This window comes from Ctenopharyngodon idella, chromosome 8 (genome assembly GCF_019924925.1).
Source record: "Ctenopharyngodon idella isolate HZGC_01 chromosome 8, HZGC01, whole genome shotgun sequence".
Taxonomy (NCBI): Eukaryota; Metazoa; Chordata; class Actinopteri; order Cypriniformes; family Xenocyprididae; genus Ctenopharyngodon; species Ctenopharyngodon idella.
Window position 1 is genome coordinate 2,470,305 of NC_067227.1, and position 72,089 is coordinate 2,542,393.

Genomic DNA, 72,089 nt, shown 5'->3' on the forward strand with positions numbered 1-72,089 from the left:
TGTGCACACAGCCTATCCAATTCAGAGCTAAATCGTGACAACATAGACCATGTCATGAAATGCCACCTACATCTTGTAGAAATCATTGACATTGCGAACATGATGGGATATCAACCATCTCATGCACTTCCTGTCCAAAAACTACAATAAATCAGGATTTACTATAGGTGGGCTACAAATAGCCGGTCTGACTACGAGCTAAATCGTGGCTACGCACAGCCTACGCAATAGAACATGTCAAAGATATGAAACCAAACACCTTGTAATCACTGTTGACTTTGCTTACATGATGCAATATCATACATCTCGCAAGTTATTTTGGCAAAAACGACATGTAACCAAATTAAAGATTCTTTTGGCTAAAAGTGGGTTACACATAGCCGGACTATATCGGGTCTATAGTTAACCGAGACGGTGAAATGACAGCTATTGCTTGCTGGGCAGTGTCTAGGTGGATTAGGATTGTTTGTGATTTGGTCTTAGTGACTCTTGACTACTCTTAACATTTCACAGATTTAGGAGCTAGTTTTAGTGCTTAAATGCTTTGTGAAATACTCTTAGAGCAAAAATTTAGGAGTCCTAAATTTAGGACTGACACGCCCATTATTTTTAAGAGTTTCTCCTAAATCGGCAAGTTAGGAGCTACTTTTAGTCTTAAGATGTTTTGTGAATACGGCTCCTGGGCCCATATGTATAAAACTTCTCAGAAATGCTCTTAAGAATAGTCTTAAGTGTCAAAAAATTCTTAGTAAAGAGTAGGACTTTCCTAAGAGTAGGAGACTTTTATAAAGAAGCTAAAAGCAACTTTTAGTAAAGTATAAGACTGATTCTTAAGTGCTGACTTAAGTGTTGTGAACTAAGGACTAATGATGTCAACTCAAAATTACCACCATCAACCTCTGAATCAGCCAATAGAGAGCCTGGCTACAAGGGTGAAGTCACAGCAGCACAACACCAATAATTTAATGTTATTATAAAATAAATCATTTAATAAGCAATGAAACGTTTTAATATTTTAATTTAATTTTTAAAATAATTTAGTTTTTAAAATTATCACAAATTAGTACTAATGGCGTGGAATCTTTTTCTATTGATATATGTCTCCTCATTTACAATTGGAGCAATGATGGGTCATGAGTTCATCAACGGCTCCAACAACTCCAGGGAAGCCCACAGTCAACATAAAAGTGGCTTGCTTTTGCCGCATGGTTTGATGGTCAGTTGGAAAGTCAATGAACTGCTATAGAGTAGTGGCCAAATGTGATGTCCAGCCTTATGAAAATTGACATCTTCAACCTTAATTCAAATATTTTTAAAAATGTGTTAAAAGACGTAAGCATATCGTGTAGCTGTGCTTGGAGTCAGTTGTTTCATGTGTGATAATAAACCCTTTTCACAGACTGTGATGACGCATTTTAACGGTCATCCTGCAAAGTTATTTATATTTTTATTTTAAAAAAAACTTATGTACATTTATAACACCATCCTTAGTATTGTATTACCTTTGCATCACATTACAAAAAACTAGTTAACACAGCTGTGAGGGTGTTTCTAATACAGCGGCTATGGGAGTGACAATAAAAATGACATCTTTCTCTCATCTGACTGCCGTTATCAGTCGCTCTCTATTTTTTTCCCTCTTTTTGAAAGTTGTGAAAACACTATTGTTGAGTTTTTCTTTTGCTATTTGAGCAAATGAAAACACAAAAAATATATTTAATGTAGTCTCTCATTCACCGCTATAGAATTTTACCCAACTATGACGACTTCCGCTTCTGAGAAACCCGGAAATGTGAAAAGGATCTATGAAATGAAATTTCAAATTATTTCAAATTATTTTTGGCCAGGCTGTCATGCAAAGAAATTATGAACACATGCAAAAACAAGAGAGAACCAATGAAATATTAAAAACTGATTATGTTGTAGTCAATGTGTGCTTTTTTTGTTTTTCTGAAACCTATAGCTGTAGTTTTCCCTTTTTTTTTTTGCAAAAAATTGTTGTCAGATAAATACCTTTGCTTAGTTTATTGTTTTATTCTTCCCTCATATTTTAAAACATTTAAATAATATAAACAAAAATAAAAATATTTTTTCTCATATTTTGATGGATTAAGCAAAATTGTAGGGTCATTTAAAAAAAAAAAAAAAAAAAACCTTTGCACATCAATTTTAGCCACTATGTTTGGTGTGGTAAGTTTAGCAATAGTACTATTTAAGACTCTGCTTACTGTGGACTGATGGGTCAGAGTCATCACCGGTGCACTGCTGTATTTTTACAGTTACCAAAAAAGGTAATTACTATTTAATTTCTACAGTCAGAGCATTGATTTGTAGAGTGGGAGAAGTTGTTACATTTAAAGTTATAAAAAGTTTATTCAAAGTTATTAAATGTATTAAAATGCATTAAACATATTCATTATTGTTTAAGTAATATTTATTAAATTTATTTAAAGTTATTACATTTCTTATTAGGTCAGTTAGAAAAAGAATTGACAATCAAGTTTATATCATTTTATCAACTCCAATACATCATATCTTCATTGGAAAGTGTGTGTCTCCTCTTCTTTGCTGCCATCTTGTTACTCTTAACTAGGTTAAGAGACCTCTGCAGCTCTCCTAAATAATTTAGGAGCTAAGACCTAGTCTTGATACTTAGGAACCTTTATGAATCACACTTATTCTTAAGTCTAGGAGAAGAGTAAAATTACGTCATTCTTAGAATTTTGACACACTTAAGACTAAAATTTTACTCTGAGTGGCTTTATACATACGGGCCCTGATCTTAGATAGCCTACAAAATCCGGCACTTTACCACAAGACAAACAACAATACACAGAACAATTATTCAGGTGAAGTAAAATCTTGCAAATGACAAAAGGAAAGTAATAAAAGTAAAGTCTTCTTTCTTCTTTCTTTTTAATTAGAGAAATTTAAGCAATAACAAGTAGTGTATGGACCCACTTGAGTTTGATAATCTATTATGAGTCACTCTGTTTTCCTAAACCTAAGACATCAAAAGTAAAAGCTCAGAATGACACATTCCAGAATATTATGTTTATAGATTATAATTACTGAATTTATGTGTTCAGTTTTAAAGTTGTTAATAACTGTGAAAATGAAATAAAATTGCAACTCTGATGGTGTATAATTTGCACATAGTCCTTAATCTCCAGGAGAAAGTGAGTGATTTTTTTAAATAATGTTTTTTTATTAATATTATTATGCTTGTGAACAGCAGGAGGTGACATTAATGACACCTTGTATACAATACACAATATGTAGCAAGAATATAGGCTATTCAATGTCATCAGAACATAAAGTAAAAGCAAAAAGTTAACAATGATTGATAAGAAAGATAACAAAGGAAAGATAAGAAAAGCTAGAAAAAACACATGAGGGTAAGATACTAATTTATTGTGGCAGCGACGTACTTCTCAGACAATAGGCTTGTTTGAGATGCGCCTCGCCTAGCCTGAAATGTAGGTGAGAGTAGGCGGCTGCAGTGAGGGGAGGAGTGAAAAAAGTGCAGGCAAGACGGACAGTGCTCTGTTCTCGTAGTGGATCAGACACCTACGAGATCAAAGGCGGATATCGCGGGATTCACACTCACGCGCTTTGTAATGGATGTAATTTACGTTCTGTTGCTTTTATATGAAAATAAACATAATGAACAATACACCCAAAGTACGTGAATGTTTGTATCAATCATTTTTATTTTAATTACAGACATGTTTTTATATATTTTTATAAATATGATAACAATCACATAACCCACAGAGAGATCGCACTGTCAGAGAGTTTGGGAATATTCACACATAATTTATACACATCATGATATTAGAGTTTTAAAATCAAACATTTTAAAAAGAGATCAATACATCATGGTTGTTTAAACCAATAAGCATTAAGCTGTGTCGTCAGCAAGTCGTTTCCCATCGTGCTTTTGTTCAGCGCAGTCGGTGGAGAGCAACTGCGCTCGTCTGCAGAATCCGATGAGTCCGCCTCGCGAGAGGTTTTTGACATTCGTCAGCATGACATCAGAGCAAGGCGGCCCACCCTCGGACACATTTCTAACCGGCATGCATCTCGCGGTGAACACCGGTGATCGGTTCTGCGCAGAATTTGCTCATCTCAAACGAGCCTATTAGTGTCACGCGTCTGTGGTGGCGACGTACCCCTAGGGGTGTTCGATTCCAGGTTCTTTGGAGTCAACTCCGACTCCCACTGTAGGAGTCGATGGAATGCATCGACTCCATTTACTGTACATCAAAACAGGGTCATAAATAAGGCAAGATGGCAGTCCCTACACACTTAATTAGTTTATCTTTCCCCAACGCTTAGTCTTAAAATCCCCTCATTAGAACAACATGTTTAGCAAGACTGTCCAAATTAGTCCAATTTAGCGGTGACTTGATGAGTGTCAATGTTGCTACCTAGCTAATTGCAGATACCTAATTTTACAGAGAGAAAAGTCACGAAACACATCTGTGGTCGAAAATTATGTCAGAATTAAACGAGAAAGAAGGGATTCTTTAATGAATTCATCTAATTAATGGTCGGGGTATTGCGCTAAACACACATGATCATTGTCTTAAAAGTGCTTGGACAGGAGAGTTAAAGATAAAATTAATACAATACATACAAAAATGCATAATGTACATTTATTGATGTGTTTATTGTTAATGTGAGGGTTTTTTTTTTATTATGTATGGTTAGTTTAATGATTATGAACACGGTTAACCATGGAAAATCAAATCTATATTTATTGCATTATAAGCTACCATCAATACTAAAGCTGGCACGGAGATATGTATAATTACAAACTAAAGTCACTATGACTGTTATTTATTTCTAAAGTAAGCTAACGTTACATGTAGGATAAATGTATGTGACAAAGTTTCTGCGACAGCTCTCTAACGCGATTCGTCAGTGTCCGAATTCCTCGCTTCATTTCGTTCACTCCTTACTTTATAAAAGCTATGGATTCGAGAATCGGTAAACGTGTGAGCGGTTTCGGACACAGCAACAGAGTCGACACCGAGAGTCGATTCCTGTGCTGGAGTCGACCCCGAATCTGGGGATATTCAGAGTCGAGGAATCGACTCTTTTGGAGTCGACTCCCCATCACTACGTACCCCTTCTCTCACGTACAAGTACACGACTGTCTCCTTCGGTAGGTTATCCGTGGCTGACTTGAAGCAGTGCATGCTGGTAAGAAATTTTGTCCGACTTGAGACAGCGCCGACGCCATGTGACTGTGACGTATGGCTTCAAAGTACCGCGATTCGAGATCTGCCGCCTGAGTCAGCCAGTGCAGTTTAGGCTTGTTTGAGAGGCGCCGGGATTCACACTCGTGCTGTGTTGTTAATAAACTGGATGTAATTTAAGTTCTGTTGCTTTTATATGAAAATAAACATAATGAACAATATACCCAAAGTACTTGTTATTTATTTCCATTCGAAAGGCGTGTGTATCAATCATTTTTATTTTAATTACAGACATGTTTTTATATATTTTTATAAAATATGATAACAATCACATAACCCACAGAGAGATCGCACTGTCAGAGAGTTTGGGAATATTCACACATAATTTATACACAAAAAAACATGATATTAGAGTTTTAAAATCAAACATTTTAAAATAGATCAATACATCACGATTGTTTAAACCAATAAGCATTAAGCTATGTCGTCAGCAAGTCGTTTCCCATCGTGCTTTTGGTCAGCGCAGTCGGTGGAGAGCAACTGCGCCCGACCAAAGAATACTAACAAGGAGCGACACTCAATAGAACGTTCCATTTCAACACCGGCGCCCAGCAGCAGCCCTGCATTTCCGCCATTTTGGGGTGAAAGCGACTCGGCAATCCACTAGTTTCTATGGCAATATCAGCTGCTTTGTTAAAAAAAAAAAAAACGTACATTAAAGCTGAAATCCAACCAGAATGATGACAACACAGAATAAAATACTATCATTAGTGATCATCAAATCCTTTTAACAGTTTATTTTACACACTTTGTGTTTAAGTCTTCCACTTTTTTCACAAAACCTTTGCTCTAGAAACCCAGTCAGTTTGGGTTAAAAGTTTGGGTTACAATTCTTTGAAGTTCAAGTATTAGCATTATAAACACTGAATTAATTCAACATATGAAATTAAATTAAGGACATGCATCAGAAAAATTGGGAATGTTGGACAATAAATATATGAATATAACAGCTTGATTTTGCAGTGTTGTCTTAAAGCAAAAGTGTCCAAAAGTGGGAATTATATGATAACGGACACAGCAATGCATCATGTATTATAAGATCATTATGTTTGTAGCGTGATCCATTAAAACGTACAATATTAAATTCAGACCTAGTGATACTATTATTACTATTACTCCGCTAGGTCTGAAATATATTGTTCGCTGCAAACATGATTATCTTAAATTTATTAATTATTAATTTACTATTAATAAATGTGTAAAGTTGCATAAAATGGAAATACTCAAAAGTAGGCTAACTATGTTACCTCAGATGGTTGAATGGTTAATCCACAACTGGTAAAATAAAACATATATAAGACAATATAACATTTACTGTAGGAGCCATACAATTTACTGGTGACTTAATTAAAAAAACGATTCTACTGCGCTTCTGATTTGGCAGTGAAATTCGCCGATTTTGGGTGTGTAAGATGTGAAGGATTATAATGTCCAGTTAGTATTTTCACCCCATAATGGAGGCCGCGCTACCGGAGCGCCATCTAGTGGCTGTTACCCAAAAATTATCAATGTGTCGCCTCTTGGGTTCTATACTCTTTGGCCCGACTGCAGAATCCAATGAGGCCGCCTCGCCCTCGCGAGAGGTTTTTGACACACGTCAGCATGACATCAGAGCAAGGCGGCCCACCCTCGGACACATTTCTAACCGGCATGCATCTCGCAGTGATCGGTTCTGCGCAGATTTTGCTCATCTCAAACGAGCCTATTCTCTAGAGGAGCTGCACAAGCTCTGATGACGACACAGCTGTTTCACGATTGGCCGGATTCACCGCATGACGATCACGTGTGTTTCGTGTTTATTCTCATGCCTTCAGTTCCACTAATACTCACAAATCTGTATTTTTATAACAGTGAAAGCTCTTTTCATGTAGTCGCGATGTTATATTGTGTCATGTTGTGTCATGTTTATCAAACGCGGCTACTCTCACCGATCGGTTGCATCCAGCCGCAGCCAATGTTGAACACACATTTTGGCTGCGTCTGAAAACTGGAAAATGCTGCCTTCTGAGGACACATTTCAAGGAAGGAAGGCATCAAGGCACGTCTGAATCCAATGTTAGCGTCACTTCCTGTTTCCTGAGATACCTTCATCTGGACCTTGGGAGGTGGTGCCCACCGCGCAGGAGGAAGTCCGAGGCGGCAATGGAGTTGCCGATGACCTGGGCGCCCGCGATGGAGCTGCAGCGACGACTCTCTGAGGCAGAGGTGAAGATCCAGAGACCAGAGGATGAGCTGGTGCGACCGAGGGCGGAGGTGGAGCCTGAGGGAGGGCCGGAGCTTGCCGAAGCCAGAGGTGGAGGGCCGGAGAGCAGCGGACGGCCTGCAAGTCCGCAGCGGAGGCTTAGTGACGTCCGACCCAGGGGGAGCCGATGGTCTGAGGGAGCCCGGCGAGTCTGAATGCTCGATGGTCGATGCCGGAGTCGAGGGGAGGAGGAGTGTAGGCGCAGGAGCCAGGTCGACGGGTCGGGGCTCGCATCCATCCCCTCGAACTTCACGAGGACTCCCACGGCAATGGACGGTGACGTCAGCTGACACCCCTGGTCAGACTCACTGTGGTGCTTCGGCTCTGGGGCGATGTAGAGTTCCACCCTTCCATCCTCGGGCGTAGGCTCTAACGTCGCGGCAGACGGAAGCTTCCAGTCTGCGGGGGGCTCAGGGCTCAGTGACGAGCTGGGCTCTGGGTCTGGCCGGGTTCTGGATCGGGACCGCATGCATTCCAGACACCTTAATACGGCTTCTCTCCAATCAAGTCTGGTGGTGTCTGGAAGGTGGGTGACGTTGTGGAAGTTGGCCCCGATCCAGAACAGGGTGTTAAGGGCGTCGTCCTCCAGAACGCTGTTGCTGGCCAAAAAACAGAAGTTAGTCACATATGAAAAAAAATCGTGGCTCTCCTGGGCCACGGTGATGAACATTGCCCGTTCATCAAGGTAGGGCGGTCCTTTCATCTGTCATGCTGGTTGCAGGAAGGGAAACACAGATGAAGAGAAGTAATCCAAAAGTACTGTTTAATGAATAATCCAACAGGCAGTCAGGTGCAACACAATATAATTGGATGGTGAACGGACAAAGACTGAGTGAACGGGAGGAACTTAAATAGCAAACATAACAAGGGTAATAAATGGGACACAGGTGATACACAATAACTAGTGATAATGGTAACAGAATGATGGCGGGAAACAGAACAAAGGAACATGTGACAAATGAAAACAAACTGAAAGTCCTTAAACTGAAACTAAACAGACTGTGACAAGCAATACTTTTATTACAATACTGTTATCTATTGAGGTTTAATTTGTATCATCTGCATTCATGGAACCTGTTTTTTAATCATTTGTTTTATTGTATTCATAGTAAGCAGAACCGCACTAATATAGAAAAGAGCTTTTCAGCCCCCTATTGTATAAAATTTCTGTGTGGTTCATTTCAGAGAAGAAGAATAATTGACTGAGCAATTAATAGGGTCCTCACACAACCGGTGTTTGGGGCCCTAATAATAATTAACTCACTTTTTAGTTTGTTTGATCTTTTCTAACTTTTGCTGTACTACTTTAATTCATTTTGACCCTTGGGCAAGAAATTTATGAGGCATGTGCTTTCAAAAGAGTCTGAATGATTTTGCATGTAGACCAAATGCTCAGATAATTTAAATAACACATACTATTTTCACCCATATAATCATAAACAGAATGAACAATGGTAGGTTTAAGGGACAATATATTAAACAGCCTTTAACAAAACCTTTGTATGCTTTCATCCAGATATAGGTCAATCATAACAGGTCATATAATAGAAAATATTATAGTACATATTACAGGAAAATATTAAACTATAATCTACTGTAGATAATCAAACAGATTAGATACAACAGATCAAAGTACATTATGAAATATATTAAACTGTTTTCAGAACACTTTTAAATCTTCACTTTCATATAAAGTCCAAAGGTAATGCTGGTCAAGAGCCAAATGAAAGTAAAAGTAACTAAAAGTGACACAAGGATCATAAACAGTATATGCCGCATGATTGTAACTGCGATAGTGCTGTAACTTTAAAATTGATGTAAAATATTAACCTGCAGCACACTATTTAATATCCATGACAAAACCCATGAAATACAAGGCGAGTGCAGTGGACCATTGTGAAGAGCTCTGAGACAGGTGATCTTTGGAGAGGTAATGCATGCCATCTGTTTCTACTGTCCAGGTTTATCACTTTGTTTTCTCTGAATTGTTACTTTTGTTATGCTTATGGCTTAAACATATTTATTTTTTCTTGGGTCTAAAAAGTAACAACTTTTATACTGCGTACACTGATGATGAATGAATTCATCAATGAGCTCACTCTGAAACACTCAAAATAAAACTAATCTGTGTCAAATAGTGTCAGTTATGGACCTTCAAAACAGTGTCCGACACTCCAGGAGGAGGATGAAACTGAGGATAAAAGTGGAATGTCTGGTCATTAAATTTATAGCTGACAGAAAATGATAGAAAAATAATGCTGCTGTACTTCTTAGTATGTTGCACTGATGAAATGTTTCAAATTGTTACATTTGAATATCTCTAAGTGAGAATGAAAACACAGAATGTTACAGTATATCTACAGTACAGAAGACAAATATTTATGCTTTAGAATAACTGAATTTAATTCTCTGAGAATATAAACTGATAAAATACTCTTTAAAGGGTTAGTTCACCCAAAAATGAAAATAATGTCATTAAATACTTACCCTCATGTTGTTCTACACCTGTAAGACCTTTGTTCATCTTCGGAACACAAATTAAAATATTTTTGATGAAGTCCGATGGCTCAGTGAGGCCTGCATTGACAGCAATGTCACTGAACCTCTCAAGATCCAGAAAGGTACTCAAATCATATTTAAAATAGTTCATGTGACTACAGTGGTTCTACCTTAATATTATAAAGCGACGAGAATACTTTTTGTGCACCAAAAAAAACCAAATAAGGACTTTTCAACAATATCTAGTAATGGCTGATTTCAAAACACTGCTTCATAAAGCTTTACAAATCACTGATTCAAAACAAAAGATTCGTAAAGCTTCATGAAGCAGTGTTTTGAAATCAGCCATCACTATACATTGTTGAAAAGTCATTATTTTTTTTGGTGCACAAAAAGAATTTTTGTCCTTTTATAATATTAAGGTAGAACCACTGTACTCACATGAATATGTTTTGAGAGGTTCAGTGACATTGCTGGCAATGGAGGCCTCACTGAGCCATTAGATTTCATCAAAAAATATCTTAATTTGCGTTCTGAAGATGAACGAAGGTCTTACAGGTGTAGAACGACATGAGGGTGAGTAATTAATGACTTCATTTTCATTTTTGGGTGAACTAACCCTTTAATAGTGAGTAATAGTGCATTTGTGTTCCCCATACTAAAGCATTACCAAGAATAGTTTAGCATTAAAGCAGCACAATCAATAATATTTAATAAATGCAATGGATGCTTTATTAAAAAGCATTCAACTTTTTTTCTAAAGATGCAGCACCATCACAAACACTCTGGGTTCAGAGATTACAACAGTGCCTCTCATTACAGTACTGAACAGTCGCCTTTCTACTGTAAGTCATTATCTTACATTATGACATTTTCATATTCATTCATTTTATGTTCATGTAATACAAATGTCCCTCAGAAATCAGTCTGATGCCACTGACATGATGATAATAATAAATAGCTATTTATAATGCCAGTTATTTATTACAATAATCCAAATTATTTTTTATCAAATGTAGATGACTGGAATCAAACAAAAGAGGAGAACAACAGGTAATCCTTTCTTGCTCAAAACTTTGACACTCTAAAATGATAAATATTACAATTACAGCACTGTCATTAAGTTACAGTATGACAAGTATAATTTATTTATAGGCTAAAATATCAGACAAGGTATAACATAATATGCTTTTTCTTTGTTAAAGCTAGGGATGCTCCGATCAGGATTTTTGCAGCCGATACAATTATTGATTTCTTGTCATCATTTTGGCCGATCATTCAAGCTTTATATAATTGACGTGTAAGCTCTCGGTTGACTATGTTCGTTAACCTTTTTTTTCTTCTTTTTTTTCTCAGATAAAGTAATACCACTGATGTTGCCTTGGTTAAATTATATAGAGTAATGTTGTATATTGTTGCTTTAATTGAGAATCAAATAAATAAATACTCGTTTTACAATTAACATTTTAATAGGTGTTTAAAAACAGAGCTGATGCAAAGCACTGTCCATATTAGGATACTTTGACTTATTAAAGAGCTTACAAGACTTATATGTCAAACTGAACATTATTACAACCCATAAGGTGACATACTGTCACTCAGTGCAGTTACATTGTTAAGCAAGTCATTATTAAACCGCCAATTCAAATAATACGCTTAAAAACGCTGATTCATTCTTGAATGAATCAGCTTGCTCAAATGAACTTAATTTAGCTTTTCAATGCATAAACGTCCCATAAAAATCCCATAAACATTAAAGGATACTATGACAGAAATATCAAATGATGGCAACTGATGTCCTGGACTGTATTATATTATAGCACCGAATCAGGTTAGTTTGTATTAAATTCTTTAGCCAATGTATCTCCACGTGATATTTCTTTAAACAAACATGGCAAATGATGATTTTTATTTGTTTTTGAGACTTTGTAACTCATAACTTCGCACTGGTGATGACATGACGGCGGTGCTAAAGTTCATCGTCATCAAATCAGGATCGGTTCGTGAGATTGGCCAAATTTAGTGACTCCCGATCGAGTCATAGAATGTGATTATCGATTACCGATCAGAGCATCCCCAGTTAAAGCCATACATTTCATAATCTGAAACAAGATTCAAATGTTGTGATATTGAACAAAGGTCTGGGTTTTTTTTTTTCAGGAAACGCCAAAAACTGAAAAGATGCATCGAAGAACTGAAGTCAAATTTTGACAGACAGCACCTAATTCTCAGGGGTAAATTAATGGAAATGATGAAGATAATTGAGAAACTTGAATCCATGCACAAGGCCACTACAGTGGGAAGTATAGCAGGATCATCAATGGGAGCAGCAGGAGGAATCACAGCCATCGTGGGTTTGGCTTTATCTCCTGTAACATTAGGTGCTTCTTTAATTGTCACTGCTGCAGGAGTTGGAGTCGCAGCTGCTGGAGGAGCAACACGTTCAGCATGCAACCTTGCCAACATGATGAAGCAGGAAAACCTATGTGAGGCTATTGACGTGATCATCAATGATTTCATGAGCATGATCGATCCAATAATTGAGCAATTTACAAGTGTTTATAAAACTATAGAAGAGATAAGAGAGATGGAGCAGGGGATGAGGGGTATGCAAGCAGATGAGAGAGCAGCCACAGATGCTGCAGCAAGTTCAGGAGTTGAAGGGAGTCGAAACATGAAGGTTTTTAAACACACTGTCAGTTCTTTCAATGCGTCTGAAAGGTCTGAAAACATTTTCAATGTGGCAGCACAAGCTGACAAAGTCACCCCTGCGGTGACCACTCTCACTGCCGTAGTCTCGGCTTTGTTTGTTGTTTTTGATGTTATTCGTATTGCACAAAGTACAAAAGAGATCGCCACAGTAAATAAAAATGCAGACAAGAGAAAAGCAAAAGAAATCAAATCAGACACTTTGAAACATATTCAGTTGAGGAGCGAAATAGTTGCTTGCTTTCAGGACATCCTGAATAGTATGAAATCTGACAGAGACAACTTAAATAAAGAGTTACAAAAGTTGTGAAACATCTTTTCCAGTTAGGTATTAGCCAGTGGCGGACTGGGGCAAAAAAGTGGTCCTGGACTTTCTGGCACAAAGTGACCCATCACACCCGGTCCGCAACACACCTCACCATAATACCCACCAGCTCATTATGCACAGAGCAATTTTTTTTACATCACTTGCTAACATAAAAATATAAATGCTATTTTTTTTATTATTGAAATGCTTATCATTAACATTAATTAATAACTGGCATACTTCTTTACGCTATAATTTGTCCTTCCTGGTGCACATGGCAAATAGTAAATCATTTTGAAAAAATTCAAATCTCTTTTCCATACAGAGAAGTTTAATATCACTAAAGTTCCATACCTACCATTAAGTCAGTCCAACAATTCTCTGGTATGGTCTATAAGATGTAGAATGTATTACAGAATGTGTAGTACAGTTCTATGGTGCTTTTCTAGTGGTTATTTGTCCTTTCAGGAGCTTGACAACTGTCATTTTATGGAATAAAGGAGTAGAAAAGAGTGTAAAAATTCTTATGATTATGAAAAATACAGCATATTAGAATGACTTCTGAAGGATCATGTGACACTGAGGACTGGAGTAATGATGCTGAAAATTCAGCTTTGATCACAGGAATAAATTACATTTTACAATAAATTCATATAGAAAACAGCTATTTGAAATTGTATTAATATATATTTTTTTTTTTACTGTATTTTTGATCAAATAAATTCATCCTTCCTCTTTCAAAAACATTAAAGAAGTCTCATTTCAAACTTGTGTGTAAAATAATGCATGTGAACTAATTAGCAAATTATATTTTTATTTTAGACACTAACACGGGCTACTTGAATATGAAAGTTGCTGGTTTTACCATGTTTAGTGTAAGTTTGAGAATGATATTTTGAGTTTTATGAATGATTGTGAAATTACTGAAGAAATCCTGAGAACAGATGGCTACACAAACATTCACGTGCTGAAAACAGTAGGCTAATTATATGCTATCTATAGCCTACTTTATATTGGCAGATTTGCACCTCAGTATTTTTGTACATTTACAGGATGCAATAATATCATAAAGTGTAAATAATTATATTTATTAAAATTATTAAATGGATGATGCCTTATTGGGAGAATAAAAACCCTCCCCACAACTTCCCCAAACCCTGCCAATTAAACACTTTTAATATTATTAAACACTCATTTGCAGTTTATTTCCACTTTTAGAACAATATTTTCATTTTTATCGAAAATAAATGCCAGTTTGGCCAAAGGCTGATTCGAACCCGCGTCGATCGCGTTAAAAGACAGATATGCGACTCTCGCGCGTTACTGCTATACCACTGAAGATGTCGAATTCTGCGCGTCTTTTTTTAAAACTTTACTGGCCCAACCAGACATTGGTGGGTGGAGCTAGTGTAAATAGCGTTTGCCAACAAGGGACACTATTTGCAGTGTAATAGACACTCCGATAAGTTTATATCTCAGGGCTCAACGGTAAGGATTTTTTTCTACTGTGGTTCAAATTTTCACTTGCCCCAAAAACAAAAAATGTATAAAGCAAAAGAAAAGAAAATGGTCCTATAAAATAAGCATAGTTATTGTTTTTGATACATGTAACCTTAATAAATAGGTTATGACACCAAAAGCTACTAGATTAACTCACTTAATTTTTAAAGTAATAAAATAGCAACAAATAATCAAATTATGAGTAATAGCAAAAATAAATACTTGAACGAACATAGGCCTATAAATAAAATAAACAATGCTTTTTAAGTTTTTCATGTAGGTTTAAACAAGAGATTTTCAGGTACAGAAATTGTAATCTAATGTATAACTAACTATAGATTAAACTTTATTAAAGTTAATCAGTCAAGAGAAGTTACAGATGCATAAATAATGTTTTGAAATGCTGAAAATATAAAACGTTAAATACTGTTATTTGAAATTATTTTTAAAATGAAAAGACACTTTAAACGTGAAATTAAACTCGCCAGTAGGTGGCAGCGAATGTCAGAGATTCAACCGATTCATTCAAACGGCTGATTCATTCAGGAAGTGTTGCTCAGAGACGCAAAACAATGCTTTGTGGACTTTGGAACTATTTTCATTGGCGAAATAGAGCGAAACAGATGATTTGGTGTCTAAAATGTAAGTCACTTAATATAAACTGATTGTTTATTAAACTGTACGTTGTATAAAATCAATGGTTCTGCTGACTAAACATCTTTCAGAAAGATGTAGACAAAAACACCATAAAAGAGTTTTGAAAGTTACGTGATCAAGACCTTAAAGGCCCCGATATACTTCAAACGAAGTTCTTTTTCGTTCTTCATTTAGGAGTAAAACGAAGTTCGAAATATGTGAGCAGCAATATACTGTAATCGAATATCTGACGCCGCCCACACTGCTGAGAGCAGCGTTTAGATGTAAATATGTGCTGTGCACTTTCTTCTCAGTAACAAAATAAACACAACAAAAATGAGAAAACAGCCAGCATTTTTTATAGAAAGCATAAGAAAAGCGTCTGATCATAACAACAGCACGAGCTCTGCACTCAGCACTTCAGTCACCTCACGTTTATTTATATAGCACTTTATTCAATAGATTGCTTAAAAGCAAGCAGCTTTACAGTATCAAACATGAAAAACAGTGTCAGGGCCTCATTTAATCAGAAGCACAACTAAATTTTGCACTATAAAGCGGCTATGTTCATGTTTTCACCCGCGGAGATCTTACCTCAACGAACTCTACAGACGAAATGAGCAGAGGTGGAAGTAACGAATTACAACTACTCACGTTAATTAAGTCGCTTTTTCGGGTTTTTGTACTTTTTTGAGTACATTTTTAAATCTGTAATTGTATTTAAGTACAAATTAAGCTAAGTAATCTACTTCGCTACTTGTAAAATCACATTCCGTTACTGAGTACGGCAACAATTTGATTATTCAAACCTTTGACCGGCATATCGGTAGCCAATAAAGAAATCCGATCATAAACGGACCAATGAAAACCCTGATATTTTACCAGCGGCGCGTTCTCGTTCTCTCATCTCCCAGACAGCGAGTTTGACACACACCCGTCTCCTCCTGTCACTCACACGTTTCAGTTACAGAGCCTGAATGTCAGCGCGAGATTGCAGGTATTGCGCATAATTTTAATCATACCCGCAGGTTTCTATGGCGTATTTGAATTACAAATGTCGAGAGCGCATTATTGTAACGCGCAGAAAACGACGCGAGCTCTCAAATATACAAGTGGACTGCCTCTCCTCTCACTCAGATATTGAGTGCGCGCCGTCAGACCGTGTAGTGTGCAATCGTGAATCTCTCCGTGCTCTTAAATTAAACCTTGTCAAAAGTTATCAGAATAGACCTTCATGCCTCACCAATGAAAATGCTACAGGAAATCTTATTGGCTATAAGTGAAATGCACCAGAAAGTCTCTCAACAATCAAAGGTGGATCTTTAATTTCTTTACAATGTAATATATGTTTCAGAATGGGGCATTTGTATGATTTGTACATAAAATTAACCTAGTCTGTCTAACTGCATCACTATATTGTACAGACATTACAGGTCAAACCCCTCTGATGTTCTTTTTATCTAAATAAACAACATATTATATGGCTCTTAAAGGGTTAGTTCACCCTAAAATGAAATTTCTGTCATTAATTACTCACCCTCATGTTGTTCCACACCCGTAAGACCTTCGTTCATCCAGACTGCAATGTAATTGCAACTTTCAAGGCCCAGAAAGATAGTAAAGACATCGTTAAAATAGCCCATGTGACTACCAGTGGTTCAACCTTAATGTTAAGTGATGAGAATACTTTTTCTGTGCAAAAAAAAAAAACAAAAAAACAACTTTATTCAACAATTTCCTCTCTCCGCGTCACTCTCTGATGCTGTTCATGTGAGCACCACGACACATGCGTGTGATGCTGACGCAGAGTCCGGCCAATAATGAGCCGACGTTCTGACGTAGAACCTGGAAGTGCTGCACTGTGTTTACTACGTCAACAGTGTCAGAGACTGACATGGAAGAGAAGAAATTGTTGAATAAAGTCGTTATTTATTTTATTTTTTTGCGCACAAAAAGTATTCTTGTCGCTTCATAAGTTTGAACCACTGTAGATACATGGACTATTTTAACAATGTCTTTACTACCTTTCTGGGCCTTGAATGTGGTAATAATGTTGCTGTCTATGGAGGGTCAGAAAGCTCTCGGATTTCATCAAAAATATAATTTGTGTTCTGAAGATAAACGAAGGGTGTGGAACAACATGAGGGTGAGAAATTAATGACAGAATTTTCATTTTTCGGTGAACTAACCCTTTAAGATACACTGCATATAAAAATTCAGTTTTGTCATATTTCGAATACCTCAACTGAATTTAGGTAATTTTTTTTGTTCTTATTTTATGTACAGACTTATGGTGGTTATCCCCATGGTATTTAAAATGATACTGAATATTGATCATTTTCAAGGTATTGTGTTGAAGTTAGAAAAAGTGCTTTGTTTAAAGTAGCTATTTTTCTACTTAGATCTATGATTTGATTAAATATTTTTTGATAATCTTTTAAATATCGCCGGCTAAAAAGTAATTAGTAATTTTAGTACTTTGAGTAGTTTTTGAGAAGAGTAATTTGTACTTTTACTTGAGTACTTTTTTGACACTAGTACTTTTACTTGTAATTGAGTATTATTTCAGCAATGTAACAGTACTTGTACTTAAGTACAAATTTTCAGTACTCTTTCCACCACTGGAAATGAGTCCGAGAAGAGTTCCACGTGAAAGAAGGTGAAGCCTCAGCGCACACCTCCGATTACGTTATCGTCACGGACCAATGGTAGTACGAAGGTGTTTTGCAGCTGGAGCGAACTTTTCCTGAGAGTTAGCTATGGCAAACCGTTTCAAACTTCCAAAAAGAACACAAAACGAACTTCGTTTTGGCCTGATTTTGTTCGAAATGACGTCACATCAGTGCGTTCTTCGATTTTGTTTGAAGTATATCGGGGCTACAGTGCTTGTTATTGTCTAGACCTTATGTGCCAGAGAAACAAGCGCGCCGCCATCTTTATAAAATTGTCTTTGAACTTCCGTTTTGCGGTAGCTATGTACATTTCTATGGCATCACTGTCAAAGAATAATTAGCTGGTGAAGTGGATTTACTTGTTGTAGAGTTAATAAAAGTTATCATGAGCATTGTAATGTTTAAAGCAGATGTCTTAACAAATGTCAGTAGACCGGGAAGATTTTAAAACGAGCAGTTCATTCATAAATATGTAAGATCGCTGTGGAAATACAAACCGGAAGTCAAAAGACAACGAGTGCAATGCTGAAAGGGGCGGGGCTACATAAGGTCTATTCCTCAGCTCATTTTCATCCACGTCAAATTCAATATGGCATGTAAGCCTTTTTTTTTTTTTTTTTTGGCTTTTTGATTATTTCAGAAAATAAGCTCTGTGACCAACAAGTTTATGATTCTTACACGTTTTGTTTCATCAGTATGTCGGAATTACAGTAATTATGAGATTTCGACTTATAAAAGGCGTTCACGTCCCTGACTTGTAAACTCAACATTTTCTGAGAGCTCTGACTTGTACCACGTGACCGCTACAGATTAATTTTGCCGTTGATAGTGCTGACATAGAACACATATTCCAAGTCTGAGGATGTGACATCACCTGGGGCACGTTCAAGCTCAAACCGGTGCGCAACGTTTTGCTACGGTTTCCGGGTTGAACGACTTGTTTCCTGGAAACGGTGTGCAACGGCGTGCAACGGGTTTGAGATACGTTTTCTCTTGTTTGGTGGGTGTGTCAAAAATGTTAGCCCAATCAGCAACAACATGTATATAAACCATGCGGTATTAAAGAGACAGCTTGCACAATGGGTCCATGTAAAATGATAACTGTAACATAAAAATACTATAAAAATGCAACATTGAGCGTATTTTGCAGTATTAAACACGTATTTATACCGATTTCATCAGGCTCCGAAAATTCTTCACAGAGAACACAAAGAATGGCCTTCTCAGCTGCCATAGTTGCAACTCTTGCGTCATCAGAACAGGGTGTTCAACGCACCACCGTTTCCGTTTAAAAAACGTTTTGCAACGTTTTGTCGGGGCTGAACACAGCCCTGTTGTCATCTTCTAATTACAGAAATTAAGACATGGTGTGAACTCAGCATTTAAACAAACTACATTATGGTCACATGACTTCAAGAAAGAAAGTTAGAAAGTTTGAGTCGGCCAGGTCAGCTTTGAAAGCGGACTATACGTACATGAGTTTATATGAGTTTAGGTGCATCAGTGTGATCCCAGACAACCTCTGTAGTCCCATTTAGACGCTTTAACCACCTCTTTCAAGACAAGTTAAAATCACGAGTGGGTATACTTATGTATTGTATGTTGTAGAATAAACGTGAAAATATCTTAACCTTATTTTAAACCCAAACCTTATTCCAAACATTTAACCAAAAATCCATTCAAAAATCCCATTAGTTGTGGTTTCGTATGGATTACTTTTATGATGGATGGATGCACTTCTAGGGTATCAATCTAGGGTACCATTCACTCCCATTATAAAGCTTTGAAGAGCCAGAACATTTTTTAATATAACTCCGATTGTGTTTTGGTGAAAGAAGAAAGTCATATACAACAGGGAGAGTAAATTATGGCATAATTTTCATTTTTGGGTGAACTATCTCTTTAAGTGCATCATCATCAAATGGCATAAAATAGTGCATAAATACTCAAATTAGAATGTTCCTATTGACATTATGTGATTGTGACAATGGAACAGGAAGTGCAAAAATGCTAATATAGTGTAACTGAATCTTTCAAACAGCAGGGGGAGCCATATGACAACATTTAAATCTTAATGGAGCACATTTTCCTGAGGGGACAGTAGTCTGCCATGGAAGTAGGTTTTCACACAGTACTTTCATTTATTTTATTTAAACAGAGTGATTACATCATGACCAATTGTTTTAAACACCCTTACCTTGCAGTTTTCTTTTTTTTTCTAATTAATATGGGTCACACAGCTAATTTTTTAAGTGATAATCAGACCTTCATTGTTGAGTGTATCAACACGTGTGTCATAGCAACATGAGATAATACTTGGCTTTGATGAGGCTCAGTCTTAGACTGATGTTTTTGCATGTGACATGACTGGTTGGGGCAGAAAAGCTGGCAGCTGAGACGCAGATAAAGCAGAGACAGACAGCAGGGTGAAAGCTTGAGTGACAGACCCTCCTCATTCCTGCTGGGGTGATCCCTGAACAAACAACCAGCGCTTAGCTTCGGGCAAGTGCCTGTGTTTGCCACATACAAACCACTGTAGCTGTGATTTTAAACAGACGTGATGTGATAATATTGTGATATTGTTGAGCGTAGTGATTTTTTTTAAAGCCTGACTGATGGATGGAAGAATTTAAGATATGTTTTTACTCCTTCACAAATCCCTACCAAAATGTTCTAACAAGAACTCAGTGCTAATAGGAATGCTATGTTGTCTATAGAAAAGGGAAGTGTTTAGTTAGTAATTTCAGACAGGTTTGCGCTAACTATTTTTGGTTGCATTGTGCTATGTAGATAACAGTATTAGATTGTATTTTTAATTCTGGAATTCATTCAGGAAATGAAAAGAGAAACCTGACCTACACAATCTCCTTGCACTTTGTAAGTATTTTACATTTTGGCGAATTGGTGGCTAATTTTAATCTCATTCCCAGTGACGGGTATGTTTAGGGGTGGAATTAGGGTGGATCTTCATACTTAGTTTTCAAATAATCATACACCAACTTGATGGACAATAGCAGTTTCTTCTTATGCAGTATTCACATGACCAAATTCATCCTTATTATTTACCAGCAGATTAGGTTGTAAACCATTCATTTTATGACTATAATTTGTTTCTGGCAATGTGCACAAAGTTAATTAGTAAAATCTATTGGATTAAAAAGTGTATTTCAAATGTTAAAAGTATACTTAAAAAGCCTGTACAGATACAATTTAATTTAGTAATGAAATAAAAGGCTACTTAATTGTACTTACACTTTCATGACTGTTTCTTAACATAATGCAGTACACTGTAATAATGTCAAATTAAAAGTTTTACTTTAAAGGCCATTTAAATCATTGTTTATTCATCTTTTGTCCTTCTTTAAAGAAGTACACTTATTTTTATGTGTTGACTAACATACTAAAGCACTTGTAATTAAGTGTTATTCAATATTACATTTAAAGTTAATATACAGTAGTTAACATTTGAAGTGGATGAAAACCTTTCATCAATGTTGTCCTAAAACCTTCTTAGGACAACTTAGTTTTTAGGACAACTTTTTTGATCCACTTCAAATGTTGACTACTGTATATTGAATGTACTAAATTGCAACTTCAACAATACAAATATGTAATTACAGATATATTTAAATACATGACATAAAAGTTTCAATAGAAAAGCCTTTAAAATATATTTTAGTTTGACAATATTTCAGTTATGAAATTACGTAGAAAACTTTAGAAAACGTAGTCCTACTTAAGTGGGTCAAAAAAAGTTGTATTTTGTATTTAAAGGGTATATACAGTCATGGCCAAAAGTGTTGGCACCCCTGAAATTTTTCCAGAAAATTCACAGAGAAGTATTGCAATTACACATGTTTTACTATACACGTTTATTTCCTTTGTGTGTATGGAACAAAAAAAAAAAAAAAAAAAAAAACAAGGAAAAAAAGCAATTTTGACATAATTTCACACAAAACTCCAAAAATGGGCCGGACATAATTATTGGCACCCTTAACTTAATATTTGGTTGTACACCCTTTGGAAAAAATAACTGAAATCAATCGCTTCCTATAACCATCAAAAAGCTTCTTACACTCCGAAAACAGCCGAGCTCCTGGAGGCGTGCCGTGGGCAAAGCTAAGAGTCACGAGCACGCGCAGCAAACCTATCAATGGTCAGCTAAACACAAACACACACGCAGCTCCTCTCTACACTGGGTTCTTTGGGAAGCAAGGTTATCTTTCCCTACAACCAAAAACACACTTCTTTGGTGACATTGTTGATTTCGTGGTCTAAAAACAAAGTGGTAAATCTTTCTTGAGCAAGTCCTGTGCAGTGCTGCTGACGACTTCCATAACCCGAGCAAAGCACATTGATGGGCGTGCTCTTGCTCTCGGTCTGGGGTGCGTTTCCCAAAAGCGTCGTTAGCCAACTAACATCGCAAGTTTTGTCATTACTAACATAGTTCAACGATTTGGTGTTTCCTGAAACCATCGTTCAAACAAACATTCGCAAACTGCTTCGCAAACTTGTGTGGTTGAAATGACAGCTCTCGAGCTGTAGTTAAAAGCATAGTTTCTTGTTTTTTATGACATGTTGACTTGATCAATCATTATCTTGAGCAAAATAAGCATGCTGACATGAAGTACAATGTATATCTTTTATTTCGAATATATACAAATGTCATTTACATATTTTAGTTTGCTAAGAGTTTTTAAGAGTGCGCATGTGCGTACGTGCTCTGATACATAAGAATAAGCCTATGATTGAATCTGGAAATAAAGTTAAAAAAGTAAAAAATAACTGAGAAAATAGAGAATTAGTCCTCTGATGCCATGTCTGTAATTTATAGCAAAAAATCTAGCATTAATTTGATCTCAAATGGATTCATTAAAAGAAGTTACTACTCCACCACCTGCATGACATCATTCACCAACGTTGAACGACAGGTTTGCGTTAATACGGTTTTGGAAAACAGTCGTAACTAGCTAGTTGATTTGTTCAATGATGCATCGTACTATGACGGTGAAGCAGGGAGTTATGTCGTTGTTCGGGAAATGCACTCCTGGCTGACGTGTGCGTGCGCTCTTCCCAGAGAAGTGCCCATACAAGGAATTACGCCCTTTATTAGGTAATACATGGTCATACTCGAAAAAAAAATTTCAGAAACTTGTACGAACTCCGAAGGAGTGTATTTGGCAAAGAAATACTCCGTCATACGTCCAACTTGTTTTTTGAAACTTTGGCCATGTTTAGCAAGAGAACCCAACTCTTTAACAGTAAAATATAGGCTAATACATTTTCATTTAATTGCAATTAAGTGTGCAAAAACATTACATTCAGTTTGCACTTAAGTATATTCTTTTAAAGTATATTATTTCTGTAATTAGTACTCTTTTTAAAAGTGTGCTTTAAAGTGTACTTCTTTTTCACTTGGGAAAACACAACTCTTATGTGAGCCCTGACATGTGGTGCCGTTACATGGTTTTTGTCGCTTGAGTTAGTGTTGAATGTAACATTGGTTTAAAGGGATAGTTCACCCAAAAATGAAAATTCTGTCATCATTTACTCACTCTCAAGGTGTTCCAAACCTGAACACAAAAGAAGATATTTTGATGAATATGGGTAATCAAACAGTTGATGGGCCCCATTGACTTCCATAGTATGGAGAAAGAAAAAAAAAAAAAATACTATGTAAGTCAATGGGGACCAGAAACGGTTTGGTTACCAACATTCTTCAAAATATCTTTCTTTGTGTTTAGGTTTTGAACAACTTGAGGCTGAGTCTTTTTTTAAGTGAACTATCCCTTTAATAAGGTATGACACTGACCCATCTGCATGGCTTTTACTATGACCTATGGGTAATAGCAATCACTTGATCACATGGACAAGCAGAGTGGATTAGCTGGAGACACTTGTTCCCCATTAGATGGACTCAAGGGAGAGAACAAAAGGAGGCATGGTGTGCCAGAAAGGTGAGCACATCTCTTCTGCACCAAATGAATGACCTTTTTCCCTTTAAGAAGCAATCAAGGTGATATAATGTCTACACTGAGGCATCAAAGAACCCTCACTCACCAGCCAATAATCCACCGGACCAAACCCTTCTCCAGAAACACCAGACTCATTCAGTACACTTCACCTCGTGCACAATAAAAGCCCCACTGGGGTCATTTTTATAAGATGTGGTAGGTGAGGAGAGAATTTGTACTCTGTAGATGACTGCAAATGGTAAGTGATAAAAAAAATGCATTCAGAGTATTGTGAGAAGATCTGTTTACTGTCTTGCAAGACACTTCTATTCAAATCTGTTGGGTTTTAAAAAAATGGCAATGGCAGTCAGTTGCACATGTCTTAAATGTGATGAGCAAAGAAGAGGAAATGCATTTTGTGACATTGAGATTGTTAAAATGCAGTTTTGCCGGTATTTCGTTCAGTCTGAGTATGTCTTGCCAGGGGACATGAGTGTGTTTATATATGGAGTCAGTTGAGTGATGTCTCTTAAGTGTGGACAGATGTGTGGCGTAAGCATTGTTAGGGAGCATGAGAGTCTTTTTCTAGCTGTCTAGTCTTTATACAGACAAAATGTCCAAAACATCTCTTCCGATGTAATAAAAGCACAGTCCCCGTTGCCTCAGATAAATGCTGAAGATGTTCTGTAGAGCTCTGGCTAATCTCGCGTTTCGAGTCTGTTTAAATGCTGCCACTCTTCCTGTCCTGTTTTAAACTTTCTGTGTGCTTCAACAAGTTCCAGCAGTGGCTTCAGAGGCCGTGTTGTTTTTCACATTCCTATTGTTAGTGATTTAACATTCAGATGCAGTTTTATTTTAGTTCTAGATTCAGTTCAGTTTATTCATGTCATTTGTCAACTTTTCAAGGAACGTGCCATAAGTAGAGAAAAAAAGATTCTTTATTGGCATATGTGGTTCCACGAAGAACCATTAACATCAATGGAAACTTTCCATAGTACAAAAGGTTCTTTATAGCAGAAAAGGGTACTTTAGAATATTAAAATGTTCTTCGCACTAAGAAAAAAAGGTTCTTTTTAAGAACTGTTCAGTGAAAGGGAACCCAAAATAGTTCTTCTATGACATTACTGCAAAAACTAACTTTTGGAACCTTAATTTTTAAAGGGGTGGTTGATTATGATTTCACTTTTTTAACTTTAGTTAGTGTGTAATGTTGCTGTTTGAGCATAAACAACATACGCAAAGTTACGACGCTCAAAGTTCAATGCAAAGGGAGACATTTTCTTTTAAAGAATTTGCTGTTTAAGGACTACAACAAATGGCTGGTAGGGACTACAACAAGCTTCTTCCCAGGTTGGTGACATCACTAACCCTAACATTTACATAAACTCTGCCCCCGAGAACACTCAACAAAGGGGGTGAGGCCATGTTGGGCTGCTTTAGAGAAGCGGAAGAGTTGTTGTAGTAGAGTGTTGTTGCCATGCCGCCATTTTGCGCTGGACTGCTTCACAAACGAGGGTCAATTCAACGTTGGATTTGCACAAAAGATTAACATGATGGCACATTCTAGTCGATGAGTTGAATCAACTCCACAGCAACTATATAAATTTATCCACTAACCATTCAGAAATGTCCAGTTTCATTACTAAAAGTTGTAACTTCTTCCTGAGTCTCTCCATCAGTGTCCGACTCCAGTTTGAACAATGTAATGTTGCGTTCACACAGAACGCGTCTGGGGCGTCTGATTTACATGTTAAGTCAATGTAAACGCGCATCTAGACGTTCTGCGGCGCGAATCAAGTGTCTAGCGCGGCACAGCGTGAATTGAGCATTCACGCGTCTAATGCGTCTAACGCGCGAATCGAGCATCTGACGCCCTAGACGCCCGAGTTGAAAAATCTGAACTTTGGCGAATATTCGGGGCACGTTAACCAATCAGGGACTCTGCTTTGGTAGTCACCTGTTTATGACATGATCAGCGGTGGAGACCAGAACAAAGATGGGGGACAAATTAATAGTCGCTGTGTGTGGCCACCCTGAGCTCTATGATGTGTCATCATATTTTTATCAAGACAGGAATAAAAAGGACCTTGCCTGGAAGAAGATAAGTGAGGAAATTGGACAATCTGGTAAGTTTTAAAACGCTTTGCATGATTTTAGCCGTTGATACTAGCCCGCCTGCAAGCTAGCAAAAGCCGGCCGGCATAACCGAGCTAAATTGCCGCTACTACTCAGCAACATCCATATCTGCCATTATCTAGCAAGGAGGCCGGCAAATACACTGGGTAGCACAGGTAGCACGCCAGGCAGAAGCCCCTCCCATGACGCGAATTTGCGTCTGAACACACTTCTGACTTCAAAATGTTCAAGCGTCCAACTAGACACGTCTGACGTTTTGAACGCAGCATAAGGCTGAACACCATTACTGACAATCCTCATTTTGGCTGTGTGAGATTCTTCAGCTTTGTTGTTGTTGAGCAACCGAAGCGTGAGCTGTTAAAGCTCCGCCCTCTTCTGGAAAGGGGGCCGGGAGCAGCAGCTCATTTGCATTTAAAGGGACACACACAAACGGTGTGGTTTTGCTCACACCCAAATAGGGGCAAAGTTATTGAATATCTTCCGATCAATTCGTATTTGTGTGTGTGTGTGTGTGTGTGTGTTGACCCTGCAGGATTAGTGTTGGTTACAGTATTAGAGAGATACATTACATTTTGGGGACCTTAAACATTTCCTTACAATGGGGTTTCACCATTTCATAAATAATTAGATGGAATGAAGTCAGCTTAACCTTTAGCCCTTCGGCCAGTTCCTACTTCCTTTAGAACTGTGGAACAAGTTTTTTTTGTGTGTGTGTCTTTCTGAGTGACAAGACAGAAGTGAAGATCCAGGCCTCCTCTGTCTTAACCTTGTCTGTCATTGGCTCACTGAGTAAGTCTCTGTCCAGATCTCTTCCTGTAGAGCTGTGTTGTGCAACAATGACCTGACACATGCACGCACACACTCATACACACACAACACACACCCACCCACCCACACACACACACACACACACACACACACACACACACACACACACACACACACACACACAGGTTTGTTTTGCTATCGAAGTGATAGGCGTAATTCTATTCCAATGGCGTAATGGTTTTTGTACTGTACAAACTGTACACTCTATCCCCCTTCACTACTCCTAAACTTACCCTTCACAGAAAACATTCTGCATTTTTACATTTTTAATAAAACATTGTTTAGTATGTTTTTAAAGCTATTTTAAATATGAGGACTCATGAAATGTCCTCATATTTCATGTTTATGTCATAATATCAGTGTAATACCCATGTCATTATACAAATTTGTGTCCTCATAAATCACAAAAACGCACACAGAAGCACACACAGCAATGGACACATTTATGGATATATCTCTCATTCATTTGCATGTGTCTGCATGCTACACACAAGCTCGTTCTCATATAAATGTTCAGTACATTCATATATACACACACAGAGACCCTAACACACACACACACACACACACACACACACTTATCTGATCTCTTGAAGTGGTCATAGTCTCCACTCTGTCTGCCTGCTGCTAAATACTGCTCTTAGCTACGTATATCAATCTGCTAAATACTGCTCCGAGCCACATACTCTTCCCTTATCTGAACTCCGTGCTGACGAGACTCTTGAGAGTGTTTTCTATCTCTGCCTTGGTCCTATCCACCACAGTCTTAAACAGGAAATAAATTGCCCGTTAAGATAGGACTGAAGTTACTCTCCCCCTCCACTGTCAGTGAAATGTTTCTGATTGCTAATATTCTTTTCATTAGGGCACTAAGCGTCTAAAAAAAAGTAATTTCAGGTCTCACAAACCATTTTACCTCAAAACTGAAGGTTAACACATCTCCTATGAAATTATTATATTTTATTGTTGTGTGTCAGTTGAGTTGAGTCATGCTGTAAAGAGTAACTCCTGAGACCCAGCAATGGAGTTTTTCCTCTGTAGAGGACATTTTAGCAAATTTCCTTGAGAACATATATGCCACAGATTTAAGTCCTGTAAAGAGCACATCCGGGGCTTTTCAGAGATACCAAATGTCCCTCTTCTTGGTCTTTAAATATGACTGACATTGATTAAATGACTGAATTCAGCACTCTTATGGGAATATGATAATATTTTATAATTATAATTTAAACCTGAATAAATTTCATATTGTTTGTCGTAAATTTACATCTCAAGACAACTTTAGTGGGGTTTCAAATCAGAATATGACTTTCTGTTATGAGACATGCATCACATGTTCACTGTAGAAGACATCAGGATTTACAGCATGCATTTTAGGAAGACATAATAAGTGAATATAGGGAAGAAATTATATATCAATATTTCTATGAAATATGAGATATTATAATGTAGTCAAGTTATTACTCTCATTATTATAGCTTCTATTTTCATTAGGCCACATGTTGCCCAAAGAACACATAAATATGCAAATTACTTAAATGCACTAGTATGCATACAAAATGCAAAATATAAACATTTTCTAAACCTGGAAATCTTTTTCCAACAGTATTCTCATCTGATTTACAGAGGACAAGTTACAGAATTTTTTTTTTTTTTTTTTTTGCCTGGAATGTAAAAATTGACTGGTATACTGAATATAATAAAAAAAATAGTTTTGGTTATAGAGTCTTGTTTTCATTTTCTTAATAACTGAGTCCTGGTGTCCTTTACATAGGACATATCATAAAATAAAAAAATCTGATTTTTTTTTTTTTTTTTTGCCATTTGTTTCTTCTCCAAACAATGTAATGATGTAAAACCCGAAATTTACAAAAAAAAAAAAAAAAAAAAAAAAATCTATGGGTCTCAGGAGGATATTGAGGTCCCATAGAAGCACATTCAAGAAATATAGGTCTATAAATTAGCTGAAATAAATTCTGTACGAAATTACATGATATGAGTTTGCTGAAGCCACTTTGTAAACATTCTCCTATAGGGTTGGTTTATCAGATCCTATCATAGCTTGCTCGCAGTCAGATTTGATTTTAATCGTTTCCCTGACAGATCGGGAGACTGAAAGAGTGCCGGCTTGTCTGCGGTTCTGTTTACTCTCAGCGCTGCATCCTGGGCACTCCGACTTATCACGTCTCTTCAATTGTTTTATCTGTTTGGCTAATGTGAGTGTAATGACAAGCTCATTGGAAAGCGTTAAGATTGGGAGATAATTTAATGTGTTTAGTTGACGATGGGACAGCGAATTGCAGCGTCTTGCTTAACTTTAGCTGCATCACCTTTTTAATCGATTTGAATAGCTTTAAATCTTAAAATATAGGCTATTTGTGTTGACTGAGTTTTTACGCACACAAAAATTTCTGAGACACAATAGGCCTGCCTCTCATAAGCCCTAAAAAAATTTAAAATAGAACCATCATTAGGACATCAAGTTTATTAAATCTTAATTAAAAAAAATTGATTTTTTTTTTTTCAAGCAGCCTTATGTTTCATATGCATCTAAATGAACTTTCTTTCTTTCTTTCTTGTTACTCAAAAATAAAATGTTGATATGAATAATATGACTGAATTAACCTGACTACATTGCAATGGGTAATACCAACGAAAAAGAAAGAAAGAAAGAAAAAAAATAATCAAATCAGATAAAACATTACGTAAATTTTCACTTATACAGTGAACCCTGCGATTTGATTAGAGCTGCAATAGTTACATGTCTGTAACCTATACGAGCTCACAGACCATTTTTTTCTTGTTTCTTGTGTTAGGCTAACTTAGAGAATCAAATAATCCAAAATCCACATACACTACATTAAAACTTTAATTTATTGAGCCTTATGTTTCAGAAACCCGCCCGTTATTCCTCTCAGTGTAAAAAAAATAAATAAAGTCGAAGTCGAAAAATACAGTAGAAAATTATTGTGAAATGGACTTTTTCAGATTTCATTTGAACATGTATGGTCCGAGTAATGGTTTATTTTAACTCACAGACACCAGCAGTATTGTATTTTCCTTTAATAGATATGTTAACTCGTTATTTCAGGGATACGCCAATAACAATCAACACAGCCTATCTCACGATAAAGGCCGTATCTGGGACGATTTAGCTTTCTTGAAAAATCTCAAAATGGCGCTATACAAGCATGACAAAATCTCCATGAACCTTATTAAATATTTAGTCTTTATTTGGTGTCGATTGTTTTGTAAACCACTGATATAAAAACAAAAAAAAATATATAAAAAAATCAGACAACAATATATGACAGTGTTTTCTCCTCAGTGCCATTCGGTTAAATAGTCTTAATCCAAAATCTTCTCATGACTGATGTCAAGTCTCACCAAGTTCTGATCCCATCGACACTTCCCGTCGTCAAATTCATATCCACAAAGTGGTTCGGTATTTGACTTGTGTTGGCAAACGAGGGCACAGAAGTGAAGTTACAGTGGTACGGGTTATTTCCATAGCTGTTGTAATAATTATTGTAGGGATATGATACAGTGACATTGTAAGGAGCTCCATGACAGGGTTTGCCATCTCGCACCAGCACGGGCACCGCCACCCTCCGCGGGCCGGCCAGCTCGAGACTTTTATCCTGTCGCTGTCTCTTACACTTGTACCTCCGGTTCTGGAACCATATTTTGACCTGTGTCGAGGTGAGCTTCAGAACATGAGCCAGGTGGTCTCGCTCGGGTGCGGAAAGGTATCTCTGCTGCTTGAAGCGTCTTTCCAGCTCAAACACTTGAGTTTGAGAGAAGAGCACGCGGGGTTTCCTGCGCAGCCTCTGCTTGGGTTTCTCCCGCGGTGTTTCATCTTTTCTACCATTGTAACTGGAGTCGTCAAATGGACACATGCCTACAAATTAAGATAATAAAAAAATTATGCTTATAAATATGAAGTGAAATGCACTGAATGAAGGGGATCAATAAATACAGCTACAACAATAATAGTAGGCCTACTAATAATCTATATGCAGTGCTGGGTTAGGCTATTAAATGTTAGGCTATGTTACGTCAAGACTGCAGGGGTTCGTAAAAAGGTAACTGTAGTCTGATTATGAGCATTTAAAAACGTACATAATTATAGCCTATTACAAGTACTTAATTTTTGGAATCTGATTACGTAATCCAGATTACATGTAATCACTTCATGTTATTGATAACAAAGAATGGACTTTTTTTCTTTGTATTTTATATCAGTACACTGTGAAAAAGTATTTCCATGATTTGTTATCACAACATTTTTTATTTTGCCAAATGTAATTAATGTGGTTCAGATAGGCTAACATAATATTTTGAGTTTCTGTTGATAAAACCAATCGCTTTCAGTGAATTAACTCAAATTTTTAAGCCACCAGGTAACTTACTTTTTTAAGTAAAACCAACAATTATTTTTATAGTGTATGGTTTGATTATCCTATTCAAATCAGTGATAAACGAGTTATAACTCAAAAGTAATCCAAAAATAATCAGATTATATTACCTTGTAATGTATTGGATTACATTAATTACATTTTTTGTCTTGTAATTTGGAATCCGTAACTGACTACAATTAGTAAGTAATCTACCCAGCACAGTCTATATGTTTGTTATATTAGGTCAATTTAGGATAATTAGGACATTTTCCCCAGTCATTTCAATGATAAAAAGTGTCCCAATTTACCAGAATTCTGCCTAGAACTGATTAGTGCATTCATGTAGCCAATATACAATCCTAATTTAGTTTTAGAGACAACAATAACATTATATTTATTAAATAATAAGTTTCTTCAGTGGTTCTTGGCAGAACCATAGGATTGGTGAAGAACCTTCTAATCAAGAACCATTGATGGGTTAGTTGGTTGAACACGTAGGCTGTACGATTTAGCAAAAAACGTATGAATTCGTATGAATTAACCACCTCGTAAAATACGCTACGAATTGCCGTGAGATTCTATTCTTTATAGATTAAAGTTTAAAACTTTAAAACGTTAGATGTTTCTAAGATCAGTTAATTGGTTTCTGGGTCCTTGAAGTTAGGCTACACGTATATTAATTAATAAAAAAGATGGTAAAAAGTTCTTTGGGGTTGTATAACTAAAAATTTAAAACTAACTAAATAAACTTGAATTTCCCAAATCCTTCACCATGCACTGATTTGACAGTAGTATTAACTATAAATATCCTACTTGTGTCTTCATTTGGATCCATCTCCTCCTCCGTTGGAGACCCGCAGGAGCTTCTGACCATGTCAAAGTCATCTGAACTCAGGGCGCATTTCACCTGTTCCGCAGCGATCGCGCTGTGCTTCTCGGGGCTGTAGAGGAGATCCAGACTCCGGCTCAGTGTGCTCTGCATGCACTGAAGCTGAAGCGACTGCAGCGGTACAGTGTCCTGCTCAACTCCCATCAATCCACTGGGGTTCAGAGCGTGTTGCTGTTCCAGTTTGAGGATGTCCTTTACCGAAAACGGAGTTGAGGTTACGGGACTCGGAAGCATCGCTCGACAGATTTGTGCGGGTGCTTGAAGAAAGGTGGAAGAAAGGTTCTCCGTTTCACCTTGTCAAACGCAAAACAACATCAGTTGACTTTGTAAAGTTCCTACAGATGTGCAGTGAATTCTTCTTAACGTATCGCCTCGTTTAGCGTTGTTTGGCGCAGAAGCAGATGAAGAATAGCCTCTATCTTCCTCTTTCCGCTGGTTGAGGTGCGGAGAGAAGCGCTCTTATCTAATAGACAGCGTCCTTATCTCAGATCGACCCCTCCCATTCTGTGCCTCCCATCATCACCTGTCCTAACTCACAACAGGCATTTCTCAACAGCTTTAGGTTGTTTAAAAGTCTCCAATAGAGGATCGTTGTGATTGAAATGCCATTTAATATGCAATTTAAAGGCGAGTTGATTAGATTGACTCAGTTGTAGTGCACACTATTTTGCAACTTAACCTCAACAAATGTAAGCTACTTCAGGCATTTGAATGAACTGATTTTAATCTAGTCAAAAATATCATTTAATATGATTAATCCTGACTATTAGGTTACAAAAACGAAGTTTAATTTATTAACGACTGGATCAAGTAATAAATGGATCAGTTCATATGGTATTAATTTGGGTCAAATATGGACAAACCCAGCCATTGGGTTAAATTTTGTAATTAAATTTTTAACCCAACGGTTGGGTTTGTCTATATTTAACTTAAATGTGGGTTGAAACAACCAAGCATTTTTTAGCGTGGTCATATGTATATTCATGGCATAGGGAACTTTCAATAACAACCTAGATTTTAATAATGTATTCATTGAATTAGGCCTACTGATGAACAGCATATTCATATCCAAAGCTGTTGTATTTAAGATGTAATAGCCTAAGCCAAGATATTTGGGTAACACTTTATTTTACAGTGTCATTGTTACATATGTTACATAGTAATAACTATAAATTATGCATAATTACATGCAACTAACCCGATATTTGGTTAAATAACTAAATATTATGCCAACATGTTACTAATTACCGCACAGGTAACCTACGGCTTCCTCCATTCACACTCATGAAACCATGGGGGTAAATTGGTTTGTGCTTCGATGAAGCAAAGTGGATGTCCGAAAAGGTGACGCCAACACTGACATCCAACAGGCCTATTAGTGTACACAGGCCACAACAAACAGTAACCCTACACCTGATGTAGTCTCTGGCGCCAGCCCGCAATGCTTGACTGAGGTTCAGACGCACAGGAAGAGTCTCGCGACCACCGGATTACACTTCTGCTGTCCGTCCATTACTGCCTTCATCACACAAACTACAGCACTCACCGCCCTTTATTCATAGGCCTACAGCTATGCAGCATGCATACAAACGTTATAGTTAAGAATTTAATGTTTCATTTAAATAATGTATTTACTTATATTTGTTAAAGGCCGCGTTAGGTTATTAAAATATTTTTTTTAAAGATTTCCCTCGTTTAAAATAAAAATAGAACACAATTTTTCAAATGAAATGTTCTTAATTAATTATTTAATTATAGTTAAATAATTCAAGATGAAATAAAATTATAAAAATCTAATCAACACGTCGTTGTAATAGTATATTATAATATATTATCACAATTAATATTTATCGCTCATGTACAGAATTTTCCATTAAACCTAGGTTTGCTCCATGCATGCCCATGTGAAAAAGAAGTAGGGTGAATTCAGGTTGATTGGGATGCATTTTGCCATTGAGATGACTTGGAAAAAGTGTCCCAATCAACCTGAATTCACCCTACACTTTAGCAAACTTTTAAAAAGAGTATTTCTTGTTACGGAAATATTATAGCTAGCCTCCTTTATAAGAATATACTTAAGTGTGATCGGAAATAATCTTAATTGCATGCTATTTAAAATGAAAATGAAAATGTATTCAACTTTAAATGTATATATTAATTTATATTAAGTGCAATTTGTTAAACTTAAGAGTACATTTTTACATGTAAAGTACATCTTTATATTAGGCTTTATGTAATTTCATAATTCTGTTGTCTTTGAAATATGGTTAAAGTGTGCTGCTGAATGTACTGACAAGCATTTATAATAAACTAAAATATACTTTAATGTAGTTATTTCCTTAGAAATTTATATGTCAGATATTTAAACATATTTGTAATTACACATTCGTAATGATATAGTTGCATTGCATATTTAAAATATATTAACTTTAAATAACACACGACAGATACAATTATAACACTTTATATGTGCCTTAGTATGTCAACACATCAAAGTGTACTTCTCAAAGCATGACAAAAGATTAAATAAATGAGTTTAAAGTAAAACTTTAAATTTGAGAATAAAGTGTAGTTTTTTAAAAGTGTTTTAAGAGACAGTCATGAAACTGCACTCCCTTTCTGTACACTTAAGTGACCTTTTATTTCATTAATATTTGATGTAAAAAGGTATCTATTTCCACATGCGATTTAAACTGCCACACAATAGTTACACACACATTTAGAGGAGATTGGGACCATTTGTCACTGATAAGTTGTGATAAGGGTTTAATCTCAGTAGGGTTTGAGTACAAATTAAACAAATGTATGTGGTTTTGTAAGGTTTCAAATCATCTAGTTCAAAACCCTCTTCAAATTTTTTTTTTTTGTGTGTGTGTGTGTGTGTGTGTGTGTGAATTCTTTCCACTAAACTAAAATCCCAATGCCATTTTCCAATCATTTTCTAATAGTTGTTGAGTAAACAAGAAAACAAGATTTTAACCGAAAGATGCAATTTGAGGATTAATCCCATGAATATTTTTCATAAATGGCAGGTCGCGCGGCTGGAGTAAGAGCTTTTGTCAGACGTGTTTTTAATCTTATATAGTTACAATGGTTTGTTATTTTCACATTTTACGTAGTTTTTACATTTTTGCTATTTCGTTTTACTGTTGATTTATTTATTCGCTGAAAGTCATTCAATAATAGGCAAGTTAATGACAACAGTGTGACAACAGCAAGGAAAGTGATCTAAATACTTGTTTTTTTTTTCATCAGGGCAAACAAGTGGGAGAATTATCAATAAATATATACTGTTAACCCCTTATGTCTCCACTCTGTTTTGTTCATAACTCATGATAAAATAAACATAAAATCAAAAGCATGCACATTTCGTCTTACTTTTTGTCTTTTCGCAAAATCTGAATGTTGCACAGCCTAAATAAAACACTCTTGTTTAATTGAAGTGTTTTTATGCCGTCCATATTCTTGTGATTGTGCTGGCTCTTTTATGGGACACACGTGTTGTTTGGTCATAAAAGCACGCGGTGATCGTCAGCATTAACAGTATTAACATCCTCACAGAGAATAGGACCATATATGTGGGGAAAATATAGGCCCTATTACACCTGAACCTATAGCTGGTGCTTGTTTTAATTCGAGAGGCTCAAGATTATAATAGAAAGTAGCCTATACTTATCTAAAGTTTAAACACGTTTACTTGTTTTTAATTATTATTACTATTTCCACATTTCAGAATTAAAAGTTCAAAACTATGAAATAAATGTAGGCTACGTATGACAACGAGTAAAAAAGTTGGACAGTTGTGGCTGAACCCACTGTATGTCATTATAACTAATGATTAGTTTTTAATAAATTTCTGTCAGATTCTCTGTAGTAGGCTATGTTAAACAAGAATGACCCATTTTAATAAGCCTTACCTGTTTAATTTTAATAAATTATTTTTTAAATGATGTCCAATAAGCAATAATCAATCAATTATAATATAAACTAAAGGTGAGAAACAAATTCAGTGTTTAAGTGTGTCTAGGCTTTTACCTAGTACAGGCAGTAGGAGTGTGTAACAGAACAGCTTTGATCCTGTCACTCATTGATGAGGTAATGACTATAATTGCGCATCTCTGTCCTGAGTTCTGCAAATTTGGGGCCCCAGCATTCATAAACCCCACCAATCCTTTGGCCTCTGAGCGAAGCTGATGGGCTCCATGATCTCCTGCAAAGGACGGCAATGTAACGCAAGACGGTAGTTAAGTAATAACAGTAATTAATCATACTGTAAAAAAGAGCGCTGATGGCAACTGAAAGGAGACACTCGCCTCCGAGCCCTTTCTTTAAACAGTTAGTCACCGGAGTGCTCCATCAAAACGTTACTCGAGATTCAGTTGGTGTGCTTTTCTGAAACCTGTAACTTCATACAGCGGCAGAAGTGCATTTTGATTGACGGCTCACATGACGAGAGTCCTGAATGGAAAGGGAACACGCGGAAGCTGTGTAAGTGTTTGTTTCCTGTTTCCAAAGAAGAAATGTTTTTGCGGGTTAATTCGAAACATGTACATCCAAATGTGCATATCAGAAGTTGAATGTTACAACTATTCTTCACACTTGTCACTGCATTTGTCTCACTCTCCATATGGTGCTAATAAGAGCACATTGTGTCAAATAATTATTGAAAAATGACCAGAGACACATATACACACACCGATCAGGCATAACATTATGAGCACCTTCCTAATATTGTGTTGGTCCTCCTTTTGCTGCCAAAACAGCCCTGACCCGTCGAGGCATGGACTCCACTAGACCCCTGAAGGTGTGCTGTGGTATCTGCACCAAGATGTTAGCAGCAGATCCTTTAAGTCCTGTAAGTTGCAAGGTGGAGCATCCATGGATCAGACTTGTTTGTTCAGCACATCCCACAGATGCTCGATTGGATTGAGATCTTGGGAATTTGGAGGCCAAGTTAACATCTCAAACTCGTTGTTGTGCTCCTCAAACCATTCCTGAACCATTTTTGCTTTGTGGCAGGGTGCATTATCCTGCTGAAAGAGGCTACAGCCACCGGGGAATACCGTTTCCATGATGGTCTGCAACAGTGCTTAGGTAGGTGGTACGTGTCAAAGTAACATCCACATGGATGGCAGGACCCAAGGTTTCCCAGCAGAACATTGCCCAAAGCATCACATTGCCTCCGCTGGCTTGCCTTCTTCCCATAGTTCATCCTGGTGCCATGTGTTCCCCAGGTAAGCGACGCACATGCACTCGGCCATCCACGTGATGTAAAAGAAAACGTGATTCATCAGACCAGGCCACCTTCTTCCATTGCTCCGTGGTCCAGTTCTGATGCTCACGTGCCCACTGTTGGCTCTTTCGGTGGTGGACAGGGGTCAGCATGGGCACCCTGACTAGTCTGTGGCTATGCAGCCCCATACGCAACAAACTGTGATGCACTGTGTATTCTGACACCTTTCTATCAGAATCAGCATTAACTTCTTGAGCAGTTTGAGCTACAGCAGCTCGTCTGTTGGATCGGACCACACGGGCCAGCCTTCGCTCCCCACGAGCATCAATGACCCTTGGCCGCCCATGACCCTGTCACCGGTTCACCACTGTTCCTTCCTTGGAGCACTTTTGATAGATACTGACCACTGCAGACCGGGAACACCCCACAAGAGCTGCAGTTTTGGAGATGCTCTGACCCAGTCGTCTAGCCATCACAATTTGGCCCTTGTCAAACTCACTCAAATCCTTACTTGTTCACTTGCTGCCTAATATATCCCACCCACTAACAGGTGCCGTGATGAAGAGATAATCAGTGTTATTCACTTCACCTGTCAGTGTTATGCCTGATTGGTGTATCTTCTTTTATGTTCCACAGAAGGTCATATACACGTTTGAATCAACATGAGGGTGAGTAAATGAAGACAGAATGTCATTTTTGGTTGAATTATCTCTTTAAGGTATGGCCTACATGCATTGTGTCTGGAGTGTGTTTCCAGTAGCGCTGATAAACTACCATAGCATGATACATTGTTGAAAAAATCAACTAGTCACGACTGTTTCCCTAAACCGTATTGTTGCAAATTTGCATTCAACCACGTTGATTAATGAGGTCACGCAGTGGTGGAGTAATAGGCCTAACTTGTTTTAATTAATCCTTTTGATATCGAATTAATGCCAGATTTTTTCCCTATAAATTACGGACATGGCATCTGAGGACTAATTATCATTTTTCTCAGTTATTTAGCTTTATTTCCAGATTCAATCATAGGCTCTTTCTTACATAGGCTACTAGAGCATGTACACACATGTGCACTCTAAAAAAGGGTGCTTTAAATCTCTTGACAAACTAAAAGACATAAAAGACAATTGTTTAGGCTATATTCAAAATAAAAGATAAAGAGATTCTACTGAATGTCAGCTTGCTTATTTTGCAAGACATGGATTTATTTGGTCCACATGTCATGCAAACAAGAAACTATAGACTACTTCTAACCACAGGTCAAGAGCTGTCCTTCCAATCACACAACTTTGTGATGTTCACTGGAACAATGGTTTCTGGAAACACAGACTCGTTGAACTATGCTGATAACGATGGAACCATAGCTGGCTAACAATGCTTTTGGGAAACGCACCCCTTGTGTGGAATTTTGATATTTGTATTTTTATGACATGAACCATTGCCAGAATGCTCTTTCCGAGGTAAATGTGCTGTAGGCCTAAGTTTCCGTGGATAAAATGAAAACTTATAAGTTTGTGTACATACAGTAGTATGCCAAATTCAATCCATGTTATGGAAAATCAATAGCAGTTTACATTGCTGTCAGTGTATCTGTAGCCACTAGATGTCCCTGTAAGTCTTCTTATTGCAGTTTATGACAGGATCTGAATAAGTAGCACAGAACACTGATGCTGGAAAACTCGCTCTGTGTACAAATACATTTAATCAAGGTCAAGTCTGATTATTTTTTAACCTAACTTTGAACATAATTTCCAAAAAAATAATAATTTAATACATAAAAATAAAAGGTCTCATTTGTTAACATTGGTTTATGCACCAGCCTAAATGAACAAACAATGAGCAATATAGGCTACATTTTACAAACTTCATTAATGTTAGTCAATCAAAATGTCCATGATAGTTCACGGTGCATTAATTAATGTCAACACATAGTAGCCTGTATGTTGAAATTAACATGAACTAAGATTAATAAATGATTTATAAGTATTGTTTATTAGTTCATGTTAACTAATGCAGTTAACTAATGTTAACAAATAAAACCTTATTGTAAAGTGTTACCAAATTTAAAAAAATACTAAAAGAAATATTAAATGGGATCTATGCTACATTTGACACCTCAAAAGCTTTTTTCTTGATCATAAGTATATCTGGTCTTAGCTGTGGAAAATATAAACAAAATCAATTTTAAAATATTAGGGGTACTTAAATGAAGTTACACACTGTGGGTAGTTTTTATGAGTTTAAAAAATATATATATTGATCAAATAAAGGCTTTACTATAGTAGAGACTCAAATGGCAGGTGTAACATCTCTGTTCTCTCACACACATTACATTCTATATGGAACCCTCTTCACAAAACATAGAGAACACTGACCCCTGCTGGTGAGAAGAAAATGCGCTGAAATTGCTAAAGATAAATATGTGTTTTCTGCGATTCAGTGATTCAGTCGAATGATATAAAGGAATTTTTACAGCACAACTATTATACTGCCATCCTGTCTCGATTCATGGCATACAGATTCTCAGGGTGCGTTCACACTTGTAGTTCGGTTCGTTTGGTTCATTTGGTTCATTTGGTCCGGACCAAAAAAAAAAAAAAAAAAAAAACATTTAGCCTAGTCCTGGTCTTATTAGCGTTCTGATTGGCAATTTTGATCACCGAACCAAAAGATACCGAACCTAAAGGCATAGGGATTCATTCACAACTTGACTGTAAAGGAGTCAAACAGCGGCGGGAATCCATCCGTCACACACACAAACGATCTGCTGCGTGGAGACGCGCGTCTGATGCCTGTGATGAGCAAACTCGCGACTATGACGAGAAAAAAAAAAACGATATGCGTCAGGATTCTGTCGTTTTTATGGTCTCATCTTCCTGTTTTTGGTTCGTTTACATGTCTTTGGTCCGTGTTACGTTCATATATCATTCGAACCGCACCAGAGTTCGTTTGGAAGCGGACCGAGACCCATCTTTTCAGCGGTCTCGGTCCGCTTGTTTGGAGCGCACCAGGGTTCGGATGGCAGCGTTCACACATGCTCAAATGAACTGCACTAACAGAGCAATCACACCAGGGTTCGTTTTAATCGAACCAAACATGCCAAGTGTGAACACACCCTCAAACTCTCAAACCAGTGTAGAGAGAGCATATACACACAAATGTATAATACGTTCATGCACCCCTTAATGATTTTAACAATGCCATTCACATTAATTCTATACGTTTACATTTAAAGGGATAGTTCACCCAAAAATGAAAATTCTGTCATCATTTACTCACCTTCATGCCATTTCAAACCTGTATGATTTTCTTTCTTCTGTAAAGAAATGTGCATTTTTGGGTGAATTATCCTTTCATGTCATTTAGCAGATGCTTATATCCAAAGCAACTCACAAAAGTTTTAGCACAGAAAAGAAGTGTTTCCTCTACAAATACAAATAGTGCAATTAATAGTTTTCATGTGACATCACACCCTTATAGTTTACAGGCTGTTTATTCATAAAATTAAAATAAAATGAATAATGAATTAAAACAAAATTAATTAAAGCTACACTATGTAACAAAACTGCATGCATTTTGCGGAAGAACATTGTTTTGGTTGTGCTTCGGCTCTGCATGACTGTGCAGATGAATATGATCCTTCACAACAGATAATGCTTTACATTGAACTCTGTTAGAGAGATACATATGACAATTAATCAGTTCAATAAAACATCTTACTCACCTGTTAAGTAATAAAAACACCATCATCTCTGCGTCGCTTTTACAACATTACAACATTACAATTACACCAGCAGGTAAAGTTACGCGTCTCTCATGCCTCCCCTGAGCCCACTGAGTTTCAACAGACCCCCTAAAGCGTGCGCTGGGTTTGTTGGGGGTAATTGAGAATGAATGAGGGAAAGTCACGTGAGGATATAATTGGTTATGATTGGATATGATTGGTTTGTGCAATAAATCCAGCCTCTTGGTTTCATGCTCGTTCGCGAATCAATCTGAATGAACAAAATGATGGCGTTAATGGGAAGACTAATTAAAAAGTAAGTTTTCTCAATTCATGTCCCCTTTAAAACTAACTCCATAAAAAGATAATTTGATGGGAACCCCTATAAAGGTTATATATAGTACCCTCTTTTTCTAAGAATGTACTGTATGTAGCCTTTTATCTATTGTTAATACAATTCAAGCTGGTGCAGAATGTTAGTATCTCATTACAGTCCTCTGATGCTGTTGCATTCTGCATAGATCAGATCATTGCTGCCATTGACTCTAGTTTGGCTCTTAACCACTGACAAGACATCCTTGCAGAGATTAACCACAAACAGGTTACATACCACACTAGCTCACCACAGCGAAGAGACAGAGTGCTGCAAAATGTAATATTATCCTTAAATGTCAATGTGTACTGCCATAATGTGACATGTGGAAATATATGTACACACACACAAACACATACACACACACACACACACACAGACACAAACATATTGTGTGTGTGTGTGTGTGCGTGTGTGTGTGTGTGTGTGTGCGCGCGCGCGCACGTTTTCATGATTTATGAGGACACAAATTTGTATAATGACATGGGTATTACACTGGTATTGCGACGTAAACATGAAATATGAGGACATTTCATGAGTTTTTTGGTCAAATAAATGTATAAAAGACTTATTTCAACAAAAAAAAAAAGAAAAAAAAAAGGCAGTAGTATATTTCTGAGTGAAACAGGATATTCAATGAAAAATAAATAAATAAATAAATAAATGTATAAACTTTTTAACATTTTATCCATCAGAAATTGATTACATTGTAAAAGGTGAACGTTCTCATCCTTTCAGAGCCATGGCAACAAAATTGCAAAATTGACTATAACTTTACACAGAAGACATATTAACTCATATTAACATAGATTGTTCAGGTCTTGTGGCTCTATTATTGAAACAGTGAGTATTTTAATATTTACAGATTGACCGCATTCAAGTGCCTCAACAATGTAACCCAGAATTTGCTTTCTTGAAAGGAGGAAAAAGTTGAATTATTATTATTATTATCATTATTATTGTGGTAATCAACATTATGACACAAATGCTGCTGATTGAGCTTAACTTGTATTGAAACCTGTATTGAAGTTGTATATAAAAACTGCTGAAAGATTGGATCATCATACATATTTCGAGGAATTCTTTTACAGTTGTTTGGAGCTTTGTAATGTTTTATGTTTTGTGAAGATTTTCAGTAAATAAAGCCCCAAAACATCTTGACTTATACTTAAGAACGTAACACATTTCCATTGTTTATGCCCCCTGCAGTGTGTACTCAGCACTCAATGCCATTTCACTTACTGGTGTTAGTGCTCTAATTTAGTGCTGTAAGTGCCACAAGCATAGATTAAGTGTGGCATTGTCATGAGTTTAAGCCAAGCTGAGATGCTTGCCAGTGTTACAGAAAGTATAACGTGTCAAAAAGAAGCAATTGAGAAGATAAGGAGAACGCTTGAGAAATCCTCTCTCCAGTTTCAGGCAGATGCCAGTGATTTAACAGATAACAAAACATTATCTCTCATTACGGTTCTTGTCTGTCTCCCCTGCAGCTGACTCCTCATTGCTGCTGATCTGGCTCCACATCCATTTCCATTACAATATATGTGTGCAGACGGACTGTTAGTCAAGTTGTTGCAACTCATTTTATTTTCATTTTTTGCGGCGGCATCAGTGGCAGTCCTCGCTCATTCAGTCTGAAAAGGCATGACACTTCTGGTTGCAGTTGTGTGAATTATGGAGGTCTCTTCAATATCTCAATTGGGTAACACTTTAGTTTAGAGTCCAATTCTCACTGTTAACTTATGCATATTACTAGGATATTGGCTGTTTATTAGTACTTATAAAGCACATATTAATGCCTTATTCTGCATGATCATATTCTACATCTCTTAATCCTGCTCAATACCTGAACTTAACAACTACCTTACTAACTATTAATAAGAAGTATTAGGAGTTTATTGAGGCAAAGGTCAAAGTTAATAGTTAATAGTGAGAATTGGATCCTAACTAAAGTGTGACCCTTGATTGTTTCTCCTAGACAGCAATAGAATTAAAATGGGGAGAAAAGCAGAGTTTTGCTTGCGTCTCCCGGTTCTCAGATTTTTCTGATAAGAGTTTGAGCTCAGTGATCTCTTGTCTCCTCTACAGATTCAGAAGAGATCTCAACAATGCCTCAGACAGTGATCAGATTTGCTAGCCCAGCTAACAAAAATATATTCAAAGAAAGTTTTACTAATATTCCCATTAAGTTATGAAAACATTATTTCTGAATGTTCCCTGAATGATTTTTCTTCGTTATACAAATGTTAAGAGAGCACTCCATTTTATAATTTTGTAAACACCATGGGAACGTTAGTTTTGAATGTTCTCTGAATGTTCTGAAACAAATGTTCTATGAATGATTTATGAATGCTGTTTTTGTACTAATTCAATTAACGTTACTGGAAGAATGTTTGTTCATAACTTTCAGAGAACTTTGATAACTTTGAACCTTGCCAGAACATTAGCCAAAGTTCTGAGGACGTTCCATTTAATCTGCAACTAAATGTGATTTAAATATGAACTCAAACATTTCTCATCAAATTCTCCTAAGAACCAAATGATTTTACCTATGCCGTCCACATTAATTCTATACGTTTACATTTAAAGGGATAGTTCACCCAAAAATGAAAATTCTGTCATCATTTACTCACCTTCATGTCATTTCAAACCTGTATGACTTTCTTTCTTCTATGAAGAAATGTGCATTTTTGTGCTTATATTCAAAGCAACTCACAAAAGTGCTTTAGTGTTGTTGCATTTTTGCATTTTAGCATAGAAAAGAAGTTTTTCCTGTACAAACAAAAATAGTGCTAGTACAATTAATAGTTTTCATGTGATGTCATATCCTAAAAGAAATGCCTACATGGAGGGCAAAACAAGGCTTTCCTCCGTTGCCTGCGAGTCATTTTTACCAGGTTTGTACTAAGTACTAATGTAGTAAGACAGTGAAACTAAAAGACACCTTATTAAAGGATTAGTTCACTTTCAAATGAAAATTAGCTCAAGCTTTACTCACCCTCAAGCCATCCTAGGTGTATATGACTCTCTTCTTTCTGATGAACACAATCAGAGATATGTTAATAAATATCCTGACGCATCCGAGCTTTATAATGACAGTGAACAGGGGTCATGAGTATGAGCTGAAGAAAGTGCATCCATCCACATCCATCCATCATAAACGTACTCTGGGGGGCTAATAAAGGCCTTCTGAAGCGAAGCGATGCTTTTGTGTAAAAAAATATCCATATTTAACAAGTTATGAAGTAAAATACCTAGCTTCTGCCAGACCACCTTCTGTATTCAACGTACGAAGAAAGTGTAAAACTCTCGCAGTTCAAAAAGCTTACGCTACATCCTACCTACGGCTTCTTTATTCAACTTACGGAAAAAGTGTAACTGACGTGACGCCAGTTTACACTCTCTTTGTAACTTAAATATATGGAAGGCTGTCTGGCGGAAGCTAGAAATTTGACTTCATAACTTGTTAAATATGGATTTTTTTTTTACACAAACGCTTTGCTTCAGAAGGCCTTTATTAACCCCCCGGAGCCGTGTGGAGTATGTTTATGATGGAAGGATGTGGATGGAAGCACTTTCTTCAGCTCATATACTTGACCCCTGTTCACTGCCATTTTAAAGCTCGGATGCGTCAGGATATATATATTAATATTTCTCTGATTGTGTTCATCACAAAAAAAAAAAAAAAAAAAAGTCATATACACCTAGGATGGCTTGAGAGTGAGTAAAGCTCATTTGAAAGGGAACTAATCCTTTAATGATGCATACTATGTACAGGCGAGCAGATGATCCCGGAATATAAACACAACACGCAGTTTCTCATTAAGCTCTTTTCCACAGAAAACCATAATAAAGAAAACGTTAATCATTTAACATGTTGAGGTTATATTCTGGGCTCATCTACTTGCCTGTATAAAGCATGAAATAAGGTGTATATTGAATTTAATCTTTTTATAACACTGTTTTAGTACACTAAGGAACTTTAAATGTTTTTTCACATTAAGCGTTTTTTAGTCTGCTGTTTTTAGCGATTGACTAAAATTTTAGTGATTGACTACTGTAGCAGGTGCTGGATATGGATCACAAGTGCCCAAAACTTGTGCATTTTGTTCACATATTTTTGTTTTTCATCTTTTGAGGTGGAAAATTGTCAGGCCTGTGCTGCAGTTCTGTGGATGTTTTGCCCTCCAGGTCACATGACTGAAAACCATGAATAGGCCTATAATAAAGATGCAATACAACCTAGTGAAAATAAACAAGCCAACATTAGATTGCTCTGTTCTGCAGGAAGAACCAGCATGTCTTGACTGTGGTTAGTATGTGGGGTGCAAATGACAGCTTGTTGTCCAGTGTGACACCAAGGTTTTTGGCTTTCTGTGTGGGTGAGATGGTTGAGTTGTCTATTGAAATGACAAGGCCTTGGCAAGGGTAGTTCTTGGCTGGAATGAACAGTTTTTCATAAATTCCGCTTCAGATGATGCCTGTTCATCCAGGCAGAGATGTTTGCCATGTATACAGTGATTTGTGATTATACCTAGCTGTCAGAAGTTGGAAAAGAGAGTATTGAGTATAATCCGCAATTGGAATGATAATAGAAACTATATGAGTTGATACATTTTTACTGTTTTTTTTTTGTTTGTTTTTTTGTGTGTGTATTCAATGAAAGTCAGTGCATCCAAAACAACAGGGGTTGGATCATTGCATGAATAAAAAACATTTTGGCAGTTTTCAAAAAATAAAATAAAAAAAACTTAATAAATAAAAAATAAAATAAATCTCTCAGGTTCCTTAGAATAAATAAAAGCTTAAAGGAACACGCCACTATTTTTGAAAATAGGCTCATTTTCCAACTCCCCTAGAGTTAAACAGTTGAGTTTTACCGTTTTCGAATCCATTCAGCCGATCTCCGGGTCTGGCGGTAGCACTTTTAGCATAGCTTAGCATAGATCATTGAATCTGATTAGACCGTTAGCATCTCGCTCAAAAATGACCAAAGAGTTTCGATATTTTTCCTATTTAAAACTTGACTCTTCTGTAGTTACATCGTGTACTAAGACGGACGGAAAATGAAAAGTTGCGATTTTCTAGGCCGATATGGCTAGGAACTATACTGTCATTCCGGCGTAATAATCAAGGAACTTTGCTGTCGTACCATGGGTGCAGCAGGCGCTATGATATTATGCAGCGCCTGAAAATAGGCTAACTTCCGTCAACATAACCAACGTGACCACCTGCTTGCACAGGGAGCGTGCCTTGCAACCATGGAGAAATTTGTGAGAGACGATCAGAAGATATTTACTTTGGTGCAGATCCTGAACCGTATCTATTTGAACTGGAATACACTGAAGGCTGCTTGCTGCCCTTCTAAGTCAATGTAACATATTATATAACATAATATAACATAACGGTGTAATCAATGTATAGGCTTGAAATGAATGGGGCTATCAAATGTGTGTAAATCAAGTCTTTGCTCATAATAGGTAGGAGGGGCAATATTATTAGTCTAAAACTGGAAAGTGGCTGAGTTAAACAGGGCAGAGGACTGTGAATTTACAAGATTCGAACCGCTTCCTGAACTAGTCAGGCCAAGTGAGGCTTCAGACTCAATGATAGGATTTCTCGACACACGCTCCGAAGCCTCGGCACAGAGCGTAACATCACTAGTATTTTGTACCATAGAAACTATAGATAAACAATACAGACAATTCCACAAATTTCTTTTAATCAAACTATGCACTACCTCACCTGAACTCTACAACAAAACTACTAACGTTATATACTCTATAAGCCAAATGGTTGAGCAAACCTAGCCCTCAGTGATTGCATTTCACAGGTAGCTAAAGACAACAGCAGTGCTTTTTCAATCTGGTCGTTCAAGCTAACTAAAAATAATAATATAGCCATGGGTGATAAGACACTTGGTCCTGTCTGTACTGTGAAGATTGTTGGGATGGCTGTATCCTTTAGACGCTGTACCGTGGTACGAGTAACACTGTCCATGTTTTCCAAATAGTCATCTGCTCCAAAAGGCTATGAGCATTTCTTGATTGATTCTATCGGTGTTTTGAGATCTATGTTCAGAGCAGCCAGCCATCGATTCTTTTGTTCCTTGTTTTTCGTTGGAATTCTATGAAACATGATGGTAGAGTACACCTTCGACTTACTATCACAGCCCTTTACAACGCTCATAACCATAAGCCATATCGGCTTAGAAAATCACAATTTTTCATTTTCCGTCGGTCTTAGTACACGATGGAGCTACAGAAGAGTCAAGTTTTAAATAGGAAAAATATTGAAACTCTCTGGTCATTTTTGAGCGAGATGCTAACGGTCTAATCAGATTCAATGATCTATGCTAAGCTATGCTAAAAGTGCTACCGCCAGACCCGGAGATCGGCTGAATGGATTCGAAAACGGTAAAACTCAACTGTTTAACTCTAGGGGAGTTGGAAAATGAGCCTATTTTCAAAAATAGTGGCATGTTCCTTTAATGGTTCAGAATGACTTGAGGGTGTCAGAATATATCCAGACTGAGAGATGTAAATGTAAATCAGACAGTTCAGTGATGGTGACGATTGTTAATAGTCTTTCTAGTTACCAGGTTGTTGCCGAGTGGAGATGAGAGGCGAGTAACAGGAAGAGCACACACCACAGAATGAGCATGGTGAGTAAACAGGTGATTATTTGTCCACACAGGTATCGCTGGAATCTTACTGGGAATATAGCTGATGGAAATCAGGAGATCACCAGAGTTCAACGAGGGAGATCACTGGAGACTTACAAGCCAAACCACCTAGGTAAGTAGAGCAGGTAAGGAGTCTGTATCCATATGTGTCTGGACACTAAGGATGTGACTCATGGAAGGCAGTGAGGACAGCTGGATCTAAGACGTCATTCCTGGGGACCCATGATCTTTCCTTGAGTCCGTATCCTTCCTTGTTGATGAGAAAGATTTCTCTCACAGTGTGTAAGGGTTCATCGAGTGTCCAAGATTTCTCTCACAGTGTATACGGGTCCATCTTCAAGGATCAACAGCAGGGGAGATTTGTCTATAGGACCAGGCTCTATGGAGACATCAGAAATGGGAGTGTGGTGAGGCTTGGGAAGTGACCGGGCGTCGGGGTGGCTCTTATGACGGCGTACTGCCCTCTGAAAATGGTGGTGATCTGTGTTCCAGACACTCTCACTCTCCTGGAACCAGTGGGACTTCAGAGGGTTCTCCAGACCATGGGAAGAAAGGGGGCTGAAAGCTGAGTACACACTGGAAAGGAGTTTATCCAGTAGCTGGATGTCGTAGTGAGTTTTGGGTATACTCGTCCCAGGTGAGGAAACTGGTGGGCATGGCAAAAGGTCCTCAGGAAGTTTCCAATTTCTATTCATCTTTCTTTCCATCTGCCTGTTTGTCTGAGTGTGGTATCCAGACAAGAGGCTTATGGTTACATCCAGGAGGGTGATGACGGTAGCATCTCTCAGCTGGGATGAGGGGAAGTGGGTAACAGAACTTTATGGTTATCTTATTGAGAGCCTGGTAATCAATGCAAGGTCGCAAGTTTGAAGCAGCAGGGAAATTTGATAGGTGGATGTAGCCTTGTTGCAGGGCCTCTTCCATGGCCTTCTGTTCGACAACGGAGAGTGTGTAGATCTTTCCGTGGGGCACTTACTCACCTGGTATGAGGTCAATGGCACAGTGCATGGTTGGTGTGGGGGTAACTGTGAGGCTCTCTTGGGGCAGAATACATCTTGATAGTGGGAGTAGCAGGATGGTATGTCGCTTTTCGGGATTCTTGATGGATGTAGAGTTGATGGAGATGGAATGACAGCTTGTAGGCAGTGGACAATGAGGGAAATAGTCAGGAAAACTTTGATTACCCCACTTCATTGATTTCTCCATTGGACCAGGATAGAACAGGGTTGTGTTTCATGAGCCAGGGGCACCCTAGTATAACACCAGCAGTTGACCTCTACAGAACCAGGAGGATGATGTTTTCCACATGAAGACAACCGAGCTGGAGCTGGATGGGTCTCACACAGTACCGTACATGGCCACGGCTGAGCGGTTTGCCCCTTACTGTTTGGAATTTGCAGTAAGTTTTGTTGGGTTTTTCTTGAGAGTAAGTTGGTGACAGAGTTCCCCATAAATGAAAATGCTTGCTGATTCAGAGTCAAGGAGGGTAGTGTCTACAACGGAGACATCAGAGGCAGTAAGACACAGTAGTGGTAAGTGGTGATGTACTAACATTAGGACAGGTTACGTGACTCACAATGGGATGTGGAGGTCGAATGGGGCAGGAGGCAATGTAATGTTCACCAGTTCCACAATATAAACCTAAACGCTGGGTCAGCTGACATTGCCGCTCAGCCGGGGTGAGGCGAGTGTTTGTCAATCTGCATGGGCTCGCGCAGTGCTGGTCCTCCCTACACGCAATCTACGAAAGGTGTGTAGGGCCCCTGAACCACCAGGGGTCCCCCTTGCTTTCAAAGATTATTTAATTGCATATCACTATATAACGTCAAAAATTAATTTTGACAGGGGCCCATTCACAAAGTTTTTCTTAGGGCCCCCGGAAGTGTAAGACCAGCACTGGGGTTGCTACCCAATTCTGGAGTACCAGGTTGAACTGGCTAGCCGAGGAATGAGGAGGACTGCAATTCTTGATGGTCTTCGTAGCAATGCTTGATGGTCCTCATCCGCAGGGTGACTCTGATGCGCTCGAGCCCCATAGAGTCATCATACGCAGAGAGATGCAGCCGCAAAGTGGGTTCCAGTCCCTGACGACAAGTAGTGAGGAGCGATCGTTCATTCCATCCACTGGAACCTGCTAAAGTGTGAAAGGGCTAATCAGTAATAGAACTTTTTCCTTGACGTAAATGATAAAGTTGATCACTTACTGAGGAATCAGCCATGGGGTGTCCAAAACTTCACGTAAATGAATGACGAAACTGCTGAGCGTTTGTGTCGCCAGTCCAGCCTGGTACCATATTGTTTCTACCCATTGTAGCACTCGTTAGAAGAGTAGAGAGAGGATTAATGAAATCTTCGCTCGCTCCGTGGGAAATTGGTGTGGCTGCATCTCTAGGGCGACCAAACACTGTAGCAGGAAGCCATTGCAGTCCTCCGCCAAGCCAGAGTAGGGTGCAGGATTGACCATTGGACTGCCAACATAAATTGGGGGAGAAAAATTGCTCTGTTATGTGACGGTGGTATCCGATGATGGATTGGGTCCAAGAGTGGTGAGAACATGGCAAACTGAGTCTACCAGATCTCTGAATTGGTCTCGGCCTGTTGGATTAATGTTTGTTGTTGGTCTGGATTTCTGTAAGAATATAACCAGTCTGAGAGACTGAGGCCCTGTCCACACGAACACGGTATTTTCATAACCGCAGCTTTTTCTATGTGGTTTGACCGTTTGTCCACACGCAAACGCAGTATCCGGTTACTGACTTTTTTGAAAACTCTGGCCAGGGTGAAGATTTTTAGAAACTCCGGTTACAACGTTGTCGTGTAGACGGTGAAACCGGTGATTTTGGCCAGTGACCTCACAGTGCGTGCTGTTATCTCCTTTGTTTGACGTCAGATTGTGCAGTTCACCGCTCTCTCCTTTGTTTATGTGAGGCGAGTCTGTGCAATGAAGGATGTAGTCAAAATATTGCTGCTAATAACTGTGGTAACAGGGCTTAACATGTATACAGATACATGCACGGTTCTCTCATTGTATTGTGGAACAGAGGCGTCAATGCAATACTATGCAGGTCACTGCTTATGCTTTTTTTTTTTGTCTTTTTTACTTTGAATGAATATGTCTCATTGTATTGTTCTGGTTTATGGAATTAATAATAATAGTAATAGTAATAAAATGCTTAATAAAATGACAATGTTGTTAGCCTACTGATCCGGTAATAAACATTTTCCAGGCTTCTGAATTGGCCAACATGGCTTTTGACAGTTTTTGCGCTTTCATGTGGACGGAGATTTTTTTTAAAAACCGTGCTTGTGTGGACGCAATTTTTTTTAAAACGAAGGAGGAAAAACTCTGTTTATAAAAATACCCGTGTACGTGTGGACTAGGCCTGAATCTAAGCAGGGATTTATTAAACATTCATTGAAGTAAATAATGCAGGTAAGTAAATGTAAATCAGACAGTTCAATGATGGCAATGATGATTGTTAACAGAGTCTTTCTTGTTACCAAGTTGTTGCTGAGTTTGAGTGGAGATGAGAGCCGAGTTACTGGAAGCAACAGATTTTTTGCTTTATTATCCCAGATTTTTGGGATATATTCAAATATTTGCAGAAAATTTACTTGTGGACACATTGTGGACACTGACCTTTCTTTGTTTTGAAGCAAACTTTTCAGCTATCCAATATTCCTCAAATAGGAAGACGTCTCATTACAGGCATTTCTACACATGTGAATTGCATCATCTTTTTTGGACACTATAAATTTTTCTCAGCATTTTTGACTTTTGCTCTGTACATCTGGAAAGAGTATGTTACATAATTTCACAGTCCCAAGAACAGAGAAATAATAAAATAATGTACTTGCTGTTTTTCCGGTGTTAAATAGAATCGTTTGTGGAGACGTGCCAGTGTGGACACAGATCACAGCTTGTGCGCATGTATGTTGTTTTTGGGGTTGGGTTCAGTAACTGGAGAGAGCTTCACATGGCCTCTCCAATATGTAATACTACATGAGCCGTCACATTAGATTTGGTCAGCAGAGGACCAAGAAATTTTGTTTAGACAGTTTAGCCACAAATAGCAGTATAGTAATGATGGTCCAATTAGGAACTGTGACTGCACCCTGGATTGAATCCCTGTGTCATTTTTTACTTCTGCCCTCTATGCACTCTTCCTTTCTCCTCTTTATAAATCACTGCCTGTGCCGTTGCCAATTTTGGCCTTTTTGTTTTGAATAGAGCAACACACTTCCCTTGAAAAACACAGTACATGTGAGACGATGTAAGACATACAGTGCTGAAGTGAAGATCAAGCCATTTTTGTGCATTAGCTTTATGTTACATTAATATAAAGCTGTAAGAATGTGGTAAATTAAATTCAGATACAGATATAGTAATTATCAGATTCATATACATTATATAGAAAAATGTCATTCAGCTATATATAAATTATCTGATTTAGACACATAGAAATGGTCAGATTCACATAGAGTAAATAGAAAATGTCAAGATTTTTTCAGCTTATCAATAAATGGTCTGGTGAGTGCACTCCTCATTGTGAACATTAGATTATATACAAAGTATTCATGGTTTAATTTAAAAAGAGCATTTCTATGATGTGTCCATCTTTTAAGTGGCCAGTTAAAGTGTGCGTGCAAGGCCATTGCTAGTCCATGTGTCGTGTATTATACTGCATGTATGTCTGCTATGTAGCTACAGCATTTATTTTTCTCTTTTTTAAGCACTGGCTTGCAGACCCAGGTGTGTTCTCCTTGGGAAAATAAAGAATATTTGTTTTCTTGGTACTGTTGATGAGAATATACAAAAGGACGCTGGTTCTCAACTGCTGTTATTTCAGATTCTAGACTTTTTATTGAACATAAACCTAAAGTGGCGAACAAACAGTATCAAAATTGTTTTAAATGATGTATTATCAATAATGTGATGTTTTCTTTGACCAACAGAGGGTGCTGCCTGCCATAGCAACTTCAAAAAGACCTTTCTCTTCCTCTATTTATTACTTTCTCTTGCTAGTTTTTCCAATGAAAACCAGATTAGAATGAACAATGTTGATTTCATTTAGTTTCATTATGTAGTAATTTTATACAGTATCAGTGCTCACTTATTGTTTTATTAGATCTGTGAAGACTAGCATTAGTATGAGGAGAACAAGATTGTTGTAAATTTAAAATTTTGAAGAGACTTTACAGTTCAGAACATTTAAGTGTGTTTATGATGTCTTAATGTTATTTACAGTAGTACAACAGAGTACTTACATAATACTATGTAGTAGGCCTATATTTACCATAATTGTCCCCCATATATAATAATGACCCTAGAGGATAAAGTGGATATCAAAAATGGATGGATGCATGGATAGTCATTGCTGAAGTAGAAATGTTCATAGTTTACATTTAAGCTTCTCTAAATATATCATAATCATTCACCTTTTAATTTATTTTCTTTTGCTTCAGTTCTGTTTAAATGCAAGCGTGTGATCACATTCACACCTATAGAAAATGTCATTCACATTTATAGAAAATATAAGATTCACATTTTTTTATAGAATGTAACATATTCACATATACAGCCTACTGAAGAGTGCTGCAGGGATGATGTATTTTTGTAGGTCAAAAGCTGGAAACGAACTCGCATTTTAGCACTTCCGGTTCCTTTTCCTGAAGTCAATGGTTCCCTTTCAAAGGTTCTCTCAATGCTGTGTACCGTCGCTATGGGAACACCTCCGGTGTGACGAATGTCTGAAGCCCTTATACCATCACGGCATTTATTAGACGAGTGCTGCGCGGACCCAGTTTGTCTTAGTTAATGATGATTTGCGGCCTACCCTGGAAGCTCGTAATGCTATTTATTTTGGTTGGGAACCGGTTGATGATGATGTGCTGTCTACAGCGGCCACTGATTCTGAGGAGCTTATGGGTGATTTGTGCAGTTCTCTCCCTCCAAGCGGACCCCATCTTATCATTATTATTATTATTAAACCTTTATTTAACCAGGAAATAAAACTCTTGAGATTTAAAATCTCTTTTACAAGAGGGTCCTGGCCAAGACAGGCAGCACATTTAGTTGAACATATAACAAATACATTAATTTACATATACAGAAATACACATAATCACTCAAAAACAATTACAATCAAATGACTCAGAAACTAGATCCTTTAAAATACCCTTAAAATCATTTAGTGATACCAACTCTTTTAAACGTAATTTGTCTTGCAACTGGTTCCAATCAAATGGAGCAGTAGCTAAATGCCCGTTTACCCATATTTGTGTGAACTTTTGGGATGTTTAAAAAATGACAGTCTTGTGAGCGAAGACCATAATTCTTTACACCTTTCTGAATAATACTCTGCTGTAAATACGAGGGAAGTAAACCTAAGATGATTTTATATATAAATAAGTACCAGTGCTTGAGTCTACGAGATGACAACGCGGGCCAACCAACCTCAGAGTACAGTAAACAATGATGGGTAAGGGCTCTTGAATTAGTGATAAACCTTAATGCGCCATGATAAACCAAATCCAACGCTTGTAAACAATGCTTAGGTGCCTGCATATAAATAATATCACAATAATCCAACACTGACAAAAAAGTAGCTGCTACCAATCTCTTTCTTGCTTCAAAAGAAAGACATGACTTGACTCTAAAAAAAAAAAGGCCCAGTTTTGACTTTAATTTTTTTCACAAGGTGCTGAACATAAGGCTCAAAAGAAAGGGAATCAGCAATTAAAAATCCCAGGTATTTATACTGAGATACAACTTGAATCTCTGAACCTTGAAGAGTAGTGATTGAGCATGAATTGGAAAAGTGCAGGCTTTCTTTTTGTAAACATCATAAGTTTAGATTTCTCCACATTTAAAACAAGTTTTAAATCGCTCAGTGTATGCTGAACTGCATCAAAATCAGACTAAATATGACTCAGTGCCTGGTCCAGCGTTGGTGCAGAGGAGTAAATCACCAAATCAGTATATAAATGAAAATTTGAATGTGTGATATCAGTCCCAATATTATTGATATATAAAGTAAATAATAATGGCCCAAGGACCGAGCCCTGTGGTACGCCGGTATTTACATTCAGAGTACTAGAAGTAAGCCCCCCAATATTTATACATTGAGATCTATCCAATAAGTAATTAACAAACCATCCAACAGCTTTTATTGATAAACCTACACTAAGAAGCCTCTGCTTTAGAATTTCATGATCTACGGTATCAAAAGCCTTAGATAAATCAATAAAAAGAGCGGCACTATGGTTTTTATTATCCCATGAAACCATTAAATCATTTAATACTTTTAAAATTGCTGTGGATGTACTATGTTTTTTTTCTAAAGCCAGATTGGAGGTCTGATATGACATTTTTTGAGGATAGGAACTCTTTTAACTGATCATTCACAAGCGACTCCAAAACCTTAGCTAAAATAGACAATTTCGAAATAGGCCTATAATTATTTAGTACAGTTGGACCTTTAAATAATGGCAGAACATAATCAGTTTTCCAGATAGAAGGAATTTAATTTGTAGATAAAGAAAGATTAAAAAGATGAGTTAGTGGTGGCACAATAAAGTCAGCTGCCAACTTTAAAAAATATGAATCTAACTTATAACGAGTTGTTGGATGTAAGTACTCATGCTGTTGACAAGCTGGGCCTAGAATGGGACAGTGGGCCGAATCAAAATCAGACCCAGTCGAAACTGAATGACCAATTTTTGACTAGCTACACCCCAGCCCAGCCCCGTAAGCCTCTCCCCTTCTTCAAGACCTCCACCAAGAGGTTTCAAAGTCTCGGAAGCAGCCCTTTTCGGCACACATTACAAATCCAGCCACCACTGACTTCGCCACTGTTTCCCTGCATGGAGCATGGCTAGACTCTCGCAGCCCATCTCGTGATGAATTCAGCTCCAGCTTGAAAGTCACACCCCCTGTTGCCGTCCAATCCATGTAGGATTACTTCTTCTTTAGAAGAGGCGATTTAGACCTGAGTTTGATGGCCAAGGCCTCTCGTTCTCAGGTCCCCAGCAGCAGTTTCTGAATACTTCACTCATCCTCAGAGGCCAGGCCCTCCTTTGGAGAGTTTGGATGAACCGCGCAAGGGTATATTCACCTCTCTTATTGTGGCCTCCCAGGTCCGGTCTTAACTGTCCTGCCGCATATCGCACCTCGGGTGGTTTTAGGCCGAGCACTTCGCAACAAGCACTGCCTCAGACACTCCACACCTTCCAGCCTTCGAAGTTCAGGGAAAAGCACTAGGGTCATGTGTGCATGGCCCATTTATGACGCCGTTCAAAGCCCCCACTGTCAATGTAGCGGGCCAGCCCGATAAGGCAATTGGACAGTTCCCTGTTTTAGAGGTTCCCGCCACTCATGCGCCTCGGGGCCCTATGCAGGGAGATCTGTCTATAACAATGAATTTGTTCAGTGCAGTCACTTCGCATGCGCTTCTTGTTTAAAACTTACCAATACTGTGTACTTCTGTTCAAACTGGCTCTGGCTCCTCAAATGTTAACAAAATATATGGATGCTGCTGTAGCCCCATTGTGGCTCCAGAGTGTCCGGATTTTGAATTACCTGGGCGATTGGCTGATATTAGGTCCATCACAGGATTTGGCGACTTGGTACTCAATAATTTGAGGAGACTAGGATTACGTGTAAACCTGCAAAAGAGTGTATTGCTGCCACATCAGCAAATTACTTTTCTGGGCGTGGACTTGGATTCTCGCACGATGTGGGCACATCTGTCTTCTGCGCGTGTTCAGTCATTACGGACCTGTCTGAATCATTTCAGAACAGGGCTTCTAGTCCATGTAGATTTATGCCATAGACTGATTACGCAGAGTTAGGATTTCGCGCTCTGCATCTGTGGACGAGGCTCCATTTCCTCCACAGAGGAGTCCAGCTAGGGGTGTTTTGTTGTCGCAAAACTATCACGACAGATGCATCCCTCAAAGGCTGGGGGGCAGTCTATCAGGGACGACCGACCTTTGGAGCTTGGCACATAAATCGTTTGGAGATGCTGGCAGTGTTTCTGGCACTCAAATGGTTCTTACCCTATCTGAGGGGTTATCACATATTGGTCAGGATGGACAACACGACTGTAGTCTTGTACCTGAATTGCCAAGGGGGTCTAAGTTGTAGTAGACTGGTCAGTCTACTAGCCAGCCCTCCTTGGGAGGTTCTCCTTACGCACGACCTGCTGACTCAGGCCCGAGGTATGATTTGGCATCCCGTCCAGATTTATGGAAACTATGGGTGTGGCCCCTGAGCCGACACTATTCTTAACTCTAATTGCTCTTAAGTTGAAGCCTTTTGCCTCTTGGTGTAGGCAACGCAACCTAGACCCAGTTCATTGCCCTGTAGGTTCAATACTGGAGTTCCTGCAGAGTCGTTTTTCGAAGGGGGCAGTCCCAACCACTTTTAAGGTGTATGTGTCAGCCATATCTGCTGAGCATGTGCCCATGGGAGGTGTTTCTGTTGGACGTCACCCCCTGGTTTCCCGTTTCATGCAAGGGCCGAGACGATGTAGGCCTTTCCGCCCTGTGCGAATTCGTTCATGGGATTTATCTATCATCCTTGAAGTTACAGCAGGCCATCCATTTGAGCTATTGAAGTCAGTGTCAGAGAAGTTTTTGACCCTTAAGGCGGTCCTTTTGGTAGCTCTATCCTCTGTTAAGAGAATAGGGGATTTGCAGGCTAGGTTACGTATGTAACCTTGGTTCCCTGAATAGTGAACGAGACGCTGCATCACCGGCCTTTCCCATTCCTTTTGATAAGTGCTTGCTTTGTACAAAGAAATCTGATGAAATCGCTGATATGAGCATAGGTGATGTATTTCTCGGGGTGGTGCTAAGCGCTGATGGCCAATAAATGCTGTGGTGGTATAAGGGCTTCAGACATTCGTCAGACCGGAGGGGTTACCATAGAGACAGTACACAGTGTCTTGTTCCCTGTTCAGGGAACCAAGGTTACATACGTAACCGATACGTTTTTTTAAGTGGGTTTTTGGTTAATTGCCTGAAATAAAGTCTGTGGTGAAAACAAGATCAAGCTATTTTCACGTTTTATTCATAAAATACATCAGTAATACCCCTTTGTGATTTTTCTTTTTTAAGCTTTTACATGTCTTGAAAAAGGCGGCTGCTGACAAGGAGCCAAATGGGTCTAGAGAGGTTGTCGAGGACATTAAACATCTTCATGCCGAACAGGAAAACTCATTGCTTTCACAGCCTCATTGTAAACTATTCTAACTCAAAATTTAGCAACCCGGATCTATATCTAACACGGATGGATCTCTAACTGCCACAATGGTATAAAACTCTAGTGATATTTTAAAAACAATTAGAAAATAATAAAATAAATCATATTTCGTTACCTTTTGGAATTTGGAAGGGTTATATTTGAGCAGATGCTTTTTACCATCATCGCTGTCATCGTCAGAGCTCATATTCGCCATCTCAACCATATTCTCAAAATTATTGTTTGCAACATCTTCAAAATCAATATATCGATTGCTGACAGTATCTTCACCAGATCCACCATCTAGAGACAGTGACACGTACAGTACTTGCTCTTCAGTAAATCATTGAGCCATTTCAAGTTTTGTTGATGATACTTGTGTATTCTTTCGTTTTATGCTTGTGGTAATTATAAGTGAATCATCACGTCATCATTGTGTATCAGACATTGCCACGTCAAGAAATAAAGGTGAACTGCACATATTGAGTAAATTTGAGATTCAACTGTTGCACAGAAAAAAATATATACTTACACTATTACATACCTAGGGTCGCTACAGACCCTATACACTTTTTACAAAAAAATTAATTTGAAAACAGACATTCTTTTATAATTTTATTTTTTTTCCTTGTTATGTTGTTTAAGGAATAGATTGAGGAATACTAAGAAGGTTGATGTCTAACTTTAAAAAATGAATGAGGGGGAGGCTAGTGAATGATGCCCCAGGTTGATAAAGACCCGAGGTATTGTTGTAGAGTTGTTGAAAGCTTAGTGATGGCAATGCTGAAGTCATGTGACCAAGGTATAGTTTGTTTATAGCCTACATTTATCTTTTTACGTTTGCTGACTGTATTTATGCTTCAAAATTCATAAAAGTTGTGTTCATTTGTGAAGATCATCATGATGAACCAAACATTTTTTAGTCACAGAGCTTATTTTCTGCAATAATCCAAAAGCCAATGCAAAAATCCTATTGTTTTTTTGTTTTTTTTTGAGGGAACCTGATGATGACTACAAAAATATGTCATCACTGCAGTGCTCTATAGTTATCACATAGACAACCACCTGGCAAGTTACTGAATTAGTATGATTACATGTTAAGGTGCTCATGGCTTTGACATCAATATGGACTTGATGATGGACACCGACACGTATAGATGCCAAACTAGAAATGCCCCAGTTTTCATTTCAGCAATCTGGCCTCCAATTTTTGCGTCATGACCCACCAGTTGAGACTGCAATACACATCTTGCCAAAACAGTGTAATGAAAGTCAGTGCTGGTGGGGTTAAAAGTCAACCATATTCCAGCTGGAAGAGCACCCTGGATCCTAAGAATCAAATGTATGCAGAAGCTTTCATGATGCTTGAGTCGTTGCTAACAGTTGTCGCTCCTGGCATGATAATCTACTTGGGGCGTTTGCAAGTGAGTGAGTTAAGTGAATGACTAAATAAGTGGAACATGACTGAATCAATGTTGAGCCCAAGCTGCCGCATCACCTACTCCTGAGCTTGTGCAGAAAATGAGAAAAACCCTTCAGGACTCGTCCAAATTACCATGAAATTATCTCCCTCCCCACTGCTAGAGATAGCTGCTGCCTCGCTCTGCCTCGCTTCAGCTCGTCTCCCTTGCACGACTCACTTCCTTTCCTCAGGCCTCTTTAGAGAACAGAACCGAACCACTTTGCAGTTTCAGCGTGTTTGTGAAGTGAGTTTAAGAAAGTTCATATCTGAAGGCATGAGCACCCCTTGTCTCTCTTTGGGGACAAGGAGCCCTGTTGCAGATTGGTCACACTCAGCATGTATTTTAAGCATCTTTATGACTGTCAAGAAGAAGATCATTCTATAACTTTGAAAAGCGTGACTCTGTCCATCGATTTATCCTACTCTACACGGACACCAGACCCATATGTCCTTGTTGAACATTTCATTTCAAAACCAAACCCATTAATCCTTCCCTTTATCACTATAAAAGCTTCCACTCTTCTGAAAAGGCTTTCCAGATCCTTTTCAGATCTAGGCTTTGTGCAGGCCATTCATGTTCTTTCACAATAAATCATTTATATATGAACCTTGCATTGTGCTCCGAGGTATTGCCCTGAAGGAAAAGAAAAGAGCCCTTTTTCAAAATGTTGCCGGGACAAAAGCATCATAAGTCTAATAATTATAGAGACAACTGGTTCTAATGGTTTCTACAATCTACTTATGTTTACAAATATTAATGCAGTTCACACATGCAAAGACTACACCTCTTCTGCGATGAACATGTTTTTATTTTCTAAATTAAAATGTATTAAAAGGATGAAAGGATGAAAGACAATCTTATGAAGTAGTTTGGCATATTTTATTATTGTGAAGCATGTTAATTTGTTTAATATTAAAAAAAAAAAAAAAGTCCTACAAATCATGTGGTGCAGCCAACATTTTACAAACTGTAAGCAAAAGCCCAGATAGTAAGATCAGATTTCCAGATATCGGACCACACTGACGAAATATATATGATGATATATATTATAGTATATGTTGTCTGTGCTATAATAAACAAACAAAAAAAAAGAGGCGTTTTGTGATTTTGATCAGTTTTATTTGTTTCAGGACAAGAATATTACAATCTAGAACAGGATCTACATCCTCCAGATTTGTATAATTCCTTATATGTGCATCATTTTTGTCACCTGTGTGGAGCATCACCTCAGCATCACCCGTCTGCCTCCTGGAGATGTGATGCCAGCTGTGCCAGCTGCTGCTCACTAATCTTCATCAGCAACTGAAACAAAGAAACTACTGTTTATACACACAGTTTTTGCACTGCAATAATACTGTAATAATATCCATTTCACATATATCAAAATGTAGATTTATTGAAATGACAATTTTATTCAAGTCTGCATACTTGCAGACTGGTGTGCAAGCAGCCTTGCCATATCCTAAATGCAGTTTTGACTTTTTTGTCAAATAATAGTTCATCGGTTGCTGTGCTTTCACATTTCAAACAAAAATTGATCAAAATTGAGTATAAGCATTGTAAATGCAGTAATACAGTATATATACATACCAAACGCAGAGTCCTCTCCTCTCGCGTCCTCCCCACTGCGACGCTGGCCGAGGCAATCATCGCTTTAGTTTCGATTTCAAAGATATCTTTTATCAATGCCATCTATGCTTTTCCCTTTCTAGATGTAATTATTGAAATCAAAACAGTCCATAAACTATAAATCAACACGAAAACTTCAGTCAAAGCAGCTCGTGCACGTCAACCGGAACTAATCTGAGAGATCAGCCTCCTGACCTTGAAGTGTCAAATTTCTCGGTTTCTGAATGGACGGATGGCTTGATTGACATATGTCCCCACAAACGCTTAGTTCCGGGCATGATTTATATACCATCGATATGTCCTCAGAAAATGTTAGCACACTTTGATCGATGGTTTGGAGATCGCGTGTTTCTAGGTTTCGAGAGAGCATTTCCTGTTCTGCACATCCGTGACAAAACAGTTGATTATTTACGAACGAAAGCTCACAAAAATATATAATATCCTGAGCTAAAAGATGATAAGAGTTTCTAGCTGTTTGTGGCTGACTGAAGCAGCCCTTATCAAAAGTGCAGGGGTCGATTTCTGTCTTTTCAAAACTGCAGGGGTCCCTGTCCCCCGTGCCAACGGCGCGCCTGTCTACTAGAATAGGTTGATTGTTCAAAAAAAATTATTTTTCACATATTTTACATTATTGCAGCACCTCTCTTCCTAGTCTATCAGTAATGCTCTGGGTTGCATTTCTCAAAAGCACCAATGCATCTATGATCAACTCAGCTCACAATGCTTTTGAGAAATTCAGCCCTGTTTAGTTCCTGTCTCTATGAAGCCCTTCTTTCTGAAAAGAGCAATGTGCTCTGATTGGTCAGCTGGAACAGTATGTTGTGATTTGTCAACCGCATGGGAAATGCCATGCCCCTTATCATAACCGTGAGTTTCAACACACTAACTCAACCAAACCCCGCCCCTTTATTTTGTGCCTTGGGCGGGAATTATTTAAATGAGGAATATTGTGACATGTTCGTTCCTGGAAGAAACTCAAGACTACAATGGAGGCGTTTCAGGGAGTTCAGAAACAGTGACACTGATATAGAGAGTTACTCCCTTTGGAGTGGACTTTATAACTTTGCAGACCTTTTACACTAAAGAAAGATAAAAGTGTAAAAAAAAAAAAAAAAAAAAAAGCCTCTAAAAATAAATCTGCATTGTTTATCCTTTTGATCTTTAATTCATAAAATTAGCAAAAATCTAACTTTTCACTGAAGGAAAAGAATTGAAAGTGGGGGAAAATCACATTATGAAATAAATGTTTTTTTCCAAAACATGTTGGCCACAATTATTGGCACCCTTATATTCAATACTTTTTGCAACCTCCTTTTGCCAGGATAACAGCTCTGAGTCTTCACCTATAATGTCTGATGAGTTTTGAGAACACCTGACAAGAGATCAGAGATCATTCCTCCATACAGAATCTCTACACATCCCTCAGATTCCCAGCTTCTTCTCTTCAGTTCACTCCACTCATTTTCTTTAGGGTTCAGGTCAGGGGACTGGGACGGCCATGGCAGAAGCATCATTTTGTGCTCAGTGACACATTTTTGTGTTGGTTTTGATGTTTGTTTTGGATCATTGTCCTGATGGAAGATCTAACCATGGCCCATTATTGGATTTCTAGCAGAAGCAGTCAGGTTTTGATTTTTTATCTGTTGGTATTTGATAGAATCCATGATACCATGTATCTGAACAAGATGTCCAGGACCTCCAGCAGAAAAATAGGCCCACAACATTAAAGATCCAGCAGTATATTTAACCGTGGGCATGGTGTACTTTTTCCATGTGTGCACCAAACCCATCTGGTGGGTTTGCTGCCAAAAAGCTCTTGTTTTAGTTTCATCTGACCATAGAAGCCGGTCCTGTTTGAAGTTCCAGTCTTGTCTGACAACTGAATATGCTGGAGATTGTTTCTGGATGAGAGCAGGGGATTTTTCTTGAAACCCTCCCGAACAACTTGTGGGGATGTAGGTGCTGTTTGATTATTTTTTTTAGGCTTTCTGAGACTCAAGTAACTAATCTCTGCAATTCTCCAGCTGTGATCCTTGGAGAGTCTTTGGCCACTCAGACTTTCCTTCTCACCGCGCATTAGGACGATTTAGACACACATCCTCTTCCAGGCAGATTTGAAACATCTTTAGTTGACTGGAACTTCTTAATTATTGCCCTGATAGTGGAAATGGGGATTTTCAATGCTTTAGCTATTTTCTTACAGCCACTTTCTAATTTGTGAAGCCCAACAATCTTTTGCTGCACATCAGAACTATATTCTTTGGTTTTACTCATCGTGATGAATGATTAAGGGAATTTGGCCTTTGTGCTTCCTCATGTTTATACTCCTGTGGAACTCATGGCTGGACAATTTCATGTTCATGATCACCCTGGTGTGCTAAAAAAAAATTTAAATATGAATGGGAATATACTTCAGAGATATTTTACTCATGAAAAATTCTAGGGGTGCCAATAATTGTGGCCAACGTGTTTTAGAGAAAAACATTTATTTCATTATGTGATTTTAATAGGACCCTTTATGGTACTTTTATATACCCTTTAGGGGTAAATATGGTACAAAGATGTACCTTTTGAAAGGGTGCCATGATCCCAGTGACAGCTTTTGTATCTTTTTTTCTGAGTGTGTAGGAAATTAAAACAGGGAATGATATCATGGAGATGACTGTGTGTCAATGTCAATAAGTCGGGACAATAATGTCAGATGATTTAAGATAATTTGATTTGCCATGCGGTGTGACTCCCCCCAGAAAGGATAATTATGACATAATAATTCATGATATTTATAACAACTTGCTTTTTACCTTGAATTGTTTTAAATAATTTAAAAATTTAAAACTTTAAAGGGGTCATGAATTGAGAAATCAACTTTTCCTTGAGCTTTTGAAATATAAGAGGTCATCGTACTATAAGAATATCCTGTAAGTTTCAGAACTAAAAACGTCAATAAAACGTCAATTCTATTGTTAGTCCAATAAAAGCTTTTATTGACACCAAGCCCAGCGAACGACTGATCCTGGAATGTGTCTATAGGTGAAACTCCGCCTCTGCAGAAGAAATCAACGCCTACTTCATCATTGCAACATTAGCCCCACCCACTGGTGTGTTAATGAGATGAGGAGGAGAGAAGAATGATACAGGACAAAAATAACATACCTTTCAAAGGATCCTAATGCTAGGAATATGGTTATTTATTTTCAACATTGTGAATGTCTCAGTTGAGCTTTATTTATTTGTATTCAGTATTTCTCTGTGGATTCTTTGGTAAATCAATCGCATTTCAACGCAGGCTTTGCAAACAGACTTTTACGATATGGACTCAACAGTAATGCAACAACATGTAAGTAACTGTGTTAATTCTAATGTAATGATTCATGTACAGTCAGATGTTCTTTGTCTATGTGTCAGTAAATCAAACCAGTGACTAAACGGACAACTTCACGTTGTTTCTCTTAGTAGGATGAAAACAATCAGTTATTTAAAGAGTGATTAAATTATATATAGAAAGCGATCAAAGAACGCTCCCTTTGCAATCGCTGGAGCTGTCAATCAAACAGCGCGAGTTTATCAGTGACTGAGTTCTGGACTCACGGCAAAACTGCCGTTTTATTCAACAAATCTTTTAGTTACATCACATTTGCACCATTAGTTATGATGAAAGCATTCGTTAGTGTGCAGAAATTGAGTTGCAATGATGAGATCACTGCTTTCATGAGCTCAACAACATGTCTGTGATCGGCTACAATCTTCATCACTGCAACTTTTCATGCCACAATCTAAACATAATGCCATAGATCTAAATGTAATGCAACACTTTTCACGATTAGTTAACCTTGAGAGCTGTAATAGTAAAAATGTGCTAAAAGTTTTCGAGAGAGTAATATTTAGCTATTTCAAATGGAAATATGTTAGCCAATCACAGCAGTGGGCGTTTACACTGAGGTCTCACAGCAGACACGCCCCTCAAAACAGAGCGTTCAAATAAGATGGCTAAAATCAGGGTATTTCATTTCTAAATGATGACAGTTTTTGATGTAAAAAGCATACTAACATTATAAGTGCACCCCATGAAACATTATACAACAATGCAGTTCATGACCCTTTAAGATATATAGGCTATTAGTAATCAAGGTGCAAGGGGAATGTGTTATACTTTTTACTTCATGGGTACACTACATTCTTCAATGTATTTTTAATGTATTTAATTCTCATTTATTGTGGACACTCTTTTTTGTCATTGACCCTGCCACAAATGTGAAAGCATAGAATGTCAATATATGGTGTAGTGTTAACGTTTGTTAATAGGAATTACTGGAATGTCCAAACTCATCAATACAAGTGGTGTTCACATAATTTTGGCCATATCTGTATGTTCATAATGCTTACTTGGAAAAGTGTTGGACCAGCCAAATTGGTGTTGATCCTTTATTTACTGCCCAATGGTTTAATAATATTGGGTAACACTTTATTTTACAGTGTCACTGTTACATATGTTACATGTAGTTAGTATAACTATAAATTATGCATAATTACATGCAATTAACCCTAAACCCAAACCCTCATCCTAACCCTAACCCTATAGTAAGTACATGTAGTTAATTATTATTACTCAGTACTTAAATGTATAAATACCTTAAAATAAAGTGTAACCTAAGATTGTTCTAGGGTTATGCTATATTATTACTTGAGTGAATTCATTGCACCCAAGTCCAAGTTTTCAATATTGTACCATTTTGAATATATGGGTTATAATAGGATCTCAAATACTCCATATTGAATGTATTCAGTCTCATGAGGATATTTAAGAATATAACAACCACAGTTTTCCTCATGCATGTGTTACTACAAACACAAAAATAAGATACAATATGAGAGATCTGATCATAGTTTATTATTACACAGTAAAAGACACATAGTTGATGTATTTCTTTTCTTTTTTCTTTTTTTGACCTGTCAGCACAGAAAGAAACCCCACACATATACACAGGTATATATGTATATGGGTTCAGTATAAAGTGCAAATCAATCACAAATTTCCATCGTGTGTAACATTAGGGACGAAAAAATAGAATGCCTTGAATAGAATGCCTTGCAAAACAATCTTTTCCTATTTTGGTTTCATACTGCATTTTAAAAGGAAAAAAAAAAAGAAAGAAAAAAAAACATTGAATCTTAACATTTGAACATAAACAGGAATATGAGTGATATAAGTGGATTCAAGTTTTGAGAGGAGAGAGTACCATACAGTTTAATGGCTTGTGTAGCCTATAGTCCTCAGGGCCCTGGATCAAAGAGGAGAAATCAGAAACAATGAAGGACCTGTAGAAACAGATCTCTTCTATTGCAGTGCATCCTGATCTCTCTGGTTATGATGTAAAATGACAATATTAATAAGCACTAAACTAACCTGAAACATGTCTGGGACAATCTGATCACACAGAACGTCAATTTCCAATCATTCCCGCTCACTACATTCTAAACTATTTCTATAACGCAGGCAAAGAACGTTCGATTCAAGTCTAAGACTTGAAGTCTAGATGATTCCTTGAGGCAGTGGTTATATAAACTTTAAATTTGGCAACAAGAAGGGTCAGTCTCCAAGCTCTGCTAATCCACCATAAATCGTGATAAGGACACAATGCTGTTCAAGTTCAAATGACCAGAGGGCTGCACTAAACTTTCAGCGCCGTAGGCACCCCGTTGCACCAAATACAGACATTTGATAAAATATACATTCTCTGAAGTTTTACAAAATCCATTAGAACTTTGAAAATTCTCTGAATCACAATATGAATAGAATGGTAAGCTACATGAGAGAGGCTTTGAATGAGAAAAAAAAAAGCCTTATATCCACAGCAGTCTAACAAATGCAATGTAATAATTTAACAAAATAACATACATTTACACTAACATTTCCCTTTGATTCAGTAACAGAAGAAAACTAGTGATCGGTACAAGAGTGGCCAAACCTTCCGAACAGCGCCGAAAATCCAACTTTAATGCTACTTAAGAGTAGGTCGCCAGCATCTTTTTAAACACAAAATCAGATGTCTTTGAGCTGGCTTGAGGCAAACGTCTGCACTCGCTGCTGTTTCTCTGGAGATGGTATGGACACCTTGTTGCTGAGATACCAGAACTGCGGTTGAAAATGGTAATGCATAATTGAGTCACTGGTCATGTTCATCATGATTCGCACACAGTGAAGGTTGAACAAATCGATGGGATTTTAATTGAAAAATAGCTTTAGCATTAACACAGTGGGGTTGGAAAACAGTTTAGCAGCTTTGCTTGGTACAGGTACTTCCTTGGTGTTTAATAGATTGCGATATTATCATACCCCATTTCCCAAACAAAAACAAAGGAAAAAAAAAAAAAAAAAATCCTCACTATGCCACTACATCCCTGCCTGTTCAACAAGAATACAGCAGCTATTCTGGTGTGTTTGAGCAGAATCTGATTATGCTTCAATGCCCTTTTATAGTGGTCCTATGAGACAGAAAGTGCATATATTATTATAACTACACATATACACACACACAGAGAGAAAGTGAATTAACATTTTGGCCAGAAACAGGGAAGTCAAATAAAGAAATCAGAAAAAAAAAAGGATAACTGGGGGGACTGGGGATCTGATTTCATATGGGTGAAGAAAAAAGCTACTGCTTAAGTCTCAAAACTTAAACGGCCCTTTTTCCGCTTAGGGCTCGATAACATGGATTTTAGTTTAAAACCTTTCTAGCGATTATTGCATAGTTTGGTGAATTACTTTTAGATTTGCAGATCATTTGGTTTAAGGAAAAAACAGTCATTCTGCCCCTCCGGTTCTTCTCTCTCATTACTCTTTGGGTCCAATTCAATCAAACTGCTGTATTATCACCACAGTACCAATATGGCGCCAGTGTAAGTTCACCATAAAACAAGCCGTTTAATGGCTAGGCTGTGTTTTTCAAAAGAATTGGGACATATTAAGGGATGCAGATTGGTCATTTTAATGGTTAAATCGCTCAGTGGTGAAATGGCTTCTTTGCTATGGAATTTATTTTTGGACGGGACTAGTCAAAAAGTGGTTTTGCGGTAGTTTGATTGGATTTGGCCCTCGCTCCTCCATCATTCCCAAGCCAAACGCTGCCCTCCAGTCCTTCCTCAAGAAGCACTTACAAAGAGATCTTCCCCATTCACCCTGGGTAAACACTCTGAGAGAAACAGGCCTTTCTGAAACGTTGTATATTGCATAGTGTCGAGAATGGCTCCGGAAAACACTTTGCAGCGACTGCCCCAAATTAACGTGTACGATGGCTGAACCGCATCGCCCTCCAGCGCTATGAAATACTGGATGTCAGTTACTCTGTTAAAGCTAATGATATACTCTATATAGCTGATTAACCCTGAATGTATACACAGCATGTGGCAATGCTCAATAAACTTTTGCATTATAGTGGTCCCATATAACATTCACCTGACTCATATGACCAGCGTGTTCCCCCATGACCAGCACAGAGTCATTACATGGGTCTTGTACAGTCAACTCAGAATGACTAAATAAAGTGATCGATTAAATAAATTTAAAATAGCTCCCAAAAACGGATGCCTAAGCAATTAAAAAGCACAATATCTGTAAACCGATGCTTGCTGAATGAACTAATATTGCCCACAGAAATGTAATAAAATAAACATTTAAATAATACAGTAAGAAAATAAATATTAATAAGTCAATTAATAAGTTTTTAAATAGACATTTAGTTTTTTTAGGGTTTTTTTATGGGTTTTTTTGTCGTCTCAGCAATGCTGGGAACAGCGTGCTTGAACTCACTTCTGCATGTCATATTCACCAGGGAGTAATTTGTTCATCTCTCCAATAAGTTGGCCAAAATATGTGTTTAGACATAGCGCTAACAATGCGCTCAGGGCTTCGAACTGAATTTCCTCTCAGAGTTTATTTGTACTGCACTACTTGAACAGATCATAAGTAGAGAGACGATCCAAGAGTCAAGAAAATGTTTTCGAACAGTGGAAAAAAAAAAGCTCCTGTAGGTCTACAGAACGAAGCCGAAGGAATTTGAAGAGAAGTTTTCTCTCCCTTTTTTTTTTTTATAAATAATGATTGGTCGTCCAGTGTGGATCGCTGACATCTACTGTTGCTGTGCTAGACGCTTATGATTTACGGCGTTTGAAGTGAACTTCAGTTTTTTGGTTTTTAATGAATTCCTGCACATAGATCTTTAAAGATAGCTCTCGCCAAATGGGAGAGTTTCACAAAAAGGCTAGTGGCAATTTGAGATTAACAGCTAAAGTAGTAGTAAAATATCTGTTAATAAATAAATAGTACACTCTTATTTCTATAACACATGCCAACTATTTCACATCAACGCTAGATTCAGTTTATATACAGATACATTTTCTTTGCTGTAATCTCTGTAAGATATATTTCATATACAAATGGCTATTTATTGTTTTTTTTTATTATTATTATTTTCGATGACTCCCACTGGGTTTCACGACGACCTTGACTTGACCTACTCACGGATCGGTCTGTAAACCCTACCGATTTGCCCTCGAAGTCCCGGTAACGCGTGAAACTCTTTCCGTCGAATATGAAGTGATAAACAGAGAATTTGACATTCGAGATGTTTTCGCACTGGTGCATGCCTTTTTCCAGTTGAGAAGGAATGTGTCCCTGTATAGCCTCAGAAAATAAACCACTGTTTTGTCTTGCTTTCTTTTTGTGTGTGTGTGTGTGTGGTGTGTGTGTGTGTGTGTTTTCACTTTGCGTTTGTGTATGTGTGCTCGATGGCTAAGTTTGGACTGGCAAATTGGTCTGAAGTTAAGAGCTGTCACCAATGTTGCGTTTCTTGCCAAAGAGATTCGAGGCATCTCTGTTGCGTAGATTTGGCTGGTTCTTGTATCCATGGGGACTGACAGACCACCGCCACCCACCACGAGTCTCCATTCCAGTAGGTACTGCAGCAGACGGACACGGCTTGTTCTGCAGTAGTTGGAAGAGCATGGTGATCTCGGGCCCTAATCGGGTCAACAGATTTGCCCTCACCAGGTCCACCGTCTCATCGTCACACTCCATCAAACTCTGCAGTAGTTTCCCATAAAACCTGCGGCGAGACAGAGAAAACTCACGCTGAGCCAGTGCGTCAACAAATTAGTGGGTTAAGCAACATTTGAAAGCTAGAGAGGATGCTGGGAATCTGAAACGAAAGAATGTGCTAAAATAGTTTTCGAAAGACACACAAATTATTATTATTTTTTTAAAATATTGGTTGCTGCCACAAAATCAGTTGACAATATTTCTAGCAAGCTCATGATAGATTACAATGATTACAATCTACCTCATTAGACACTTGCGGAGTTTGCACTATTCCTATGTTTATGCAAATTTTGTGCTACGGAAAACTTGAATGAAAATGCTTGATGCTCAAAATTCACATAAAAGTTTAATCATAGACTGAAGTGGGTTTTCTGATTTTCTAAATTAGGTAATAGAGACTATCCAGGTTTATTGACACACAAGATAATGCACATAACCTAGTTTATGGAAACACACAATATTTCGCGTTTTCTTGATCTAAAAAAAATAACAAAAACTCACAGTGCCTTCAAAAATCCAAAATGAGGTGCGTAAACTAAAAATATACTCTAATAATAAAAAAGTAGTGCTGTCTCATCGATTAATCGTGATTAATTGCATCTAACATAAAAGTTTGAAAATATATGAGTGTGTATGCATGTATGTGTGTGTGTGTGTGTGTGTGTGTGTGTATATACATACTCACATATATTATATATGTATGAACTTTTATGTTAGATGTGATTAATCACGATTAATCGATGAGACAGCACTAAAAAAAGACACTAAATGAAACATAAAAGCCACTGCTATACTGAGAGATGGCAAACGTTCTGATCACGTGACCTTTCTGAATGCGTTTTCTTTATCCGAATTTTGAATGGGAACCTAGCTACTGTGAGGATGAAGGTTCCCACAGTCAAGGAAACCTGGAAAAAAATCAGGGAATTTGTGTTTTTCTGACCTGGAAAGATCATGGAAATTAATAAAATCTTAGAAGTCATGGACAAGTCAGGGAAATTTCTATAATGAATACTTTTGCTCTGCTCTAAAATATTTAATTGGCTACATATTGCTCTTGTGTAGAGTAAAACTTTCTCAGATGCCTTTTGTGTCTGATTTGTGAGCAAATCATTCTTGTTTTCTTCTTCAAAATAAAAAGAAATCGATATATATTTTGAAGCTGCACCTTTATTTTGACACTCTCGTGTTAGCCATATCTGCAAGCAATCTATGTTGACTGTTCAACACAATCAAAAAATCATCAAAAAATGAACACAGACAACATATTCTCTACTGTTGGACTCAAGTCATGGATGTATAAGTATTTTGGATTTGCAAATTTCAGTTAAATGTTCATGTTATATATTTTGGTTGCATACGTAAGTTAATTGGTTGTGTAAAATAGGCACATAATATCATAATACTGATCAATATACCCCTGAATCTAAGCAAATCATAATGGTATAGTGGCATGTTTTGAAGTATTAGCAAATATTGTATCACTGGGTAAGAGAATCGATGTCGGATTGTATCGTGACAAAACATACAGTGCTAAATCGTACACAAGCAGCTCAATTGGGTCTTGGTCAATAATCCTTATTAAGCACTTATTACAGAAATA

At 37.7% G+C, this 72,089-nt stretch overlaps 3 protein-coding genes across 3 annotated transcripts in view; 1 reads left to right on the forward strand and 2 right to left on the reverse strand.

Annotated features, from left to right (window-relative positions):
* The first annotated feature begins 9,365 nt into the window (after positions 1 to 9,365).
* Positions 9,366 to 13,178, forward strand: LOC127518149 (apolipoprotein L3-like). Its single transcript, XM_051904510.1, has 4 exons — positions 9,366 to 9,439; positions 10,772 to 10,853; positions 11,028 to 11,061; positions 12,169 to 13,178. The coding sequence occupies exons 2-4, from the start codon at positions 10,772 to 10,774 to the stop codon at positions 13,025 to 13,027; spliced, it is 975 nt and encodes a 324-aa protein (XP_051760470.1). The 5' UTR covers positions 9,366 to 9,439; the 3' UTR covers positions 13,028 to 13,178.
* A 16,780-nt stretch (positions 13,179 to 29,958) lies between these two features.
* On the reverse strand, positions 29,959 to 32,475 carry nkx2.7 (NK2 transcription factor related 7). Its single transcript, XM_051904443.1, has 2 exons — positions 31,964 to 32,475; positions 29,959 to 30,651 (listed from the first exon to the last, which is right to left on the reverse strand). The coding sequence occupies exons 1-2, from the start codon at positions 32,271 to 32,273 to the stop codon at positions 30,134 to 30,136; spliced, it is 828 nt and encodes a 275-aa protein (XP_051760403.1). The 5' UTR covers positions 32,274 to 32,475; the 3' UTR covers positions 29,959 to 30,133.
* Positions 32,476 to 66,258: 33,783 nt separating this feature from the next.
* stc1 (stanniocalcin 1) overlaps positions 66,259 to 72,089 on the reverse strand; it is a 19,223-nt gene continuing 13,392 nt past the window's right edge. The window contains exon 4 of the mRNA XM_051904414.1: positions 66,259 to 70,493. Coding sequence (XP_051760374.1) covers positions 70,211 to 70,493 — 283 coding nt within the window. The 3' untranslated portion in view covers positions 66,259 to 70,210. The remainder of the gene's footprint in view (positions 70,494 to 72,089) is intronic.

Bases quoted from the DNA above. Each gene is read 5' to 3' on its own strand.
- LOC127518149 (XM_051904510.1), top strand. From the start codon at position 10,772: ATGCAGCACCATCACAAACACTCTGGGTTCAGAGATTACAACAGTGCC. The intron at 10,854-11,027 runs GTAAGTCATTAT...TATCAAATGTAG, and splicing joins TGAACAGTCGCCTTTCTACT to ATGACTGGAATCAAACAAAA. The intron at 11,062-12,168 runs GTAATCCTTTCT...TTTTTTTTTCAG, and splicing joins ACAAAAGAGGAGAACAACAG to GAAACGCCAAAAACTGAAAA.
- nkx2.7 (XM_051904443.1), bottom strand. From the start codon at position 32,273: ATGCTTCCGAGTCCCGTAACCTCAACTCCGTTTTCGGTAAAGGACATC. The intron at 30,652-31,963 runs GTAGGATATTTA...CTTAATTTGTAG, and splicing joins GGATCCAAATGAAGACACAA to GCATGTGTCCATTTGACGAC.